At 58.2% G+C, this 57,844-nt stretch overlaps 5 protein-coding genes across 10 annotated transcripts; all 5 read left to right on the top strand.

The window, feature by feature from the left end:
• The first annotated feature begins 6,050 nt into the window (after positions 1-6,050).
• LMNA (lamin A/C) lies at positions 6,051-27,136 on the top strand. The gene is made up of 12 exons (XM_027699126.1): positions 6,051-6,503; positions 22,019-22,175; positions 22,363-22,488; positions 22,598-22,768; positions 22,870-22,995; positions 23,109-23,329; positions 23,421-23,625; positions 23,759-23,866; positions 24,031-24,150; positions 24,234-24,329; positions 26,110-26,364; positions 27,009-27,136. Exons 1-12 carry the CDS (start codon positions 6,154-6,156, stop codon positions 27,039-27,041), a joined length of 1,968 nt encoding a protein of 655 aa, XP_027554927.1. The 5' UTR covers positions 6,051-6,153; the 3' UTR covers positions 27,042-27,136.
• Positions 27,137-31,057: 3,921 nt separating this feature from the next.
• SEMA4A (semaphorin 4A) lies at positions 31,058-39,593 on the top strand. Of its 3 annotated transcripts, XM_027699188.1 has the most exons (15): positions 31,059-31,223; positions 34,150-34,287; positions 35,270-35,427; positions 35,534-35,596; positions 35,679-35,777; positions 36,279-36,387; positions 36,492-36,608; positions 36,696-36,826; positions 37,220-37,389; positions 37,462-37,612; positions 37,819-38,008; positions 38,097-38,212; positions 38,298-38,461; positions 38,536-38,648; positions 38,946-39,593. In XM_027699188.1, exons 2-15 carry the CDS (start codon positions 34,152-34,154, stop codon positions 39,566-39,568), a joined length of 2,340 nt encoding a protein of 779 aa, XP_027554989.1. In that variant the 5' UTR covers positions 31,059-31,223; positions 34,150-34,151; the 3' UTR covers positions 39,569-39,593. The 3 variants fall into 3 exon arrangements, with proteins under 3 accessions (XP_027554987.1, XP_027554989.1, XP_027554988.1); XM_027699186.1 differs by having other exon boundaries at positions 31,058-31,223; positions 36,492-36,826; XM_027699187.1 differs by lacking the exon at positions 31,059-31,223 and adding an exon at positions 32,597-32,672 and having other exon boundaries at positions 36,492-36,826.
• Positions 39,594-40,743: 1,150 nt separating this feature from the next.
• On the top strand, positions 40,744-50,241 carry SLC25A44 (solute carrier family 25 member 44). 3 transcript variants are annotated; one of them, XM_027699143.1, is made up of 5 exons: positions 40,744-40,867; positions 44,485-44,593; positions 44,928-45,655; positions 47,581-47,708; positions 48,025-50,241. In XM_027699143.1, exons 3-5 carry the CDS (start codon positions 45,034-45,036, stop codon positions 48,214-48,216), a joined length of 942 nt encoding a protein of 313 aa, XP_027554944.1. In that variant the 5' UTR covers positions 40,744-40,867; positions 44,485-44,593; positions 44,928-45,033; the 3' UTR covers positions 48,217-50,241. The 3 variants fall into 3 exon arrangements, with proteins under 3 accessions (XP_027554944.1, XP_027554947.1, XP_027554945.1); XM_027699146.1 differs by having other exon boundaries at positions 47,631-47,708; positions 48,025-48,214; XM_027699144.1 differs by lacking the exon at positions 40,744-40,867 and adding an exon at positions 41,400-41,490.
• A 923-nt stretch (positions 50,242-51,164) lies between these two features.
• PMF1 (polyamine modulated factor 1) lies at positions 51,165-54,713 on the top strand. Its single transcript, XM_027699141.1, has 5 exons — positions 51,165-51,382; positions 51,489-51,594; positions 52,322-52,422; positions 53,037-53,232; positions 53,562-54,713. The coding sequence occupies exons 1-5, from the start codon at positions 51,165-51,167 to the stop codon at positions 53,613-53,615; spliced, it is 675 nt and encodes a 224-aa protein (XP_027554942.1). The 3' UTR covers positions 53,616-54,713.
• A 119-nt stretch (positions 54,714-54,832) lies between these two features.
• On the top strand, positions 54,833-56,610 carry BGLAP (bone gamma-carboxyglutamate protein). 2 transcript variants are annotated; one of them, XM_027699175.1, is made up of 4 exons: positions 54,833-55,798; positions 56,065-56,109; positions 56,193-56,259; positions 56,397-56,610. In XM_027699175.1, the coding sequence occupies exons 1-4, from the start codon at positions 55,297-55,299 to the stop codon at positions 56,527-56,529; spliced, it is 747 nt and encodes a 248-aa protein (XP_027554976.1). In that variant the 5' UTR covers positions 54,833-55,296; the 3' UTR covers positions 56,530-56,610. The 2 variants fall into 2 exon arrangements, with proteins under 2 accessions (XP_027554976.1, XP_027554977.1); XM_027699176.1 differs by having other exon boundaries at positions 56,400-56,610.
• The last annotated feature ends 1,234 nt before the right edge of the window (positions 56,611-57,844 follow it).

Consider the following 57,844-nt stretch of genomic DNA (forward strand, 5'->3'; position numbering starts at 1 on the left):
CATCCCATCCCTGCCTGGCAGTATCTTAAGGGACATCCCATCCCTGCCTGGCAGTATCTTAAGGGACATCCCTGCTTTGGATCCTTTTATAGACAGACAGTGAGAGTGGGTAGGAATCACCACAGGCAGCTCTGCTGGTTTATTTGTGAAGTCCCTGGTCCCTGCTCTGCCTCGAGGCACTGCGTGCCCACTGAGAGCACCCACTGCCAGAGACCCTCAGCTCTCTCATGGCTGAGATGACTCTGCTGCTGCACTGTGGGAAGCAGAGACTAATTTTCACCAGTGCTGAGGTTCCCCTGATTTGCCCCAGGTGTCTGGGCAAAGCGTAAAGGGATTTTTAACTTCTTCAGGTCTCCCCCTCAGAATCGATGTGGGTGAGCCAGGGTCCTGGCAGTCACTGTGGTTTGGGGGGCTGTTCCAAGGTGGCATTTAATGGAACACATCCCTGGATGGGGGGGGGGTGTGTGAGCCCCCATCCTCTGCCCCATGCTGGCCTGGGCTGGTGCCAGCCCATTGTCTTTTGGCTTTTCCTGTGCATGCCAAGCTTGCTGCTTTGGGAAAACTGGTCACGAGGATGTGAGCGTGACCCCAACCCCACAGCACCGGGGGCTGTGGGGAGCAGAAAACTGGCTTGTTTGGGACCTTACACTCATTCCTTTCAGTGAAATGGAATATTTTGAGCGGATGTTTGCACGGTCTACTGACTTTATGGAAAATAGGTTGACCCTGCTCGATAGAAGCAACCCTCAGCAAAGATGGGAAAGGGGCAGGAGGGCTCAGCATCCCACCTCTGATCCCCCACGTACTTAACTGAGGGGTTGGATAACAGAGCCACAAAGCAACACGGTACCAGAGCAGCTTTTCCTTTACAGCTCTCCCCTCATGGGAAACCATGAGATGCATTTTCCATTGGGTCACCTCTTGCCACGTGGCAGCCCAGCCACAATACCCGTGCTCAGGGTTTGGGAGGGTCTGGGGGAGCGTGGAGCAGGCTGCACACCCCAGAGCACACCTGGCACTGTGGGTGGGCTTCTGTCTCTGCTGCTGTACCCATGGGGCCCTGCACAGATGAGTCCCTGCTGTCTTCTAAAGAGAGATTCACACACTGAATTTTAGGGATGTTTTTTTTCTTGAGAGTGAAGCATGGGAATGTGGGGGGACGTGGGCATCCTCATGGTGGTTGCTGTGGGCAGACATCTGCCCCAGCACAGGCAGACAGAGCTGTTCCCATCTCAGGAGCTCCAGCAGAGCAGAGGTGACTTGTTCCAGTGTCCCCAGGGGACACATCAGGTGCCCCATGAGCCTGAGCCTGCACCTACAGTCTCATCCTCCCATTAGGCCTGTTGTCTGTCCATCTGCTCTGCCTGGCTGCTGCTCATGGGGCAGTTTGCTGCTGCTGGTGGTTCCCAGACTGTCCTGGGTGGAGGGGCTTGGACAGGATCCGTGCCAGAGCGGCCTGGGGGCTGCTCAGAGCAGAACCACTGGCGCTGTCCTGGCTGTTGTGTGCTGCCAGTCGCAGCTCCTCAATAAATACAACTGGTAAATCTATTAATTTTACAGCTCTAATTGATGTATTGCTGTAATTACCTTTTATAACAAGGCAATTAAACCCTATTAAAGATTATTAGCTAATTAAAACTCTTCTATACACACACCCCAACCTCCTTATGTGCACAGATTGTTGAGGGGGGTGTGGAACTAGAAGCCCATGGCAGCCAGGGCTTTGAGGTCAGCGTGGCGTGATGTGATGGGTCAGGGTGCTGGATGGGGGGATCAGGGAATCACAGGATGGTTTGGATTGGAAGGGACCTTAAAGCTCATCTTGTTCCAACCCCCTGCCATGGGCTGGGGCTCCTTCCACTAGACCAGGTTGCTCCAAGCCCTGTCCAACCTGGCCTGGAACACTTCCAGGGATGGGGCAGCCACAGCTTCTCTGGGCAACCTGTGCCAGGGCCTCACTGTCCTCACAGGGAAGAATGTCCTCCCAACAGCTCATCTAAACTTACTCTTTTTCAGTTTAAAGCCATTCCCCCTTCTCCAGGTCCCACCCTGACCTCTGCCACCACCTCTCTCTTCATCCTTGGGCGTGGCACTTAGGCAGGGCTACAGGGCTGATGGACTGCTGCGTGCACCCAACACAGCAATTTTCAACTCTCCTGGGTCACAGATGGGAAAACACTGGGAGGCTGAGATCTCCTCCTTCTGGTAGTAGGGTGGGTGGAGGTGGAGGGTTAAGGGTGCTACGTCTTTTTGGCCAGAAGAGAGGGTTGGAAAGGGAAAATCCCCACTTGGAGATGGGGTGTATCTGCCCCGGAAAGGAAATAGCTGGAGAAACGGCCCTGTGCTGGGGCCAAGAGTGAGGGGAGTGCATCGGCTGGGGAGGGCACTTGAAAGGTATCTGGGGGACCAGGATGGCTCAGCCCTGGGTTGCTCTGATGCCAAAAGCTGTGCAGTCTGGGAAGTGAACGCAGGATCCTTGCTAAGAGCCTAAAAGAGTGAAAAGCCACTGGAAAAGCAGCCCACAGGGTTCCCCCGAGGGGCACTGCCTGGCCCCATGGCACGTCCCCTTCCTCGCCCCTCTGTGCCAGAGCAGCTGCATGGGGTGGGGGTCCCTGGAGCTGCAGCTCCTCTTGCTGCCCCCACCCCCAGCTCCATCACTGCCCACATATGCACAAGTGGGCATTTGCAGGCTCCCAATATTCCTGGAATATTTTGGAGGCTAAAGAGCTGGAAGGGGGTTGAAATTCCAGAGATGTGACTGCTTTCTGCCTTCTGAGTCACATGAGGAAGATACAGCCCGAGCTGAGAGCCTCTCCTCAAGCCCCAGACTCCTGTCCACCTCTCATCCCTCACCCTTGTGTTGCTCTGCTGCAGGGTCCTGCATCCTGAGTTCCTTCGGTGCCCATGGAACCTGGAGAAATCCGTATTTGTGGGCTAAAGTATGGCACCCTGCCCATACTGGAGCTGTGGAGCACAGACTGTCCTCCTGGCTCATCTGGTTTGAGTTAAACCCTCCTTCCCTCCACAAGTGCCAAGTGCCTCTTTGCCAGACCCAGTGACCAGCTCAGGGCTGTGCTGGTGGTGGGTTCCCCATCCCCCTGTGCCCGTGCTGGGTCAGGATGCTCTTGCCTGCCCTGCTCTGCAGTGGGGCTGAGGACATCACCCCTGCAGCCCCTGGGGGGTGGTGGGGAACAGAGCAGTGTGGGGCTGTCTGTGTCCAGAAGAAGAGGGTTTGCAGAGGTGTGGTGTGGGAGCATCAACAGCCATCTCATCCTGGGGAGCTCTGCGTGCAGCAACTTCTGCAAAGGACTCAAAGTCTGACCCTCCCCAGAGGCTCTTCACTCTGGGCTGCCAACAACCACTGCAGGCTCTGGAGCCAGCACGTTCCCTCGGGTCCCCTGTCTTGTCCTCCTCCAGCCCGGGGGAGCCCTCGGGCTCAGCCCCCCAGGCAGTGAAGCGTGGGACTGTGAGCCAGGCTCCCGTGCACGGCAGGAGCTTCATGGGGAGGATGCTGGGGGTGCCAGAGCAGGGACCGGCTGTGCCAATGACCCTTAGCTGTGATTTCCAGCTATTGCCCAAGCTGGTCCCTCCCTGCCTTTGCCCTGGATGCTGTTTCCCACACTAAGCAAGGAAGCTTTGGCCCCACTGTCCATGTCCCTGGGGGTGCTCTGATCCGCGTCCCCGTGGACGCTCTGGACCCCGGCAGACACCTCCCGCTCAGGGAGCACTGTCAGGCAAAGAACACAGCGCTTTCCCTCCCGCCCAGGGGTTACTTTTTAAAACAAAACAGAGCTGCGCAGCGGCAGGCGGCCCGCGCGTGTCCCACAGTGCCCCGCGGCTTGGCAGCCACAGCCCAGCCGAGCTGGGCCAGACCCGCCTGCGGCAGCCAGACTCTGTGGCAGGAGAGCTGGGGGGCCCACGGCCCCAGCAGGGCTCACCGTGGGGCCAGGGCCACCACCACCATCCCATCTGTGTCCTCTGCCCCACGGCACAGTCCTGCCACTCTCGCCTGCCTTGGGGATGTGACGTGCATGGGGGTCCCCAGGGCTGTGGTGTCTCCCCAGCAGGGAAGGGGCCGTGGGCATGGGAGGATGTGGGGAAGGAAAGGCAGCCTGGGGCAGCAGAGGAGGCAGGAGGAGGGAGGAAAGGGGAATTCATCTGGGACTGAACAAAGCAGAGGGGTGAAAGAGAGTTTCTATTTCTCCTATCGAGACCCCCCCGGGGCCACAGGGAGACCAGCCCTGGGTGGGCACAGTCACCCCCTGCCCACAGCACTTTGTATGCCGGGAGGGTCTTCCTGTGAGCCGGGGTGGGGACGGAGGTGCAAGGAGGGCGAGGGGGGGTGGCACGAGCACCCCAAACCCCTCCCAAACCCCTCCCAACCACCCCCCAACCCCCTCCCGTGGCCGCGCCGGGAGGGCCGTGCCCGACCGCCTCCCCCTCGGCCCCCCCATCCCTGTCATGGCGCTGGGGCAGATTCCTGGCATCGGGCTGTTGCTTTTTGAAAGTTTGATTGTTGCTTTTTAAAAGTTTGATGGGGTCCCTTCCCCATCCCGCTCCTGTGCGCTGGCGGGCGGGACTGAGGGCTGCCAGCACGTTAATCATTGCCGGAGCGCGCACGCACACGCGTGTGTGTCTCTGTGTGCGCTGCGTGTTCCCATGTGTTGTTCCGTTGCTGTGTGAGTCATTCCCAGCCTGCCCGGGGCTCTGCTGCGCTCCCCGAGCCGGGAAGCAAGCTGAGCTTGGATTGCAGCAGGGACAGGAGGAGCCAGGCAGCCGTGGCTCAGGAAGCGGCATGTTGCCTGTGCCCTTGACCTTGGACCCCTCCGTCCTCAGGGAACGGTTGGAGGAGGTTGGCTTTGGGGTGCCCTGGCTCTCGCCAGTGTCCCCAGCTGCGGGGGGCATCTCCCTTTCCTGCTTTCAATGCCGCAGAGCCCAGCTTCCCAAGCAGGGGCTCACAAGGAGGAAGCTGGAGCCCCCAGGACCCCCCACCACCACTCGTTTCTAGGGTGTAAAAGGGTTGCTTTTCTGTTCCCCTTGTCATTTCATTCCCATTTCTCCGACACGGGAGGGATTAGCTTCACAGCACATCACAAGGAAACACGGGTGAAGTCCAAGAGGGCCCCCTCTCCATGGCAGCACTTGGGGGTGCCAGGAAGTGTGTGGCAGATCTGGAAATCATGAACTGCCCAAGTCTTGGCAGCGCTTCAAGGGAGGCAGAGCACCCCAGACTCTGCTCCCAGCACCTGAGAGGACCTGGAAAACACCCATTCTGGGAACTGGACATACTGGAAGGATGGCTGAGTGCTGGTGGGACTGGGAATGGCTGGAGTTAGGAGAGCAAGAAACAGTGCAGGGAATTGGGGTGGGGGGAAACTGGTGCTCAGGATTTGAGAAGTTACAAACTGGCACAGCTGGCACAAGAAACTGGGAGGAAGGATAAAACTGGCTACAGCTAGTACTGGGGATAGCTGGGAAATGGGGGTAGCTAGTGCTGAGAGAACTGGGCAAAGCCAGTGGGGGGGGAATCCTCTGGTGCCTCAGGGCTCTGCGATGCCTCAGGATTCAGAGGGACCCCAGGCCAGGGTGTTTTGAGTGACCTGGGACTGTATTTGGGTCCCTGCACCCTAGAGTTTGGGCTACCCAGGGTCCTGTGCAGCCTGTGGCTCCTGCATTTAGGGTGTGCTGGGACCCCACACACCCCGGGGTCAGCAGCTGCTGAGGTGCTGCCTGCCCTGTCGTGTGGGGCAGCGATGTCCCGGGGGTGCTCATTACTGCAGCCCCTCTCAGGGTGCACTTTGCCCTCGCCAAATTCCCCCAAGCTTCAATCCAGCCTCCGTGGGGGGAATCACCCTATAAAAGGGGGGGTGTACCAGGAGTCACGCCGGGATGTGCCCCCAGAGCTGCCCTCCCAAGCCCCCTTTTCCCAGGGATGCCTTTCCCAAGGAAGGGCCGGGACTGATGCGAGTTGTCTCCACCCAGATTCTGGATAACTCCACCCGCCGCTGCCTCGCAGCTCCTCCTCCCGGTTACAGCCCAGCTGGGATATAAGCAAGTCACTCAGACACCAGGAGCTGCCGCGACAGCTGGGTGGGTGGCGTGGGACATCGCGCCGTGACCTGTGCCGTGTCCTTCGCCTCGACACCGGACCCCATGGCGACGCCTTCGCAGAAGAGGAGCACCCGCAGCGGGGCTTCGGGGACCCCCTTGTCCCCCACCCGCATCACCCGCCTGCAGGAGAAGGAGGACCTGCAGGAGCTCAATGACCGCTTGGCCGTCTACATCGACAAGGTGCGCTCGCTGGAGCTGGAGAACGCCGGCCTGAGGCTCCGCATCACCGAGTCCGAGGAGGTGGTGAGCCGAGAGGTCTCGGGCATCAAGGCTGCCTACGAGTCGGAGCTGGCAGATGCCCGCAAGACCTTGGATTCGGTGGCCAAGGAGAGAGCTCGGCTGCAGCTGGAGCTCAGCAAAGTCCGGGAGGAGCACAAGGAGCTGAAAGCCCGGTGAGTGCCCTGGGAATGGGGGGTCCCCCAGTGGTGAGTGCCCTGGGAACAGGGGGGACTGCAGCGGGACGGGCGCTGTCGTCATGCTTGGCAAGGAGCCGGGAGGGAAGAAGGAGCAACCTGGAGGCGGCAGGGAGAGGAAAAATCCGTGACCCAGCTGGGGCAGGAGTGTCCATGGTGAGGACGGAGAGAGGAGAGAAGCTCTCTCAGCATTCCTGCTCTCCCTCCAAGCGCCATCTTTGGCCAGGATGCCCTTGGGGGGAGTATCGGGGAGCGGAGCTGTGAAGGCTCAGGGCTGGGGTTGAGCAGACATGCTCTGGGCCCCCAGGAGGGTCTGTGCGACGTGGGGCACGAGCGCCGGGCTGGCAGCCCCTCTGCCTTCGTCATTCTGGAGCTATTCCTAAACACGCTCCGGCACAGCCCGGGAAGTGGTGCCAGCCAGCTGGCTCTGTCCTGCCCACAGATCTCGCCTGCTCGTCCTATTTTCCTCTGCTGTCTTTGGCACCAGTTAAAGAACCTGCTCGGGTTTTGTTTGCCTTAACCCTCCTCGTGCCGAGCTGCTCCCACTCTGTGGGGTCCCCGGCTTTGGGGGAAGCAGTGCAGGGGCAGCACCAGCTGTTGCTGAGTGATGTGCTCCCAGTCCGCACCGAGTCTCAAATCCCCCCAGTTGCTTCCCATTGGATTCATCTCTTTCCCTCCCTGCCATCAGAAATGCCCCCCTCCTGGGCCCCTCCCAGTTGCCACTGGGTGCTTGTGCCCTCCCCTCCTCAGGGCTGTTACCGGTGACCAGTGCAGGTCCCCTGAGGACGCGGGTCCCTGAGGACACGGGGCTCCCTGGCCAGTGTCACTGCTGGCCAGGCAGGGGCTGGCACTGGGCTTCCCCCAGGCTCTGCCAGCCCATGCAGTCAGGATGTGTCCCTGTAGCACTCAGAGCTCCCTGAGTCCCGCTCCGTGGAAGGAGCAAGCGGATCCCTTTCCGTCATCAGCTTTGGCTCGCGGCCGGATCCGGGCTGGGCAGTGTCGGGACAACCCCCTCTTCCTCCATTTGATCTTTTGCCTCTTATTCTGGACGCCTCGTTTTGAGTCTGTACCAAATGAGGCTAAAATTAGCTTTCCTCGGAAGATGCCATAAATATTCTACCTACTGGGAGGGGGAGAACGTGCTGCCTGTTACAAACGTCTCCAGAAGCTGTGCAGGGTTTTATTTATATTTAACTTTCTATTTCTCGTGCACCGCTGCAGCTCTGTCCTCGGATAAGCCAGCTTCACTCGTCCCACTTGCCGCTTGCCAGATCCCTGCTCCCAGATCCCAAGGATGCGGGTGCTGGTGGGAGGAGGAGCTGAGCTGTCTAAAGGCTTTTTCTGCCTTATGCAAACCCAGAACTATCTTGGGCATAATCTTTCGAGGGCTGCAAAAAGTGCCCAGCCCGCAGCCTTGGCTGGTGGGGAGCTGGGAGCTGACAGAGCCAACCCTGTGGAAAATGGGTGTGGAGTTTTTTCCCTGCGATGGGCTGTGCTCCGGGAGCTTGTGTGCGTGTTCCTGAGCACTGACAAACCCCTGAAAAAAGTTCTGTGATTCGAGGGGGTTCCCAAAGAGCAGCTCGTGGCTGGGAGGTGGGTTTTGGTGGGTTTTGGAGAGCGGTTGGTGCGTGGGGCTCTGGGGCACAGGGGTGTTTCTGTGTTGAGTCGTCTCTGAGTCACGGTCGGTGAGGTGGAAGAGCGGTTCTGCGGGGGAAGCCGGTGCTATTCATTCCTGCATCTGGTGTGTCCCCACTTCTTGGGCGCGGTATCAGGGCTGCTCTCCAACCCCCAAAAGCCTCGTAAAGTCCCCACAACCTTTGCAAAGGGGCTGCAGCTCATCTCGTGTCCGTGGGGACCCGCTTGATGTGGCAGTGCTGCTCAGAGAAGGGCATGATCGGCTGCTGGGCCGTGATGCTGCTCGTCGGGCTCAGTTTGGCTGTGGTGTCCCAAGTCTTTGGGGCATGGGGGAATGGGGCAGCCACAAGACTGACTCTCTGGAGGGGTTGGAACTGTTGACAGGATCAGGAAGGACCCGCTCAGGTTTTGTTCTGCTCCCTGACATCCAGTTGCACAGGGATGTGCCTGCTCTGCCGGCTCTTCTGCCCACCCCAAGCCCTTGGGTCAGCACCTGGTCTGACCTTGACACGGTGACACTTTGGCTAATAAGTAACTGGCAGCCCTCTGCATCCCTTACTGTGCCTGTCAGCCCTGGGGAAGCACCGGGTATCTCCCGCAGGGCAGGCACTCGGGGTGGTGTTATCAGCACCCACAGCATCGCCGCTGCTCGCCACAGGGGTTGTCTCGGCAGCACAGAGGGAGGGTGGGGGGCTGGGGATGCCACTGCATGATGTGTCTGGATGTGACACAGTACTGCGTGCTGGGTTCTCTGTTTGGGGTGGGGGAAGAGATGCTGGCTGGAGGGGGAGAGGTTGTGCAAACAGGGGACCAGTCTAACCAGTACCGACGCACTGCTGCAAGAGCTGCATGGGTGGAGGAGGGTCTGGGTAGAGCTGAGTTGGGAGGTGCAGGCAGCTGCCTGCTCTCTCCCTCCTGCCACCCCTCTGTCCCTGGCCAGCTGCTTTGCCTTTGGGCTCGACCTTTCCACTGCCTGTTTGGCTTCTCCCAATGGTGATCCCAGAGTGCCCACCCGGCTCCTTGCACAGGGACCCTGTGCAGCCTGGTGCTGGCTGTGCCCGAGGACAAAGGACACCTCCAGGCAGTGCTGCCTGGCCCTGTTCCACATGTGTCCCAGCTTCAATGGCCTGTGGATATGCTGGAGCTGTGCTTGAGGCAAAGCAAAGGGTGCGGTGAGGGTGGCTGGTGACTCAGGGGTGCTGGCAGCACCAGCATCATCCACTCCCAGACCATGGGGAGAGACAGGACCAGTCTGAAATGCCCTTGTCTCTGGTGTCCTCGAGCTTCTGTCCCCCTTCTTGGAGGACACTTGGATTCCAGTGCAGCACTGGGTGGTTGGAGAGATGCTCTGTGCCCAGTTCTGCCTATCACTCCCTCTCCTTGAGCTGACTCCTGACTCGTGGGGTTAACAGGAGCCACAGCTCTTGCCTTGCTGTGTGAGGATTCGCCCCATACCAGATGTGTGATGCGTTTGTCAGTGCAAGGGCTGTAGGATGCAGCCCTTGGGCACCTCCATCACCAGGAGAGGCCCCCTGGGGGGTTCAGTGCCCGCTCCATGGGTGAGGGTTGGCCATGCAGGGACCAGCTCCCTCCTCCAAGGCAGGAACCAGCCCTCATTAGCACCGTGGCTGATGAGCGATGTCTTCCTGAATTGCAGCCCCTAACACGATTAAGCCGGTGCCTTGGCAGCGCCTCTTCCTCCCGGGGCCCAGACCTCATCCCTGGACCTAATGAGGACAAATCTCCTATTTCCCAAAGGTTGTTGTGGAGGGAGAAAGCTCATCCAGGGGCAGAGCGAGGGCGGCAGCAGTGGGGTGCCAGGAGGTGAACCCCACAGCCCTTCCCCAGCCCAGGGGGTTTTGCCCTGTGCTGGTTACAGTGAAGACTCTCCAGGCAGAAGCAGGTAAATGGGACCCATTTAGATGAAAAAGAGGGGGGGTGGAAAATAAGACTCAGTGCTGCCATGAGGCCAGACCCTTCTTTCAGCAGCAATGAGCTTGTGCTGGAACATTTTGCGTGGGGTGAAACCTCCGGCTCCTGGACTGTTCCCCCCCTCTGCCTCACGGAATCCCCGCCAGGGAGGGAATGCTTCAGCTGGGAGGAGGCTTTGCCCTTTTGGAGCAAACAAAGAGCAGCTTGTTCAGCTGGCAATGCTTTGGGGGAGTCAGCGACACAGAGCTGGGCTGGGCTGGGCTGGACCCCCGTGCCCCTCTGGGACCCTCTTAAACACTCCACCGTGAGTCTCCAGCGCCGCAGAAACATTGGTTTTCCCTGGACATCTGCAGGCAACAGCTCGGGATGGCTGGGCTCCTGGGAGGGAGGAATTCTTGCCCGTGCAAACATCCAGCCCCTCTTTTTCCAAGGACAGCCTCAGCAGAGGAACAGGCTCCAGCACTTTCGGTTTGTGGCCCTGCTCCCATTGCGGCGTTTGCCAGCGTCTTCCAGCCACGGCTCTTCCCTTTGCTGTTCTGGGGGATGAGGGGAGTGAGAGGAAATCCTGCTGCCTTAAACATTTTTATGTCGATAGGATCCACTCTTCAAATTAAGGATCTTATCCTTGGAGCTGGGGCTTAAAGAGAAACGATTGCAAAGAGAATCAGGGCTGGGTTTAGTGTGGGAAGGGATCCATCCCCGACATCCTGTCCCAGCCTGCTCTGGTCCCGTGTGCTGCCACAAGTGTTTTTCAGCCCCGCACGTGTCACTTCACTTGTCTGAATGCCGTCAACATTCAAACTCTGAGCCCAGAGAACTGGGAGTTGTTCCCGGCCTGGTGCTCAGGGAGGCAGATGGAGAGGGTGGCGTGGCTGGGGTGGGACACACAGGGTGGCTGCCAGGTCCGTGTTCTGCTGAATTTGTGCCCTCTGGGAGTTGCAATTTCCTCCCCTGCTTCTGGCAACCAGCAGAGGAGGAAGCCACCAGAGCTCTCCCCCTGGTCCTGGACAAAATTAGGGCTGGCACGGAGGATTGCCTGAGAAGAGTCAGCCCAGTGGGTTTGGGGTGAGCTGGGAATTACCTCCCACTGTCCTGCCACTGGCTGCATTACCTGTTTCACCATCCTGCTCTTTGTGAGGCCGTGTGCTAAGCCTGTTCCTCTGTGACAAGCTCAGCATGTTCCCAAACAGCTGAGGCTGGTGCCATGTGAAACCTGTCTCTGTCTGCAGCTGCCGTCAGACACCCGCAGCCACTCACTGGGGTGTCGGGGCTGGGTGCCCACCTGCCTCTGCTCCCTTCCCCTCACTGCCCGGGGTTGAATAGCTCCAGTGTGAAGTTGAACAACTGTGGGGGGCTGGCACAGCCCCCCTGCCCCACTTGGTGTAGTGGAAGCAGCAGCCCTGAGTGCAGAGACCTCTGTATGACAGCCAGGCTCTCGGCCACCCGGGAGAAGCCCAAGTTCATGGAATCATGGAATGGTTTAGTTTGAAAGGGACCTTAAAGCTCATCTTATTCCAGCTGCCTGTCATGGACAGAGACACTTTCCACTAGACCAGGTTGCTCCAAGCCCTAACCTGGCCTTGAACACTTCGAGGGACAGGGCAGCCACAGCTTTTCCTAATATCTAATCTAAATCTGCCCTCTCACTTTAAAGCCATTCCTCTTTGCCCTATTGCTCCATAAAATATGTATATATGTCCTAGTTCCTGTATGTGAAGGACATCACAGCATGTCTGTGAACCCGTGGTGTGATCCAGCACTGTGGGTGTTGTGGAGAGCCAAAGGGTGTGGAAGTTGGTTAATGAAGTGCAGTGAACCCAACCCGCAGAGATACCACAAAACCCAGCTGGGGTTGGGACACCTCCGTTCCTGGGCGAGGCGGAGTCAACGTTGCATGTTCTTGATCATAAACCAATTTTGTCTTTACGAGGAAGGTGAAGATGCCCTTGGCTTGGGGTGTCCTCCACAAGCTGCAGACAGCCCTTATGCCCTGTTTCTGCCTTCCCATGGTGAGTAGAGTCAGGAGTTGTGACAGCAGCAGGGACACAGTTCCCCAGCACCCAGGGTGCAAGATGGGCGCTGCCCTGCCTGTACTTTACCTTCCTTACTAACAGGGTTGCACAACTACAGGTGTTGGCGCCGTGAACCTGCAGAGAGGTGACAGAGCCAGGGTAGAAGCAAACATGGGCTCTCCTGAAGCTGTTGAATTTTTGTGTCAGGACTATGAGTGGTTCAGAAGCACCTCTGTAGGAGCAAGGTTCTGATAGCACAGGTCTCTCCACCCTCCTGAACAGGAGCCACTTCCAGCCACTTGCTCTGGCTCCTTCTTTCCACACTGGCATCCTCCTGCCATCCAGTTTAGTGCCCCCATCCTGGTCAGGAAGAGCTTGGCGTCTCCCTGCCGCGGCGCTTGACTGGAGCTCAGAACTTCCAGTTTGTTGGGGGGTTTATTTAATAACAGTGTAAGGACACACTTTCTCCTTTAAAACCCCATCTCTGAGTTATGTGAGCCCAAATAAACATCCAAGCTCTTGGTGTGGATGTGTAACATGTGGGCTTCAAAGGGGTGGGAGCCCAAAGGAACCTTGGCCCCAGTGCCCATGGGCACTGAGGGTGGCCAGTTGCCCCACTGCAGCTGCCAGTCCCCACTGGGAAGAGCTGCATGTCCCCCTCTCCTTGCAGTGCAGTGGGCTCGCCGTGGCTGTGGAAGGGCTCTGGAGCAGCCCTGGCAGAGCAGGGGGATGAGTCACACTCAGCCGCGTGTCTCCGGGCTGAAGCAGGGTGTGGCACTGCGGGGCCTCGTTTCGGGGGACTCCCACTGTTCCGGCAGCCACGCTGCCCTCCTGGCAGGACAGCGGGTGACATGGCCCCCAGCAGCATCTGTGGGGTGTGAGGATGCTCCGCTGCAGGGCACCGTGTTGAGCGGCCAGAAATTAGAGGGAGTTTTCCAAGCTGAGCCTTCATGCTGTGGGCTTTAGGGGGGAACAGGAGCATTGTGGAGAGCAGCCTTGCCCCTTGGCATCGTGCTTTACCATCTGGGTGGCCCCCAGACCCTCCATTTGCAGGGCAGAGACGCTGCTTTTCGCAGGCCAGCCTTAGCTGTGCCATTCCTGTGGAAAAAGCTGGATTGTGTTTGCCCGGTGGTGAGCGTGGTGCGGGCACGTGGGGCTGAGCAGGAGGGAGGTGGTGGGGAGACCGGAGCCTCTCACGGTGGCCCTGTTTGCAGGGTGGTTCTGTGCAAGCAGCAATTGGGGCTGAATTGTGCTTTCTAGGGATGCCACGTCTGCAGTCCTTACTCTGGGGAAGTGGTTATTTCCTGCCCACGTGCCAGAGCAGGTCTGGGCTCCGTCCCGGCACATGCTGGAGGGGAAAGTGGGCAGAGCGTGTGGCAGAGCACAGCAAAATATTGGCATTCACCTTGGCTGCTGCTCATCCCTGCATCCCATCCCATCCCAGCAGCCACCCTGACAGCGGTCGGAGCTCGCAGTGCCGGCGCTGACTCACGGCGGCCGTCGGAGCCGCAAACAAAGCAGCTCCAGCGCAGCCTGCACCGGCCTCGCTGCCACCGCCACATGCAAACAGACCTTGTGGCAATGTAAACACCTCGCCTGCCTTTATCTGCACTGCTGGAGCCGGGATAGCAAACCCTTTTGTTCCCAGGAAGATGGGTGGCAGCTGGATCCAACAATCCCCCACTTTGTTTCTTAAACAAATGTTGCTGGCCGGAAGCTTTGCGTACCCGGTCTTATGGAAAACGACGTGAACTGCTACTACTGGAGAGAAAAAAGGAGGCCTTGTCTTGGCTCCTCTCCACCCTGTCCCACCTTGTGCAGGGATTCTGTTCCCACTGTGGGTCGGGATGCAGCAGATACAAAGTGATCTCCTCATCCTTTCCCATCGCCCCGTTGCATTCAGGGACCACATGTGTGAGCAGAGGGAAAGAAGTCGATATCTGTACGGTGGCAGCATGTTTTCCTGCTCCTGGGGCTGGGATTGCATCCCTGCTTCTTCTCCACTGCCCCATGTCCTGGCCATGTTGCCAGCTCCCAGTGAAACAGGAGCCTGCGGCTGTTTCCCCCCAGTGCTCCTGAAGACGTGACTAATACGAGTGACTAAGCTCCTTGTTTTTAACTCTGTTTGTAAGTCTCCGGCCATGCCCAATCCCCCAAGGAAACACCGGGAATCTGTGCTTTGTCTTCATCCTTTGAGGTGATGGTTTATGGGCTTTGCGTTTCTCGTTCATCCGGAGAAGGGTGTATTGAAGTGAATGGAAAGTTCTGGGGTTTCCATGGAGGTGCAACACTCGGAGCTGTTTTAGGGGGAAAAAAAAGACGAAAAAAGACCCACAACTATCTCATTGAGATTTAGCCCAGTTATCACAAAACTGGTTTTTGCAGTGTCGCAGTGAGATAGTCAAGGCTGGGCAAAACTCCTTAAATTTCATCCAGTCCAAAGTGTAATTGTTAATTTGTTGTTACATTAAATATAATACAGTTATATTAATGATATACTTATATCTTATATTAATGATATATACTTATATTAATGATAAACTCACTTCTCACAATGGTGAGACTTGGAATTTCCTTCTTCCCTTCTCTTCCCAAAAGCTTTAGTCAGGCTTTTGTATCATATACTACCTACAAATTGTTAGGAAATTCTGGATTGGAAAAACAAACTGACAATACTCTTGATGGGATTTTTGGGGATGTCCTCTGCAGGAGTTCGAATCGCTGATCCTTGTGGGTCCCTTCCAACTCAGTATGTTCCATGATTCTAAGCTTTCTTCTTGTGCCTTTCCTACTGAAACTCAGAAGGTAGAATTGAGTGGCATGGAAGGTGGTGTATTCACATATTTGAGTAATGTCTCTAAATTCTCTTTCCAGCACAATTCCAGGCTTTTTTTAGCAAGTTCCTTTTTCCTGATGAAGGGCGTTATTGCTTTAATCTATATTTAAGATGGTTTAATTCAATCAAATGTCTTTTAGATAACCCGATTCAAATTCCATGGGAAGCCAGGGAAAGGCAGGCTGGCGTGTTTGGAATGGAGGGGTTTGGTGGGGATTGCCCAGTGTTTGATCATGGTGTTCTAAGCAGTTGAGATGTTCAAGTTTATGAAGAGATAGAATCGTATAATTTAGGTTGGAAAAGTCTTCTGAGATCATTGAGTCTGGCTGTTCCCTCAGCACTGCCAAGGCCACCGCTAACCCATGTCCCCAAGTAGCACATCCACACGTCTGTTAAATCCCCGCAGGAACGGTGACTCCACCTCTGCCCTGCGCAGTCTGTTCAAGTCTTTGGTGATTTTTTTTTCAGTGGAAAATGTAGTTTTTGCAAGGGAGGAACCAGCCCTCCCTCTGGAAACCCCAGGCTCAGCCCATCCCCTCTCGACCTGCACAGACACTGGCCGGGTTTTCCTGGTGCCGTGCAGACAATTCCCAGTTACTAAATCAAATTTCAACTGGTGGCACTTTACGTGTCACCCCAGCCTGGAGGCTTGTTCCAGCTAACCCATGGTTTGGTGGTGGAGGGGTTCCATAGGGAAATCCTGCCCTCATTTTGTGGTGCCAGGCTCTGTGCGCTCCCGGCGCTGGGGACTCCAGCGGCTGATCCTCCCGTGCGCTTTGCATCCACTTTGCATCCTCTTTGCATCTGTCCCCTGGGGCTTGCTGCTCCCTGGAAAAGCTACAGGCAGCTGGGAAAAGGGAGTTCCACAGGCAGCAGTGGGGGGTCCCACAGGTGACAGAGAGGTTTCACAGGCAGCCAGGCACTGGCAGACCTGGTGGGACGTTGTGATGCCTGCTCCAAGCTGGGACACATGTCCATGGAGTGTAAATCCTGCCCTTTGTCTGTGCAGACACACATATTTATGCCTGACGCAAACCTCCTCCCAAAAATGCAATGTGGGCAGTGGAAAGCCAAGTCCTGCACATTCCCCTGGTGACTCCAACATGGCAAAAGGGCAAAACCCCCTTTTCCAGCTCCAAAACCCCCCTGGCGATGCCATCCACCCTGCAAAACCACAGACCCTCCTGTTACTAGGGGGGACTCAGCCCAAACAGCAGTGTCACTTGGTGACTTGGGATTTCCATTCCGAGCTGCTGGCGGAGGCTGGGATGAGTCACCAGCTGGCATGACAGCCTGGACAGGGAGCGAGCAACACTGGGGCTCCCCAGCCGGCACCGAGCTACAACACCATTAATTCTAAACAATTAATATACTATTTATTCTCGGAAATGTGTTTCCAGCTTTTCAGCAGTTCGGGGCTGTCGGTCCGTGCTGCAGCCGCCTCCTGCATCCGTTGGTTGTGGTGCTGCTGAAGCCAAAGTGCTTCTCCCATCGTGAGGGGGGAGGCTGTGGGGTGATGGTGAGTGGGCACGGGGTGTTTGCTCTGGTGCACCCAGGGAAAGGGGAAAAGCTCCTTCAAGCCTTCAGGAGGGGCGTGTGTGGCCGATCCCTGGAGGTACTGCTGTGGTCAGGTCCCATCGGGCTGGAGTTTGTGTGTGCCACAGCTCCCAGCGAAGCTCCTGGTGATGAGGCTTGTGGAGGGACAGGAATTACTTGGATTTGTGGAATGCCAGCCTGGGGGTCCATTTGCATCCACATTAAATGCTTTTTCCAATGAAGCAGCGGTTTTGGTTCATTTTAAGGAGGCAAGGAAAGGCCAGATCCCAATTCCAGGAGGGGGAAGTCCAGCTCTTGGGAGATGCCAATGAGCTGTTTTCATCCCTCTGGGGCCCCATGTGGCTGAACAAGCCCCTCAGCCCCAGGGATGAGCATGCCAGGAACGTGCGTCGGGGCCAGCACTGACCCTGGCACCAGGAAAGGTCTTTGGCAGCGCTGACACCTGAGGGTGGGAGCTGTTTCCGTGCATCCATGAGCACGGCTGGCGCTGGCATCCCCAGCTCCCTTTGGCAGGGGTTTGGTGCCCCACAGGATGCCGGCTCCGTGCAGATGTTGTCCTCGCTATACATCACGCTGGCTATTTCCAGCTCCCCTGCTAGGAGACCAGCCTGTGTTTATCCTGGTGATTTGGCAGAGGCGCTGCGGCACAGATGAGTCAGGAGCTGGGAGAAGCTGCTTCACCACATTCCCATTGCCCCACCACAGAGGTTTTCCAAGTCCACCCCTCCTCGTGCTGTTCCTGCTGCTTGTTCCTGTGGGGCCCTGGTCCCTGAGATCCTGTGGGGCCCTGGTCCCTGGGGTGGGGGAACAATCCTTGATGGAGAAACAGTCCCTGGTATAGTGGGGCGATCCCTGCAGTAGGACAGTGATCCCTGGGATACATGCAGTGATCCTGGGACCTACCCGTGCCACTGAAGGCAGTGCCATGCAGAGCAGCCAGCTCAAGGTGGGGCAGAGCAGGTTTTCTGGGTCCTCCCAGCAATGACAGACCTCCGAGGGCACATGCTGCCTCTTCCACCTTGGGCTCCCAAGCTGTAAACGTGCCAAGAGCCTTTCCTGGGATAGCGTTCTCGGTCCTACAGTAGCGTGGCCAGGAGCGGGTGGACGTGGGCCCTGGCAGCCAGGTGGGACCGAAACCTGCAGTCCCAGGGGATTTGCAGATGTGCGTAAAGATTTATGGATGGGGCATGAGCCAGCGAGTTCCCTGAGTTGGCACATTCTCCAGGGTGGGGCAGCTGCAATTTGGAGCTGCAATTTGGAGGGAAGGAGGGGAATGCCTGCACCTCTATTGGCTCCAGCCCATCCGTTTGTCCCCTTCCAGCGTGTGAAGCCCACTGCTGCCCAAGCTTCAGAACACTCACAGGGATTAATAGTGGAGGGTGGAAACCAAAGGGTGTTTCCTAAAAATGCCTGGAGTGGGCTCTGGCGTCTCAGAGAGGGTTGGCATCTTTCCAGCAGCCTGGTGGGCTTGTGCCTGAAGCTGCTTCAATGAGCTCTGATGACTCTGTCCTGTCTTGACTTTTCCAGAGGGAGAGCCCAGACCTGCCAGGTTTCTGGGCTGGGATTTTGGGGCAGAGTGGGGGCAAGCAGTAGCATATCATGCTCTATGGGGGTGTCTCTGAGCCCTCTCTGAATCTGTTGTGTTGACTTCTCAGCCTCGTGTCTGTCAGTGCTGAGCCCAGCCAGAGCAGATCCAACTTTCCATTAACATTTGGATTTTCTGGCAGCTCAGCTGCAATTTTCATTCTTTTTTTTTTTCCTCCTTCCTGCTTTTAAAAGCTAAAAATAAAACATCTTGAGGCCCCTTTTCCCTCCATCTTTTCTCTTGAGACATTTGTTTCTTGAGGATTTGATGCTTCTGTTGTGATTTCTCCTCTTGGATTGTTTTTACCCATGGCTGTCCCAGCACAGGGGATCAAATCCTGTGGGACACTGAGCCCATGTCTCCTGCCCGCAGGCACCCAGCCCTCTGGGGTGAGTCTCTGCTTCCCTTTTCCCTGGGGGATTTGGGATCACAAGATCCTAAGGCTCTAGCAGGCAGGATGGGGAGGCCAGTGGAACCCTCAGGGAGGAGGAGGAAGGTCTGGCTTTGTCCCCTACTCCATGCAAGTGGAAGCGACACAGCTGCCATGCAAGCTTTTATTTTTAGCCGAGCACCAGCTGGAGCCTGGGAGGTTGCTGGGGAATAAAAGCAGGACCTGAGGGGATGAGAAGGGAAAACTCAAAGCCCTGGCTGGGCTGGGGTGGGGAGCAACGGGGCTGGCATGGAGCAGTGGGCACTGGGGTCCCTGGCACCAGAGAGGACTCACCTGTGGACTGACAGCTCATCTGGAGGCTGCTGCCACATTTGGGGTCATGGTGTGTCTGGAAAGAGTATGGGGGGAGATGATCAGGTCCTAGGGAGCCGAGTCACACAGACCACTGGACCTGCTGGAGCAGAGGACAGGACAGGACTCCTCTCACCCCTCTCCCTCCTGCAGAACTGCCCCAAGCTCAGCCCCATGGCTGGTGAGCTCCAAGCTCCTGGCTCTGCTCCTCATGGTGGAACCCAGAGCTGGGCATGGGAGGCTTCTAAGGCAAAGTGATTTGTCCTTGAGTCATTTGGGATTTACCATGGGGCTTTCCAGGCATCGGTGCCCAGAGCCCTGGATCCCTCTGTTCCCTGGTGAGGGACAATCTGATGGAGACACAAGTGTTACTATCAGCATTTTCCCCTCTGTTTGTCACTTAATGAAACTGCTGTCCCTGAAAGAGTTGGAGGATTCAGGACATTCCAGAGCCCCATCCTGAAGAGCCGGTGCCCCCTGGCTGTACCCAAACCTCCACAGCCAACACGGAGAGCAAAGAGCTGCAGCAGCAGAACGCCCAGGATGGGCCCTTCCTGGAGTCACAGGGCAGTTCACTCCATCAGGGATGGCAGGATTGGACCCCGCTGGCAGTGCCAGGGTGGCCACGCTGACTGTGGGGACAAGTCACTGCCATATGGGAACACTCGCCCTCAAACACTGAGCCTTGGAGCCTCAGAGCTGCTCCCAGTTGGCATTCTTGTCCTATGAGTCACTGGTATGAAAGGAGTGGGTTGTGCAGGAAGGACCCGGCACAGAGCTCCAGCAGCAGCTCCGGGAAGTGGGACTGTAGTTCTCTGGAAAACGGGGACCAGCACCATTTCCTGGTCAGTTATTCCACTGCAGGCTAAATTCCAAATTCTCAAGATTGCTTAAATGCTATTTAGGCACAAACCAGGCTATTTTATAGAATTCAGGGACTATGAAATCATACTCTGTGCACATCATTAAGACCCTCTTACCTGAGAGCCCCACACACTGAAAATATGATACGAAAATCTGACCACAAAAACATCATATAATTTATCACAGATCCAACATGTTACACTGAGCCCTTTGCACCACAACAGAAAATATTCTGGGCTGGGAAAGGAACTTTCAGAAATGGAAACAAAGGCAGAAGATGGATCTTCACACACTTCCAAGAAAAAGTCTGCAAGCTGCTTCTGGATTCCCAGAGGCTCTTGGGCTCTGCTTTTCCTGACAGCAACACTTAAAGTGGTTCTGAATTTTGTTACTGTACATGTAGGAATAGTGATTTTTTAAACTGTCCTTCCTCAAGCTGAATTCCTGCTCTTTTAATATAGAATTCATCCTGGGATATAAAGTGGAGTTTATGCTTAAAAACAGTAGCCTGGGATTTTGAAACCTTTGGTTTAGTCTGCAAAATAACAGAATGACTTTTCCGTGCTGGCTCGGGTTAGGAAACAGAAAGAAATGCAGGAAAATCTGCTATTGGCCAAGCCAGGATCTTCCCACATCCCTGCGAGTCAGGGAACACCGTCTCTGCTGGGGTCCCATTCCTGGTGGTCTGGACCCTGCCCTGGGATGGGCTGAGTGCCAGCGGTGCCGCCGCCGCTCCCTGGTATTTGTGACCCATGATCTCATGGCGTGGGTGTGCACTCCCCGCCCCAGGAATGTGCCCCGGGGCTGGCGAGCAGCCAGTGCTTGGCCAGTGCTCACCCACAGCCCAGGGGCTCCACAACTGGTCCCGGGGCACATCCCACCTCCACCTGTCCCACATCCCGTTTTGAGGGAGGTGGGATGACAATCCCACTCTGGGGTTGGTGGCTGCTGGGGGCCGTTTGGGTCTTTTCTTTTTATAGGACCTACCAAAATAGCACCAGGCTGCATTTTGGTGGTACAGTCAGATCAGATTCCCTGGTCACACAGCAGGGCTGTAAGGAATGGCCTTGACCTGCTGTCAGAGGGCTGGAAAAGTGAGGGGGGCAGTGGGAGCCAGGATGGCACAGGAGTCTGGAGAGTGATGTTGGAGGTCGGGAGACCTGTCAGGAGACCTGTCCCCAGCCCTGTGCTGGGTGACTGAGGTGCCACAGCTCTGCACCCACCAAGTGACAGCTGAGCTCGTGGTGAGGTCTGGCCACCCCAGTGCAGCCCCCAGCCCCTGCTTATCAGCCAGTGCCCCCCATCTGCTCCAGGAGAGGCACCAGGCTCCTGGCACTGGCAGGGGGCCACAGGCTCCTCTGCCCACTCGCCTCGGCAGGGCAGTGCTGGCTACAGGGCATCTCCAGCTCCTCCCCAGCTGCTGCTGTGCCATCCAGCCCTGTGTCACATGATGCCACACTGTGCCACACATGACAATATCACATGCTCTGCCACACCACACCATGCTGCACCGTGTCCCACTCTGCCCCACTGTGTCACACCACAACGTGCTCCAATGTCCCCACCATGCTGCACCATGTCCCATTGTGCCACTCTGGCCCCAGCCTGGTCAGCACTGGTCTCTCATGGTGCAGCCGTGCCGTGGGTGTGCGTGTCACACATGGGGGCTGCACCCTGAGACACCTCTTGGTCCCCCAGTCCTCTCCAGCCCTTCCTGCTTTCCAGTATCCACACTGGGGCTGGATGGCTGGGGCCTGCCAGTCCCCTCGGCGAGTGGGTTTTAGGGGTGATCCTGCAACTCTTCTGGGGGTGATCAGAGGGCTGTGGACATGATTCTCTGTGTGCTTGAGTTACAGTTCAGGGGGGAGTTTCTGATAGCAGCCCTGAGGAGAAGGACTTGGAGGTGTTGGTGGATGAGAAGCTTGACATGATCTTAGAGCACCTTCCAGTACCTAAAGGGCCTTTAAAAACTGGAGAAGGACTTTGGACAAGGGGCTGGAGTGACAGGACAAGGGGGAATGGCTTCCCACTGCTAGAGGGCAGGGTTAGATGGAATCTTGGGAAGAAATTCCTGGCTGTGAGGGTGGTGAGGCCCTGGCAGAGGGCCCCTGCCCAGAGAAGCTGTGGCGGCCCCATCCCTGGAAGTGTCCAAGGTCAAGTTAGACAGGGCTTGGAGCAACCTGGGATAGTGGAAGGTGTCCCTGCCCATGGCAGGGGGGGTGGGACTGGATGAGTTCTAAGGTCCCTTTGAACCCAAACCATTCTATCAGTTCCTGATGACTATGATTCTTCCTGCCATGCAGATAACCTGTGCCATCCTTTGCCCTGCAGGAATGCCAAGAAGGAAGGGGACCTGCTCACTGCCCAGGCGCGCCTCAAGGATGTGGAGGCTCTACTTAATTCCAAGGAAGCCGCACTCTCCACAGCCCTGGGCGAGAAGAGGAATCTGGAGACTGAAGTGCGTGATCTGAGGGGACAGGTGGCCAAGGTGAGCAGTGGCAGCCCTGTCTCCAGCTTCCCCAGAGACCTCTCTGTCCCCCCCTACCTGGGGGCTGCCAGGCCCCGCTGTGCCAGGGGGCTGTGGGGCAGATGCAGTTGGATGGTGGGTGCCCAGCCATATCAGATGCTGGGATGTCCAGAGCCTGCTGTGATGTTCCTTCTCAATTCCCTGCCAGCTGGAAAGTGCCCTGAACGAAGCCAAGAAGCAGCTGCAGGACGAGATGCTGCGCCGCGTGGACGCCGAGAACCGGCTGCAGACGCTGAAGGAAGAGCTTGAATTCCAGAAAAATATCTACAGCGAGGTGAGCTGCAACGTGCCGCCACGGTGCTGGGGTCACTTGGGAGAACCCTTACACTGCGCCGTTGTGTCCCCTTCCTGAGGTGACACCGTGTCCCCTGACCTGTCCCCAGGAGCTGCGGGAGACCAAGCGCCGCCACGAGACGCGGCTGGTGGAGATCGACAATGGGCGGCAGCGGGAGTTTGAGAGCAAACTGTCCGAGGCCCTGCAGGAGCTGCGGAGCCAGCACGAAGCCCAGATCAGGCTTTACAAGGAGGAACTGGAGAAGACCTATGGGGCGAAGGTGAGCAGCCCCCCACCATCACCCTCCTCTCCCCTCGGCCCCGCAGAGCACCGGTGGGCAGCGGGTGCTGGGGATGCTGATCTCCCTGTCCTGTCCCCCAGCTGGAGAACGCCAAGCAGTCGGCTGAGAGGAACAGCAACATGGTGGGTGCTGCCCATGAGGAGCTGCAGCAGACCCGCATCCGCATCGACAACCTCTCCTCAGAAGTGAGCCAGCTGCAGAAGCAGGTGAGCGGGGGTTCCTTGGGACATCTGCCCCGGAGCTGGTCCTCTCCTGGGGATGATCCCCTTCTGGGCATGCTCCTGGGTGGAGTGGCCACTCTCACCTTCCCTCCCCACAGTTGGCTGCCAAGGAAGCGAAGCTACATGATTTGGAGGATATTCTGGCCAGGGAACGTGAGACCAACCGGCGCCTGCTCTCCGACAAGGAGCGGGAGATGGCCGAGATGCGGGCGCGCATGCAGCAGCAGCTGGATGAGTACCAGGAGCTGCTGGACATCAAGCTGGCTCTAGATATGGAGATCAACGCCTACCGCAAGCTGCTGGAGGGCGAGGAGGAGCGGTGAGCACGAGGCGCTGCGCCCAGCTCTGAGCTGTGTGGGTCCCAACCCTCATGTCCTCACTGGCTCCATCTCCCCTTCTCCCCCTACCAGGCTGAGGCTGTCCCCCAGCCCTTCCTCCCACAAGGGTACATCCCGAAGCCACTTGTCCACCCCGGGCTCCTCCAAGAAGCGGAAGCTGGAGGACAGTGAGAGCCGGACCAGCTTCTCCCACCACGCCCGGACCAGCGGCCGTGTCGGAGTGGAGGAGGTGGACTTGGAGGGCAAGTTTGTCCGTCTCAGGAACAAGTCCAATGAGGTGAGTTTCCTTGAGGGGGATTCCTGGGGTCCCTGGGGTAAAGTTCAGCCCTGCTCCACGGGCAGGAGGTGAATGGGACAAGCTGGGGAGGAACTGGGGTTTTGAGGGTCACTGCTCTCTCTCTCTCTTGCAGGACCAGGCAATGGGGAACTGGCAGATCAAGCGGCAGAATGGGGATGATCCCCCCATCACCTACCGCTTCCCCCCGAAGTTCACCCTGAAGGCTGGCCAGGTGGTCACGGTGAGTCACTGCCCAGTGGAGGATCCAGCCGAGATCGCGAGTCCCGCTGGGCCGCTGGTGATGCAGAGCAGTTGGGGTGTGCTTTTTGCGGTGACAGACCCATGTTCCAGGGCTCTGGGCTCTGCAGACCTGAGAGGTCACTTTCCTATTGCTTTTCTCCCCAGATCTGGGCCTCGGGAGCTGGAGCGACCCACAGCCCCCCCAGCAACGTGGTGTGGAAAGCCCAGAGCAGCTGGGGCTCCGGGGACAGCCTGCGCACCGCCCTCATCAACTCCAACGGGGAGGTGAGAGCCGATGGCACGTCTGGGCTGGGGCGTGGGGAGTCAGCAGGCACTGAACCCCCCAACTCCCTTCCTGTCCCTCACAGGAGGTGGCCATGCGGAAACTGGTCCGCACCGTGATCATCAACGATGATGAGGATGAGGACGATGAGGAAATGAGCATCCACCACCGCCATCACCACGTGAGTAGGGCACTGGGAATGCCAGTGATCCCAGGGGGTCCGGGGGGGATGCAGTTCTGGTCCCAGTCAGGGTGGGAGGCAGCTCAGCATCGTGCAGGGTCAGGCTTGTGGGAGAAGGTAGCAGGGAGTCTGCTGTGGAAACAACAACTTGAGAGAAGGCAACAGATCTCTGGCACCTGGAGGAGATCTCTGCTCACCAAAAAAGGTCTTAAAACCCTGCTGGAAGTTGTCTCCAACCCTAAGCAACCTTGACATGCCATGAAAAGTGTTGGAGGAGCCGGAGGGAGGCTGAGCTGGTGCCCCGTGTCACCGGGAGGACGGGATGGACGGAAGTTGATGGATGACACTTCTCGGCAGCAGCTGCTCCGTCCTCTCTGCTTCACAAGGGTGCTGGAACAAATCCAGGGGTGGCTTTGTCCTTCTTCTCAGCCCATCATTACCCTCATGGAGCTGAAATATGCACCAGGAGGATCAGCGAGCAGAGCAGGCAGCGAGCAGAGCAGGTAGCAGGCAGAGGAGCAGGCAGCAGGCAGAGAATAGGCAGCATGCCAGGAACAGAGCTGCAGCCAATTCTCCCAAAGAAACATCCCTGGCTGCAGCCCAGGAGCCCCCACCAGCCCATCCCATGGGATGTGCGTGTCCTGCACATGAGATGCCCACAGGAATCGTGCATGGAGAGGTGGCAAGAGATCTGCTGGATGCTGCCCCAGGGGCTCTGCAGGAGCAGGATGTGGAATCCATCATCCTCTTTCCTTTGAGTTCTCTGGATATGAAGAGTGGTGCTGTATCAGCAGGTTGAGCTACTGCATTGTCCTACTCTGCTCTGCCCTTGTGAGACCCACCTGCAGTGCAGGGTCCAGTTCTCGGGCCCCCAACAGAAGAAGGATGTAAAGCTGCTGGAGAAAATCCAGAAGTAGCCATGAAGATGCTCTGAGGGCTGGAGCCCCTCTGCTCTGGAGACAGGCTGGGAGAGCTGGAGGTGTTCAGCCTGGAGAAGAAAAGGCTCCTGAGAGACCTTAGAGCCCCTTCCAGTGCCTAAAGGGGCTCCAAGAAAGATGGAGAGGGACTTTGGACAAGGCAAAATGGCTTCCCACTGACAGAGGGCAGGGTTAGATGGGATATTGGGAAGAAATTCTCTATGAGGGTTGTGAGACACTGGCTCATGTTGCCCAGAGAAGCTGTGGCTGCTCCATCCCTACAAGTGTTCAAGGCCAAGTTGGACAAAGCTTGGAGCAACCTGGTCTAGTGGAAGGTGTCCCTGTCCATGGCAGGGAGTGGAACGAGATGAGCTTCAAGGTCCATTCCAACCCAAGCCATTCCATGGTTCTGTGATTCTCTTCTACACCGATTATCCCTGGACAGAGGAGCCAAGCTCCTGCAGCCAGTGCTGCCCATTCATCTGAAGGCTGAATCTTTTCCAAGAGCAAGTTTCCCTGTGGACAGCCGCCAGCTCGTGAGGCGGCGAAGAAGAGGATGTTTTCAGAGGAGAACAGTTCAGGTGTGCTGAGAGCCCGGGGTGTGAGGACAGGGCAGCGGGGCAGGTCACCCACTGGCATCACACCAGCCCCAGTCACTTGGGATTAGAAATACAAAAATAACAATTCTGTTTTAATGTTTTTAAACCACACTATGGAGAGGATGGGCGAGTGCGGACCCTCTTCGAGGACTAACGTGAAGAGGTCCCCCGGGGTCACACCATCATCCTCAAAGCATGGGTTCAGTGCAGAGCATACTTGGGCAGGGGCTCAAGGTCATTTTGTCTGTCCCCCCTCATGTCTAGGGGAGCTGCAGCGGCTCTGGGGACCCCGGTGAATACAACCTGCGCTCCCGCACGATCGTGTGCGGCACGTGCGGGCAGCCGGCCGACAAGTCGGGCACCCAGAACGCCGGCATCAACACCATGTCCTCAGGCTCCTCCACCTCCAGCGTGACCGTCACCCGCAGCTACCGCAGCATGGGCGACTCTGGCATTGGCCTCGGGGACAGCCTGGTGACCAGGAACTACCTCCTGGGGAACTCCAGTCCCCGCAGGCAGGTCAGTGCCATTCCCAGACCCCGGGTCCGGGATGTCCCAGTGCTGTCCGTTCTCAACAGGGCAACACTGTAGGGGTCTCGTCCCCTCCCTCCTGTCCTTCACCCTGCTTGTGCTCTTCCTCTTTGGCCTTGCACAAGCCTCTTTGTAAGGGACCGGAGATTCTGAGAAGGATTGGAAAGGGATGTGGCCATAGCAGCTCCCCCTCCCGTCCCATCCCATCCCATCCCATCCCACACGCTGCCCCCTTGGCACCCCAGAGCATCCTCCATCCTCAACACACTCATTCCACCACTGCTAAGTGTTGTTCATGCTGGTAACGTGAACACTTCAGCACTTGAACATATACTTTATATCTATATAGTATTAGATTAATATATACTACATACTATATTAATACTCTCAGTCAATATTATAACCCTCAAGTATCACCTACCACTAGTTCTCAAGTTTCTGAGCCATGAACACCCCAGCCTGGGGGGGGGGTTTATTTATTGTACCCCAAGGGCCGGGGTGGAGGTGAGCCCTGGGCACGCACAGTCCAGGCACTGCGGGTGTGCAGAGGATCCCACTCGACACTTCACAGCCAGAGCAAACAGTGACACTGGGTTCTTCTTAACCCTCTTCTTTTTCCTTCTCCCTCCCAGGCTCAGGCTGTGCAGAACTGCAGCATCATGTAACCCTGTGGCGCATTCCTGTGGTTCCTGCCCGTCTCCAGCTAGGTGTTTTTTTTTTCCCAAAGCAAAAGAAAGATTTTTTTTCCCTTAAAAAAAAAGATATCAAACCCCAAGTTTGGGGGTTTTTGTTTTCTACAGCAGGAATTTTATATATATATATTAAAAGTGCTAAAAGATGCTTTGATTTTTTTTTTTTTTGTAAAGAAAAAATCTATTTCTATATAAAAAAATCCAAACCAAAAAAAAGCTTCTCAGCTTCACAATTTTTTTAAAACTTCAGCCAAAGACAGCAAGGAATCGTGTTTACGGAGCAGCCATGCAGGAGGAGATCATAGCTGAAATGCTCTTTAGATTGTACCTTTTTGCCAAAGCTTTTTACATAGGACTGGGAGAAGGGCAGCCATCCCCACCGGGGCTGCTGTCTTGTCTCGAGTGGAGCACAGTGCCTTTACAACCCTTTTTCTTGGGATCTGAAGCCAAAATTCCCTTTTTTCTTTTCTTTTTTTTTTTTGAGTTGTGATTCCCGGTGGTGCTGGCGTGGGGGCTCCTGGCAGCTTGCAGGCAATGCCCATGTCTCTCCGTGGCCATTGCCCCCTCCCCAGCCCCCTGCCTGCCTGCACTCCCAGCGCTCCACGTACTGTATTCCCCATATTCCCCATCCCAGGCACCTCGTGCCCTTTGGGTTCCCTTTCTTTTTTTTAAGCAGCCAAGTTGTGCCTTAGCCGAGGCAGGGGCCAGGCTGGGAATGCCTGTGGACCCCGCATGGCATCAAGTGGAGGTGGAGTAGGGGAAGTGAAAACCCACCGGAGCTGCATCCCAGGACCAGATGGATTTGGCAGCTGGGGTGATGGACCTTGGCTCCTGCAGGCTCGGCACCAGGAGGACCCTCCAGGTCCCTCTCTTTGGGGGCCGCTGCATCTAATGGGGTTCACCCCAGTTTTTCTCGACTGTGGATAGTCGGGCTCGTCTCCGGTGGCCAGAGCTCAGGAACCGTTTCAGGGATGAGGTGAAAGATGCTCAGTCCAGGCAGGGCTGGTTCGCCAGGAAGGCATCAAGGAAGGTGTTTTGTTTGAGTGAGGGGGAGTTTGGGATCTGGCAGGAGCAGCTTCCCCCTCTGCAAAAGTCCATCCAGCCATTGACAGAGATCTTGGCTTCTTGCCTTGATTGAGGAATGCCTGCAGCCCCCCCAGCCTCAAGTGCAGGGGAGGGCAGGATCAGGTCCCAGGACAAGCCCCCCCGCTCCAGCAGGATCTGGGGAGGCCATGTATTGTATTCATGCTTGCAAAGCTTCTGTATTACTGCCTGTATCTCCTTCCAAAGTCAAAATACAGCCAAACCCTTCCCACGCTGTGTGCTGTCTTCATTGCTGCCCAGGGGGGAATTTGGAGGTGCTGCACAGGGATCCCCCCGGGATCTCTTTTAGCCCCACAGCCAGGGTGGGGGCTCAGCAGGTACTGTGGATGGGGGGAAGCAGGGTGGCCCCCCACACCCTGACTTATCCGAGGGTGGGATGCTGAGATCTGGGGCAGCCCCAGGAGAGGGACTGGCCGGGAGGAGATGGAATTTGCAGTGAGGGCTCAGACCTTCCATACATTGGGGTTTTGGGGACCAGATATTTCCCAGGATGGGATGGCCTGGGGAGGGGGCAGAACCTGAGCAAGCCCCTGACTGAAGGTTTCCTCCTACCATAGGGATGACCCCCACACTCGGCCAGGGGGATCCCCTTTGCCCCCAGGCCGTGCCAGGCACCAGAGCGAGGCGGGAGGCGATGCCGGGGAGAAGGAGAGCCTTAAAGCCGGCACATAATCGGCTTTACCAGGCACAGCGCTGGGGAGCCGCGATGTGAGGGGACGCGGGCGGGCGGCCGGGGCGCAGGCACAGCCAGGTAGGTGCCTGGGGTGCCCATCCTGGGGGTACCCCCTGCCCCAGCGCTTGGACACCTGGGTCCCCCCGAGCCACACGGGGCCACATCATCCCGGGTTTGGGTGCAGCAGGGCTGAGGCTCACAAGGGTAGGGGTTGCCAGGGGGTCTCTGGGGCATCGCTGCCACCTCCCAGCTACAGATGGGCTTGTGGGGATGCAGTGAGATGCCAGGTTGGCAGGGGACACACTGGCCCCCTGCCTGTGCCCTGTTGGCCCCCTGTGTCTGCCAGCTCAGGCATGCCTGTGCCGTGGCACTGGGGCAGGTACCCCCAGAATGCTGCAGCCCATCCCCTCCATGGAGATCCATCCCAGCTCTGAGCCTGGCGCTGCCAGGCCCCAAAAGTTATGAGGTTGTGCCAAAAATAGAAGGTTCTGGAATGGCAGGGAGAAGCCCCACGGAGAAGCCGGGACCTTGTGCTGCTTCCTGGCCATGCTGTCAGGAGGAGACAAGCCAGGAGACACAGGAACTGCCATGGGGAACTGCCATGGGGAAATGCAACAAGGAAATAATGCCCCGGCTCCTTCCCACGCCCCCCACGGGCCCCCAGTGTCCCAACACCCCTGGGCTGGGTCACACTGGGGAAGGGCTGAGCTGGAGACCTGTGGGGTCCCTGCACAGACCCTCAAGGACACTGCAGAGCCCCATGGGGATGATACACACACTATGGGGAGCTTACAGAGCCACATGGGGACCATACACACCCCACAGGGACCTTGCACAGCCCCGTGGGGAGCATGTACAGCCCACAGAGGCCTCACACACCCCTATGGGGACTGTGACAGAGCCCATGACAGAGCTCCAGCCCCATTCCAGCAAAAGCACTGAGTCAATGTGGGGTTTCTCCTGCTCCTCTCGCTGTCCCATGGGGCCGAGCCCTGCTCCAGGTTCTCCCGGAGTCTGCCAGGAGGCAAATGGGAGCCCAGAGCAGGAGCCATGGCCTGGCCTTGCTCACTTGTGCACTGAGTGTCAGAGTCTCTGCAGAGGAGCCCTGGGGTGCGTGGTTGGGTGGGAGCACCTGGGTACACACTGGGGACCACCAGGTTTTTTTGGGGAAAGTGTAGCACAGGGAGCCTTGGAGCAATCCCTGGGACGGGGTAGAGCTGGGACTGACCCCAGTGTCTGGCAGCCACCAGTTTACCAGCCGAGGCATGGCCAAGCAAGTGCTGGGGGCCCCTCCAGGCCCCTGCGTACCCGGGGGGATTAAGGTCAGGCTGCCCCACTAATCCCAAAGGGGAGTTAAGATTTGAGCTTGTGCCCACTGCCACTCCCCAAGGCTGCACCCCAAGGTGTTGCACGTTGTGGGACCCCCACAGGGCGCCCTGGGGGGACCAGGGAGGGCTTGGGGCCTGTGGCTCAGCCGTGAGGTGGGAGGGGTCCCTACAGCAGGCTCCAGATAAGCCTCCAGTGCTGGCAGGCACGAGGCACAAGCTCCTTACAGCTCCCTGGGAAAGGCTCCGAGCTCCCGAACACCACGGGAACCAGGGAGCCACTGGGGGGGCGCTTGGCTGTGCTCCCCAGCCCCAGCAGGGCAGGTACCCCCAGTGATGGGCCTGTGCCAGGCTCGCTGTTTTTGGGGGTGCTGGTACTGCACCCCAGCTCGTGCAGAGACTGGCACCTCCCAGTGCCTCGTGTGTGCTTGTGCAGTGGGGACTGGGGGCAAAGTCACTTGCGGAGTCGTGTGGGGACGGTGGCTGCAGAGGAGGGAAGTGGGGGCTGAGGATCCTCTTTTGGGGCTCAGGGCACCCCACTCTCACGCTCCTGGGAAGGAGAAGGGGGCAAGTTCCAAAGGAGAAGTGGGATCTGCTGGCACCAGCAGGGCTAGACTTCCTGGAAAGGGAAGTTCCAAGGGGCGAAGTGTCATCAAAAAAGATTTGTGGGTGCTGTTGGGGGGGACACACTGGAGGCCTGGTGCCACTGCTGCGCCCCAAACCCCCTTCTGGGACACCCCAAAGGCAGGTAGTGCAGGAAGCCAGAGGGGGTGGGGGTGTCAGTGGTGTGCGTGGGGTGGTGGGGGGGTGCCCACGCGTGTGCCGGTGAGCGCCCACCCTGCCCACACGGGGCGTGGGGTCCGTCTGTCGGGGTGTGCGTTGCTCTGTCGGTGCGGGGCGGGCTCGAGCTGTGCAGCCCCGTGTCCGTCTGTCGGGGTGTCCGTCGGTCTGTCGGCGCGGGGGGGGCCTCAGCCGGCCGAGGTACTGCCGTAGCCATGGCGACGTGAGCCGGATGCGGGGCCGGGGGATGCTGCTCCCGCCCGCCCGCCGCAGGTCGGTACCTCCGCACCGGGACCGGGGCCGGGGGCGGCCGGGGCGGCCGGGGGTGTCCGGGGGGGGCTCCACAGGGGCGGGGGGCCGAGCGGGGCGGGGGCAGTGGCCATAAAGGGGCTGGGCTTTGGGGACCCCCAGGGCTGATGCTGCCAGACAGCGACAAAGGGGCTGAGATCCTGGCCCTGGAGAGAGTCCCCCGCACCCCCTCGCATCCCCCCCGACTCCCCCACACCCTGCCCTCACACCCCTTCTACAGTCCCCTCTCTGCCTCCCCCAGGCCCTGTGCACCCCTTCACACCCCCTCTACCCCCAGCTCCTTCCTGTGCATCCTTCTCTCTCTAACCTGCACCCCCCCAGCTATCCCCACCCTTTGTATCACCCCCCCATGAATCCTCTCCCATCTCCCCTTGCACTCCCACCCCCCAGATTCCTCCCTTTCATCTTCTCATGTCCCTGGTCCACCCTTCCTCCTCCCTTGCTTTCCATCTCCCTAAACACACACACCCTGCTCCAGGTCTGGGAGGGGGGTGGATCAAAGGAGCCTCCTCCAGGCTAAGCTGCCCCAGCCCCTTCTGGGTGTTGGGAGCATCTCTGCACCAACCCTCATGCCACAGGGATGCTCCTGGGAGGTGACATGGGCAGGGAGTTGGAGACCAGCAGGAGAGAAGGACCCTGCTGTGAGAAACTGAGGCACTGGGAAGGTCTGGGCAGCCGGGAGATCAGTGCCACCAGCTGCACAGCTGCCCCACGCTGGCACAGCTCACCTTGCTGAGCACACAGGCTGGGCCTGGCTCTGCCCCTGGCTTACAGGGAATCCTCCAAGAGGAGATCCAAGCAGGGCCGAGATCCACAGAGCCATGGCCGTGGTCAGCCCGTAAGCGTGAGGGGTAAACTAAACCACCCCAGTGTCGAGAGGCCCTTGGTGACACTCGCTCCCACGTGCCAAATCCCATACAGGGAGGCTGTAATGACAACACCCACGACATCCCCAGACCACTGTGGCCAGGGGACCCAGAAAAGAGGAGGGACAGGGCTATGAAGGGATTCCTGCTCCCCAGTCTGATAGAGCAGCCTTGAGGCTGCTCCTGCCTCACATCCCGTCAGCACTGGCTTGTGCTGGGGAACACTGGGAGAACACTGGGTGTTTCCCCCAGCCCCCTCCCCGAGCTTTCAGCCTTACCAAGGAGCCTCTGCTCCCTTTCCCACTCCCTCCTCCCCCTCTGCGGCCCCGATGGCTCTGGCCCAGGGCAAAACAATGCGGCCGGTCCAAGGCTCCGTGCGGCCCCGTCCCTCGGCCAGCCCTTCGCCAAGTGGGAAATCCGGGGCAGAGTAACCTACTTTCTGTGCTCACAAGGAGCTTCTGTCCCAGCCAAGCAAGGTGGTGGGGACAGCACTGCCCTCCTGGGGCTCCGTGTCCCGGCGGGCCGGTGTGGGCACCGGGGGAGGCAGGTAAGGAGGCCCCAACAGGGCAGGATGCTCCTCAGCCTCGGCCGGAGAGGGACATTGCGGTGCCTCAGGTGTGGCTGTGGTGTTCAGGGGACCCCAGGGATTTGGCTTTGGTGGATTTCTTGCCCACAGCCATCCCGGAGCAGCCTGGGGTGGAGGATGGAGACCCCAGAGAGGCAGGTTCCTGGGACAGTTGCAGGAGCTTTGTGGGGGAAATGCTTGGCCCTGGGGGGGCTGTCTATGGGGGCAATGCTTGGCCCCAAGGGACTGTTTGTGGGAGCAGTGCTCAGGCATGGCAAGCTGTTTGTGGGGGTAATAGCCCCATGGAGCTGTTTGTGGGGGCGATGGATTCCTGGTCCCTGGGCCTGTTTATGGGGGTAATGCTTGGCCCTGGGGGGCTGCTTGTGGGGGTGATGCTTGGCCCCAGGGGGTAGTTTGTGGGGAGCAATACTCGGCCCTGGGGGGCTGTTTTTCGGGGTGATGCTCAGGCCCGCTGTCGGTCCTCACAGCCCACAGGAAAAATGCCATTGCTTTGCTCACCCCGAAGATTTTCCCAAAGTAGGAAGTGAACCCAGGCATCTGGGCACCCCGTTTGCCCCCTGCCACCCACTGGGCACCTAGCTGGAGGAGCAGAGTACCCCGAGTTCCCATCCCAGCTGCCTCCACCAGGCTTCGCTGCCGTCCCCGCGGGGGTGCGAGGCCGGGGAGGCGGGCGCAGGCACCCGCTGCCCCAACCTGCCGAGGCTCGTCCTCTTCCAGCAGGACTTTCAGGTTCCCGCAGTCCCGGCGGGGCCACGCGGGGCTGGGCTGGGCTACAGCGAGCCCAGCCCGAGCCGTGCTGGGGGTCCGGCAGCGGGGCCACCCTTCAGCTGGACGCGGGGCATGGGCCCGCGGGGGTCCTGTGCCCGCAGCCCCCAGGGCTCAGGCTCCCGCCGGGTGCCGGTGCTCCAGGGGTGGAGGTGAGCGGCTCTGCTGGCGCCCTCCGGAGAGGTAATGCTGCTCGCTGGGCACACGGTGGCCACGAGCAAGGGGTCCTGGGGGCTGTGAGGTTCTTGAGACGCGGCTCTTTCCCCATTGCTTCTGCTGTGAGCTGCAGAGAGAGCTGCAACAGGGGGGTACCCCGTGTATTCCCCGCTCCTTTTTGTGGACCCTCTGGCCGATGATGGAGCTGGACAGAGGAACCCCTGACAGAGATGGGCACCGTGGGGCTCTGCGGGGGCAAAGGCCGGAGCATCTGGACACCCCTGTGCGGGTGGTCCTGGTGCAGGAGCCCCATAGGGCAAGGGGACATCTCTGGCTGTACTGGTGCGGCAGTGGGAAGTTCTCACCCGTACTGGGGGGGCCACACGAGGCTCGAGGCACTGAGGCACCCCCCCATCCTCCCCCTCTGTTCCGGGTGCTGCTTCCCCGTCTTGTTTCCGCTGGTTTGAGGTGACGCGCAGCCCAGCAGCTCGTGCCCTCACCCTCTCCCTCCCCACAGGGATGGTGCTGGGACCCTCTCGGGGCACATCCCTGCCGCCCCCCGCCATGCCCGCCGCCCTCCGCCTGCTCTGCGGGGTGGTGGTGCCGGCTGCCATGCTCTGCACCGAGCCCCTGCCCCGCATCACCTTCCCCAGCGGTGAGTAGGACCCCGGGGAGGAGGGGGAGGGCTGGGAAGGGCTGGGACAGCTGGGGAGGGGGGACACACAACATTGGCCTGGGGGAGTGTCCACCTGCAGGGTTGAGTATCCAGCATCAGGAGCTGTGGGCTGCTCCCCATCAAAGCCTCATCACTCCTCTCCTCACCCCCATGTGGGGCTGGGGACTGTGCCAGTGGCCACGGGTGATGCAGTGGGTGAGGGGATCTGATTAGGCTGGTTGGCACCCCAGCAACTGTGGGAGTAGGAGCTGGGGACTCACCCCAGGGTGCCAGACCCAGCAGAGCCATTTTGTCACTCACTTGGCACTCAGGGTCTGCTCAGGGTCACCCTTAGGAGAGGAAAAGGTGCCTCTGGAAGGGACAAGGCACAGTGTGTCCAGCTGAAAGGCAGGTGGCAAAGCAGGGGTTTGGGGGGGCCGTGGGGTGATGGTTGGGCAGCAGGAGGGTCTGTGCCCCATGGCGGGGCCGTGCCCTTCCAGCTGTCACTTCCCATTTCCCACACAGCCATGATCAGAATTACAAAATCCCCCCCATTTTGGTGCCTGGTGGGGGCAAATGAGAAGCTGCAGTCCCTGTCTGTGTCTGGGGGCACCCAGGGGGCTTGTGACCCCCGCCCAGGCTGGCACCCCGGGGCAGTGCATCCCCCAAATGGAGCACTGCCCTTGGCCTTGGCCCCAAAGCATCACAGGCACAGCTTGGGGGAAAATGCACCCCAATTCTGGGGTCTGAGACATCCAGCTCTTGCAGCAGAACCTGGAGAGGGGAGGGGGAGGTGGGGACCTGGATGTGGGAAGTGGAGACTGTGATGTGGGAGCTGTGGGGCAAGCACTGCACCCCATTTCCTGCACTAGAGGTGACACAAGCCATGGTGGCAGCTGCTGCCACATCCGCCCGGCGGTGACGGTGGCCGTGGGAGGTGTGTGTGTCCCCTGGCCCCCGTCACCCCCTTTGTTCCTGCCAGAGGACCCACGACGGACCCTCACCCACTTCAGCCAGGACAACGTCTCGCACTATGACATCTTCCTCCTGGATGAGAGTGAGGAGGAGCTGTATGTGGGGGCACGTGACCGGGTGCTGGCCCTCACTGTCACCCCTGGGAGCATCCGTGCAAGAGCCTCGGTGAGCAGCTGCCACTTCTGGGGAAGCAGAGGGGTTCCCCTCCTCCCTCAGTTCCCCTGCTGCGGCTGGGCTCAACAGCCCGGGACCACTTCCATTCCCTTTGCAGATAATGTGGGGACCCACGGCTGAGAAAACCTCTGAGTGTGCTTTTAAGAAGAAGAGCCAAGAGGTGAGATGGCTCTGTGGGGGCTCAGGGGGTCCCACGGAGCTGCTGGGGTGCTCAGCCCCCCGCTCTGCTCTTCCCCCCCCAGACTGAGTGCTTCAACTTCATCCGAGTCCTGGTGGCCCTGAACCAGACCCACCTCTACGCCTGTGGGACCTATGCCTTCAGCCCTGCGTGCACCTACATCGTGAGTGTCCCCCCCAGGACAGGGCCTGGGGGGGTCTCTGGGCAGGTTGTGTTTGTTGAGGACCCACAAAATACAGCCCCAGGAGTGAATTACATCACAAGGTGTCCCTGGGATGGGGGGTGCTGGGTGTCCCCCCACAAGGGGCATCTTTGTGTTCCATAAAGGAGCACCCAGTGATTCTCACTCAGCTGCCAGAGACTCTTCCCCTGGCAGGGAAACTCTGATTTTGGGTCCTGGTCCCCTCAGGTGACCCCAGGCTCCCTGTCCCTGTCCCTGCCTCAGTTTCCTCCTGGCTGAGGATGTGATGGGGACCACCACTCCCCAACAGGAAAGTGGGGAAAGGTGACAGGAGCTGGGTACCCCCCGTCGTGCCCTGTCATCATCCCTGCACCCACCTTGAAGACACAGGTCACCCCATGTCTGCAAGGGATTCCACATCCATTCCCTGCAGATTTGGGGTTGTTTTCGCTCCTTTGGCTGATTTTTCTCCCCTTCCCATAGCACCTGGAGAACTTCACACTGGTGTCCAGTGGCAGAGGACAACCCTTCCTGGATGGGAAGGGCCAGTGCCCCTTTGACCCCCAGCACAACTACACGGCCCTGCTGGTGGGTGAGTACGGGGCCAGTGGCCCCACGGGTGGGCACAGCCCTGGATGGAGCAGAGGGTGACAGTGTCCCCACCATGGCTCACCCCTCTGCCCTGTCCCCGAGCAGATGGTGAGCTCTACGCTGGCACCATGAACAACTTCCAGGGCAACGAGCCCATCATCTCCCGCTCGCTGGGCACCCGCACCCTGCTCAAGACAGACGCCTTCCTGCGCTGGCTCTCAGGTGAGCAGGGGGTCGGTCCTGTGCCGGGGGTGCCTGCAGCCCCCTCGACTCCAGCTCCTCACCCACCTGCCCTGGCTGTGCCTGTAGATGATGCTGCCTTCGTGGCCTCCTTCAGCATCCCCGGGGACGACAAGGTCTACTTCTTCTTCGAGGAGACGGCCGAAGAGTTCGACTTCTTCGAGCGGCTCCTGGTGCCACGGGTGGCCCGTGTCTGCAAGGTGGGTGCAGGGGTGATGGCAGGGGACGATGACAGGGGATGATGGGGGTACAGAGATGGGGGAAGATGATGATGATGGGGGAAAATGACAGGGAACAATGATGTGGGGTGATGGTGGGGAACGATGGGGGCACAGTGATGGGGCATGATGACAGGGGACAACGACACGGACAATGATGGAGATGATGATGATGGGGGACAATAGTTGGATGACGATGGGGGACGATGACAGGGGATGATGATGGGGGATCATAAAGATGACAGGAACCATGGAGGGTACAGTGATGGGGGATGATGACAAGGCATGAAGACAGGGCACAATCATGGGGGACAACAACAGGGGATAAATGGGGGTATCCAGCTCCTGTTGCTGAGCACCCTCTGACTCCCACAGAGTGATGTGGGGGGGGACAAGGTGCTGCAGAAGAAGTGGACGACATTCCTGAAGGCACAGCTCGTGTGCTCCCAGTCCGGCCACTTCCCCTTCAACGTCATCCACCACGCCTTCGCCCTGCCCCGCCCTGGCGGCGGTGCCGACTTCTACGCCGTCTTCACCTCGCAGTGGTGAGTGCCCAGGGGTGCGACGGGCGCCCGGGGTCCTGCGGCCTCCTGGTGCCCACCTGGATGTCCCCACAGGCAGGCAGGCAGGGCGGGCAGCGCCGCCGTCTGTGCCTACAGCCAGAAGGATCTGGAGAAGGTCTTCGAGGGCAAGTACAAGGAGCTGAACAAGGAGAGCTCCCGTTGGACTGTCTACAGCGGCCCTGACATGAGCCCCCGGCCTGGCAGCGTGAGTGCTGCCCACCCTGGGGGACTGGACCCTCCCAGGGACAATGCTGGTCCCCAAGGGAAGGGGTTTGTCTGTCAGTTTGCCCAGTGTGCTCGCACTGCAAGCAGGATGCTGGCACAGGGCAGCGTTGTGACACAGCACACTCTCCCCTCCCCATGCCTCGGTTTCCCCTCAGTTTCAGAGCACTGACCCCTCTCTCCCTGCAGTGCTCCGTGGCTCCCTCCTCAGACAAAGCCCTCACCTTCATGAAAGACCATTTCCTGATGGATGAGAAGGTGTCACCCATCCAGGGGAGGCCGCTCCTGGTGAAGTCAGACGTCACCTACACGCGCATCGCAGTGGATGAGACTCGTGGCATCTCAGGGACCACCTACCGTGTCCTGTTCCTGGCCACAGGTGGATTTTTGGGGGGGTGCACACAGGGCCACCCATCTGACCCTTCCCTTGGCTCCAAAGCCCTGGTGATATCCCCTGTGCCCCACAGCAAAGGGTCTCCTGCACAAGGCAGTGGAGCTGCCCGAGGGTCCCCACATCGTGGAGAGCATCGAGCTCTTCCGGACGCCGGAGCCGGTGAAGAACCTGCTGCTGGCCCCGGGGAAGGTAAGGAATGGGACCACCCAACAGCCACCCCAACCCTGGCGTGGGGGCTGAGGGGTGGCTCAGCCACACACCTCCCTCTCCACAGGGCACCCTCTATGTGGGCTACTCCAGAGGTGTCCTCCAGGTCCCACTGGCCAACTGCAGCCTGCACCGGAGCTGCGCCGAGTGTGTGCTGGCACGGGACCCCTACTGCGCCTGGCATAGCCCCGAGGGCTCCTGCCAGCCCACCCGCATGGCCACTGAGGACAGGTGAGCACCAGGATGAGGATGGGAAGGGGGATGCAGAGGGGACTGGGGTGCTGACCCCGCTCTCCCGGCCACAGGAGCATGTGGCTGCAGGACGTCGAGACGGGGAGCCCGGCCAACACATGCCACCGCGGGAGGAGCGTGGCCATGCCCCGAGCCTGGGGGGCACCGGAGGATCCCACCATACAGGGTTGAGTATGGGAGAGTGGCGGGGTGGGACACATGGATTGGGATGGGGCACACAGAATGGGATGGGGCACATGGGATGGAATGGATCACACAGAGTGGGATGGGTCACATGGGTGGGATGTGGCACACAGAACGGGATGGGGCACATGGGATGGAATGGATCACCCGAAGTGGGATGGGTCACATGGGTGGGATGGGGCACGTGGAGCGGGATGGGGCACAGAGAGTGAGATTGGGCCCATGGGGTGGGATGGGGCACACAAGGTACTCTGCCTCACCCCACTCTTAACACCCGCAGTGCTCAACCCCCAGCCAAACACCATCGTCCACCTGCTGTGCCCCTGCCACTCTGCACTGGCCACCTACAGCTGGCAGCAGCCCAGCAGTGCCCAGAAGGACACGATGCAGCTGCCTGACCACACGCTGGTGGTCATCATGCAGCCGGAGACAGCCGGCATCTACAAGTGCCAGGCCACGGAGAACGGCTACACCTGGACCGTGGCTCACTATCAGCTCAAGGGCTCTGTTGGGGCAGCCCTGGGGGATGGGCTGGATGAAGAGGAGCTGGCCTGGGGGTCCTCGGCCATTGGCACCCCCGGGTCATACTGGTCGCAGTTTGTGACGGTGACGGTGCTGCTGGTGGTGACAGTGACCGCGGCCGCCTGCCTGGCCCTGCTCGCCTACCGCGACCAGCTCAAGGCCCGCAGCAAGGTGCGGGGCTGCAGCGCTCCCCACAGCCCCCCATCCCGCCACCGGGAGAAGGTGCCCCTCAACGGGGGCACCGGAGAGCCCCCGGCGCCCGGAGCCGCTGCTGAGGAGGAGGAGGAGGACGAAGGCTCCCACGCTTGCTGCCTCCAACTCGACGGGGACATCGACGTGGACAACAACCGGCTCCACGTGCCGGGGCAGAACACGGCGTGACACTGTCAGGGGACACCCTGGGGAGGGTGGGAGGGAGGGGATGTGAATGTGAAGGGGTTTTGATTTTTTTTTGGGGGGGTGGGGGGCTGTTTTGGTTTGGGTTGGGTTTTTTTGGTTTTGTTTTTTTTTTATTTAATACACGTGTTTTAACAAAAGGTGACATGCTGGGGCAGGGGGTGAGGTGGGCCCTAGGAGCAGCGGAGGCAGGATGGGGCAAGGGGGTGGGATAGAGAGAGGGCAGGGGGCAAGGGCAGGTCAGGGGGACAGAGAAAGGACATGGCACAGAGAAGGAACGTCGCTGTGGGGCCAGGATGTGGGGCGGGGATGGACAGATAGACATGGCGGATGCTGTCACTGGTGTCACCCAGGGAAATACCCCCAGGATCCATTAAAACCTCAACACAGGGAAGGCTGAGCCTGCCAGGCTCCATGGGCCGACCCCACGGGCACCCACCCTGCACTGCCAGACTCCCTTCCCAGACACCGCATGGCCCTGGGGCGGCGGAGCCCCCTCAGTCCTCCCCAGCTGCCCCCCCATTTCCTACGCCTTTGATCCGCCCTTTCTAAGCCAAACCAGCTGTAAATTTTCCTGCCCTTTGCTTTTTTTATTAAAAAAGGAAAACTGAACACATGGCACTGCTGGGCCTGGGGAGGGAGGAGCGCCGGGGGCAGCGCCAGCCCAGGCCTTTCGGGCAACCTGGGGGTGGCGAGGCGTGTTCGAGGGCAACACATGTGTGCCTGGGGGGGACACGTGTTCACGTGCAGCTCAGGCACCTGGAGGGTGTGACACACGTGCACACGCATGTGCACATGCGTGTGCAGAGCATGTGGGACGCGTGTGCAGGTGTGTGAGGTGGGCACATGAAATGAGGGGCGACGACATGGGGGGGGGAAGGCTCTCTTACACCCGCCCACTGCTCCCTCCCTTTGCGTGCATCCGTGCTGTTGCCCCTCTTGCCGCCCTGTTGCCGCCGTGTCTCCGGCCCTTCCAGAATTCCCCCCAGGAAGCACAGGCTGAGAGTCGCTGTCCCTTTAAGAGCAGTGAATTGGTCGCGGTCCCTTTAAGGCGCGCGCGCCCTCTCCCTGCGCACCCCTCCCACCTCCCGGGGCGGTGCCGCCATCTTTACTGCGGGCGCGGGATACGGCACTTCCGGCGCGGCCTCAGCCCTTGCCCAAGATGGCGGCGGCGCCCGGGCGCTGACGCCACCGGTCACTTCCGGCCGGGGGGCGGCCATGGGGCGGCGAGGCCGGAGCGGGCCGTGCCGGGGGTCGAGCGGAGGGTGCCGCCCGCTGCCGAAGGTGAGGGGGCGGCGGGGCCGGGCCTGCGGAGCGGGGTAGAGCCACCTGACCGCGGTGGCTCTGCCCGGTGCGGGGCCGGCGTGGGTGGTGGCGGCGGCGGTGGCTGAGCGAGGCCCCGAGCGGGTGCGGGGGAGCTGCGGGGAGGGACGGCGGAGCTGCAGGTGGGGAACGGGGGGGCACAGAGAGACCAGGGGGGCGCGGGTGGTGTGAGAGGGGGCCGGGTAACGCAGGACCCCCTCGACTTTGAGGAGCCCCGGGACAGGGGCTGGAACCCCCCGGGGCAGTGGCTGGACCCCCTCGGGGCTGCGGGAGCGAAGCCGCCCAGGGCCAGGCGGGGACACCCCCGGGACACGGGGCTGGGGACGAGTGTGGCCCGCGCAGTGACCTTGAGCGGGTCCCCAGGCCCAGCTCTGCTCCTGTTCGCACGGCCGAGCTTTTGTAGACGAAGGACCAGCGCTGGGGGCTTCGCCCGGGGGGTGGGAGCGTGAGGGGGGACTCCTGAGTGCGGGGCTGGGGGTGCTGGGGAAGGAAGTGTCTGTGCCGCAGCGGTTACTGAGCGACAACTGCTCCGGGGGGCTGCGGGTTCTCGGAGAGGCTGGGGCCGAATCCTTTCTTCCCCCCCGGTTTGTATCCAGAATTTCCCCCCCTGGGGTTTATATCCACAGTTCCCCCACCCCCCGGGGTTTATATCCACAGTTCCCCCCCCGGGTTTGTATTCAGAACACCGCCCCCTCCTCGGCTTTGTCTCCGCTCCCACCCTGGGGTGAATTTAAGAAGTGACCGCTTAAGGACTTTGCCAGGGGAGCTGCCAGCTGGGGCTGGTGTCGTGGCACAGGGAAAGGGCTCCGGATTGGAGCCTCGCAGTGGGATTGTGGATCTCGTGCTTTCCCGCTTGGGAGCATCTCCACAGGCAACCCTGGTGAGCAGCTGGGGCTCGCTCCGGATGGTTCCCAGGGGGTGCTGAGGCATTAACATGCTGGGCAGGACACAGCCCTGGCCAGGGGACACAAAGGCCCTGTCTCTGTTTGCCAGGGAATCATCTTTAGCTTCAGCTGCAGCCAGAGCGGTTTTGGGGACTGCACTGACAGGGCAACGTTTAAAAGGACCTTAACTGGAGCATTGTGCTAAATTGAGTTTTGTGTTCAGGAGGCTGAGGCTGTGCCCAGAGTAACCGGGGGGGGGGATAGCCTGCTGGGTATCCCCTGCTTGGATCTCCAGGCAGAAATTCAAGAAATGCTGTTCTGTGCAGGGTGGGAAGGGACCAGTGAGGGGTAGTCTGAACTGTTCCAGAGGTGAAGTGCAGAATTGGCTGTGGGAGCTGGGAGGGAACCTGGTGCACTGGTGCTTTGGTTTGGAGAGCAGGTCAGTTCTTGGGAGAATTTACTTGAAAGATCATCCAAGAGTTGTTGAATGGATGTGACGGGATCCCTGGATCCCTGCCCTGAGCAAGGCTTTGGTCTAAATTTCTGTAAGAATTAAATGCTCTGAGAGAAACTCTCGTGTTGGCAGAACAAGAATTGTGGCTGTGCTGGTCATCCCTGGGGGTGCCAGCATGCCTTCCCTCCTCCACACAGGAGGGGCTTTTAGTGCCCATGGGCCCGAGGACTTTGTCTTTCTAATTCAGATCCCCGGTGAGAGGAGTTATTTGTAATGAGTCCAGAGAAAATGCAGCTATTTCCTCAAGGGGTTATGGCTGAAATTCTAAACCCAAAGCACCAGAGTACATGAAACTACATAAAAATCAAGGATATTTCATTATTATTATTATTTTGTTTTCCTTATTGCAGCAATGAGGATGTTTTTTGCAGGTAGTCCTTCACTTTCCCATGGGGAGCTCGTTTCTGTCCTTGGGTGTCAGAGGAATTTGGAGTATGGACTAAACCCTCAGGCTTCACCAGGAAATTGAATTGACCAGACTTTGTTTTATTTTTTTTAAATAAAATATTGAGTTAGTGAGACTAACTTAACTTACTTAACAAGAACCAAGTCATGTTTTCATAGGTTCTGTTTGCAGATAATTCCTGGGCAGGAAGCTTTGTGAGTTAATCATGGCACTCTTAGCAAACCCAGTAATGCTGTAATTGTAATTAAAGCAATCCTGGCTTTGTTTAGCCAGGCCATGGTGTTTGTTGTGCCTTATCTGCCAAGACAATTGCTTGTAAGGATGAAGAGTAGTTCTCTTTGCATTGGTAAAACTGTTGGACCCAGTGCCCTTAGGTATTTTTAACTGCCCTGTCTGTGGCAGCCTGTAATACTGTTTGCTGCTGTTCAGCAAATATTTTCTTGGCAGACAGGCAACAAAATGGTCAGTTAATGGCAGCTCCACCCCTGCCCTGCTGTAATTTCATAACTGTAGTTTCTTCTCCGTGCCAGAGGTAAATAATTTCCAGTTGTTTTGTTACTGCCTTTCTAACCGAGTGGCTCTGGACCCTGTGAGCTCTCCACGGAGGCTGCAGTGGGGAGACATTTCTCACAGGATCACAGACTGGTTTGAGTTCAAAGGAACTTAGACCTCATCTTGTCCCACAGGACACCTTCCACTAGACCAGGTTGCTCCAAGCCCCATCCAACATGGCCTTGGACACTCCCAGGGATGAGGCAGCCACAGCTTCCCTAGGTAACCTGTGCCAGGGCCTCCCCACCCTCACAGGGAACAATTCCTTCCCCATATCCCATGTAACTCTGCCCTCTGGCAGTGGGAAGCCACTCCTCCTTGTCCTGTCACCCAAGAGCTTGTCCAAAGTCCCTTTCCGCCTCTCTTGGAGCCCGTTTAGGCACTGTGGAAATGTAAAATGCCCTCAAATCGATGTGTGGTGGTCACTACCCCTCCCTTTGAGTTCTCACTTGGTCAATCTGCTTTCAGGTGTCAGGTTGTGGGCCCTTCGTTCCAACTCCTGCTCCTCACTGCAGCTGCTCTCCGACAGCTCAGTTCCTGCCTGGGCACACAGGCAAAACCCCATTTGCCAGCACGTGGAATGTAAGCTGTGATCCAGCTGTAGTCAAGCCCTTCCCCAAAGTTCAGTGATCTGTTACTCCCTGACACCCCAAGGTGCCTTTTTTGTTGTGGAAAGAAAGCCCTTGCAGGCAGTGAAACGATCACTGTCGTGTTGTGTGACTATCTGAGCTGCCCTTCTCTTGCTGCCTGGCCCTGTGTGGAGGTTCCCTGAGAATTAGGGGCTTCCTGAGGGGAAGGGTCTGCTGGAGGAGGCTGAGCCAGCACCTCCCTCCTCCTCCCCCTGCCTCTGGCACTCTGAGCATGGCCAGTGGTGGAAGGGGGGGCAGTGTGGGGGGTTATCAGACCAGGAGCAGTGTTGGAAGGGAGGATGAACTTTGCTCTGTAGCTGACAAGCAGCTCAACAGAGAGATCCTGGGCTGTGATTTAACCCTTTTTTTCCAGGGTATTGGTCATCAACATGGAGACTCTACGTGGCTCCTTGCATTGGCCTTGTTTTCCTGCTGTTGTTCCTCTTTTCATAACTTTCTCATCCCCCTTCCCTGGCTTGCATCATCCTCCAGCTTTAGGAAGATCCGAATGGAAATGCCCAAAGAAACGTGTCTGATTTGTGCAGGGAATCTGGGAACATAAACAGAAACTTGTCACTTCCTTCTTTGTCTAGAGCCTGGAACTGAAGTGACGTCCTGACAGCTGGGAGCATCACAGACCCGGAATGACTGGGGAGAAGCTGCTCTGGTTGGCAGTCTGTGATCCTGTGTGTCCGTTGACAGGTGAGTGTGCTGCTGGAGTGGTGCTCGTCCTCTGGCTCTCAACCTGCTTCCCAAAGCCTGGGAGCTTTGCTTTGCCACGGAGCAGTGTGGGCTGTGGTGGGAGCTGCTACGTGTGCAAGCTGCTGCTGGAGCCAGATGAGAAGGTGTCACCACCATGTGACCCCACCACATGGTAGGGTCCTGCCTCCCGAGGTTACAGTCCCTCTGCTCCACCAGCACAGTGCTGTGTGAGGGCTCGTTGTGTGCTTGAGGACAGTCAGCACAGTCTGAGGTGATGTGGGCAGCTGTAGCAAATGGGGGCTTCATCCTCTACCCAAGATGTCTCTCGTTTCAGGTGCCGGCACTTCCCATCTGGTCAGTCAAGGCTGGAGGGCTAGGCCTGGATCTGCTCTTTACCTTTGAGGGAGATCTGGACCTCTCCTCCCACACCCCGAGGAGCCATGGAGGACAAACGCAACATCCCCATCATCGAGTGGGAGCACCTGGACAAGAGGAAATTCTACGTGTTTGGGATTTGCATGACTATGATGATCCGGGTGAGCGTTTACCCCTTCACGCTCATCCGGACGCGGCTGCAGGTTCAGAAGGGCAAGAGCCTCTACAACGGGACTTTCGATGCCTTTGTGAAAATCCTGCGGACAGAAGGGACAGCCGGGCTCTACCGTGGCTTTTTGGTGAACACCTTCACGCTGATCTCGGGGCAGTGCTATGTGACCACATACGAGCTCACTCGGAAGTACGTGTCGCGCTACAACAACAACAACGCTGTGAAGTCGCTGGTGGCCGGCGGCTCGGCCTCCCTGGTGGCCCAGAGCATCACGGTGCCCATCGATGTTGTCTCCCAGCACCTCATGATGCAGAGGAAAGGGGAAAGCATGGGCAGGTTCAAGGTGCAGAGCCACGATGGCAAACGGCTTCTGGTCTTTGGTCAAACCAAGGACATCATTGTGCAGATTTTCAAGGCCGATGGTTTTAGAGGCTTCTACAGAGGCTACGTGGCCTCGCTGCTCACTTATATTCCCAACAGTGCAGTCTGGTGGCCCTTCTACCACTTCTATGCTGGTAAGTGAAAGGAGGCTTGTAATGTATCTTATCCCAGGTGACCCAAAAGCCCCTCAGATCAACTCTGACACTCTGGATCCAGCATAATTTGTTTTCTCTCTCTTGGAGTGGGAGCAGAACCCGTCATGAAACAGAGAGAGCTGTAGCTGGTGTGAAGAAATTCTCCAGGTGTTGGGTGGAAGTTTAACAGAGCAGCAGTGTTTCAATGCAAAGATAAAGATGAGGGGTGTGAGTGCCAGATGACTTGAAACTGGATAGCTCTAGGCAAGAGGGGCTTGATGTGTCTGCTTTACCTTTCTCTACCCACAATCCCAAATAATGCTTCCTGCAAATGAGGAAGGCCCTCGTTTGTTGTTGGGCAGAGTTTTGGAGCCACCGTGTAAGTATAAACCATCTTTCAGTTCACAGGGACTCAGGGATCTCATAAGTGGCAAAAGGCCTTTGAGAACCCCAAGCCTCATGGCAAAGGCAAACAACAGGCAGAGACAAAGGCGAAGTCTTCTGTGGGTTTGTGTCTGTCAGGTCTTGCTTCGGTTTTTGTAGCTTTAAAACCGGCACCAAGTCTTGTGATGAAAAACTGCACTTAGTAGAATGTTCCCTTTCTGTGGCTCAGCAATGGTGCTCCTTAGGGTGTTCCCAAAGACTAAAGGTATTGGCCAGCTAAGGGTTATTTCCCCCTGTGATGATCCTTTAGATTTCTGCAGTGCAGCTTTGCTGCTGTGGTTTTTAGGCTTGTATTTACCTAATTTCTGCCCAAAAGTGATGATAATGAGTAGCTTAGGCTCTGCTATACTGGGCTTAAAGTTTATCTTGGAGATCACCTGTTCTTCTAAATCCAGGTGTCTCGAACATCACGTTTGCTTTCCAGAGTTATGGTAGCTACAGGGAGAGCATTGGTTCCACATCCCTGCTGCATTTAAAAAGCAATGGCAGCTTGGGATGTTGGTCCAGTCTGAACTTTGTGGGGAGCACTCCCTTCGCTCTCCACATCAACAATTTATAAGACCAAAATCCACTGTATTAATTGTAAGATTGTCATGCCAAAAGACCTCAAAGGAGGGCAGTTGATATGGAGAGACTGGAGCTCTCTGCTGCCAGGTATTTGCTCTTCCCTGGTCTTCTCAGTGGACATCAAGATGTTGGGAAACAAAAGCCCCAGCTGTCAGTGAGCCTCTGCTTTGGCTACATTTCCCAATCCTGTGTCCCTGGATGGAGCAGCACCAGGGATCACTGAACCCTCCTTGGGCTCAAAGTGCACTGCTGGCCCCGATTCCAGTCGTCATTCCAGGTCAAAGAGCTGCTTCCTTCCCTCCTGTCAGACAGGCACAAGCCTCCACATTATCCAAAAATAACGAGGCTTTTGGACTGTCTTCTGTACAACTTCAACAACACAAGTGTGGGAGATTCAAATCCCATTGGCCCAGCAGCAGGAGCAGAGTGAGGATATCTGGAATGAGCACTACATGGCGCTTTTCTCCTTTAGGGTTTCACAGTGGAATACTAGGGATGTCTCCTGGACAGTGTGCTTCGTGGTGACACCTTCCAATAGAACCTTGTCTAAAGGCTTCCCCCACATTCTAAAGGGGATGGGTGTTTCCGTAACCTGTTTTGGGAACATGGAAGCTCATTCTGTCTGTTTTGCCCCATGGGCCTGAGAGCCGGTGTGGGAGCTGCTGGGACGCTGTGGGACGGAGCACTGGGAGTGTCCCATGGCTACCTAGGTGATGAGTCCTGCTCCGTGCACTGTGCTGGCTTTCTGATTGTTGTAGGAAGCAAGCACCGCTTGGAGATTCCGTGGGAGGAGGTGTCAGGCTGTAAATCAGGGATTCTGCCCACTGCAAACCAGTTGGAATTAGGGGGTGAAGTTAAAGAACTGATAAGCAGCCACTGAAAGTCTGAAACTTTCCTCTCTCTCCTGTTCCCAGAGCAGCTTTCGAGCTTGACTCCTAAAGACTGTCCCCACCTCCTCCTGCAGGCGATATCGGGGCCACTTGCAGCTGCAACAGCTTCCACACTCACCAACCCCATGGACGTGGTCAGGGCTCGGGTCCAGGTAAGAGCTCAGCCTGCCTGGCATGTCTGTGGGGTGGGGCTCAGCCTTGGCTCTCTAATCTCTGTGGTTTCAGGTGAGCTGCTCCTCTGCTCTCCCTGGGCCTTTCATCCTGGGTATCACCCGCTTAATTAGCTCTCAGTGATAGCAGGAGCATCCCAGGGAGTGGGGCTGGCAGGACTGGCCTGGCCTGCTCCATGGGCTTTCCCTTTGGAAAGGTTGTTGGAGTGGCAGATCTGTAGTCTCCAGAATCTTCAGTTGCAGCAGAGCCCCAGCGTGCAGTCTGGCAGCTCTGTGAATGTCTGTTCTGGCATTGCAGGTGGAAGGCAAGAGCTCCATCATCCTCACCTTCAAACAGCTCATTGCAGAGGAAGGTCCCTGGGGGCTGACTAAAGGCCTCTCCGCCCGCATCATCTCAGCTACTCCTTCCACCATCGTCATCGTGGTGGGGTACGAGACGCTGAAGAAGCTGAGCCTCCGCCCGGAGCTGGTGGACTCGAGGCACTGGTAGAGGCAGCTGGTGGGAGAGAACCTTTGTGAACCCTCTGAGCTCGGACTGTCCCGGGGGAGAGCCCAGGAGGAGGCGCAGCTGCTGTGCCTTTGTCTCTGGCTGGTGTCGCAGCACAAGGCAGACGCAGGAGCAACTGCACTTCACCTCTTTAGGTTTGAGTGTCATACAAATCTCTGCTGCTGGTTTTGCTTAAAACCATCAAACTGTGACCTTTGGCAACGCTGTTTGCCTGGGACAGTCCATTCCAGGTGTGTGTGAACGCATCCTGGCAGGTTATTAATTCCTTTTTTTTTTAATTAAAGACTTACTGGCTGAAGCAAAAAGCCAGTTTATTCTCTTTAAATTATTTTAATCTTTGCCAAACTTCTGAGGAGGGGAGTCTGACAGCTTGCAGCAGGGTCCTCCAGTGGGATGGCTCTGGTGGCAGTTATACTGTGGAAAGGTGGAAGCAGAGAATAGACAAATGACTTCTCCGATTGCCCACATTTATTTCTAGAAGATGTGAGACAAGAGTAACCCGGAACCACTTCAGACCTGATTTCCTGCGTTTTGAATAGATCTGTACATATTTGTTTTGTATGTTCTTGGAAAATGTTCCCTGTCTCTCATCCTCCAAACAGCAGGCAGGCCAAAGGCGAGTCAGGAGCTCAGCTGACTGTTTGGAATTAGCTGATGGCAGTTTTGACATCTAACCTGTGTTTTTAATCTGTTGATATTTAATTTTTTTTATTTTAGGGAAGCTTATTCTGATTTCTGGGGAATTGAGTGGTTGTCTGTGGCCTTGTTCGATGTGTCAGTCCTGCATGTTCAGGGTGGCTGTGGCCACTTCCCACCTTTAGTTAGTTTAAGCACAAAGAAATGCAGTTTGGAAGTGTCCGATTGTGGTGCTACCAGCAGCCAGATGAGAACTGAATGTGGTTTGAGCTACAACTGGATGCAAGGTGGGGAAGGAAAACCTTGTGCTGGCTTTTGATCCAGTTCAAACCTGACTGGTATGTTCATATTGAATAAGAAGTGATGGTTCACTAATACTTTGAGAGTTTAAATCCTGCTCATCCTGTTTGGGAAGGGCAAGGACGATGCTTTGCACACTTGTTGGATCAGAATCCTGAGCTATGGTCTGTATATTTTACCAGGTAAAAGCTTCTGGGCGATAAAACCAGAGGCTGCTCTTCGGGGAGGGGAGGGAAGGGATTGTTTGACTGCACTGTGCTGCTCTGGGTGGTTGGGATTTGCCTCTCATGCTGCCAGCCCACACGTGGTGCTCGTCCCAGTTCACCATGTCCAGGAGGTGAGGGATCCACCTCTGATCACAGACGTGCACCACCTCCATTCCTCTTGCTGCCGTGGCCAGGAATTCTGGTCAAGGTGTTGATCCTGCCGACCTATGGCTGCTGCTGGGCTCCTCTGGGCTGTCTCTTCCCCTGGGACTGGTTGGGTGTGGCTCTGCCCTTCATCCCACCCATCGTGGTTCCACCCAGCAGGGACTGGACTTGCCACCGTGTCTGCTGGAGGTGGAACGAGTGCTGTGGTGGGAGACACTTCTCTGCTGAAGGACAGAGTTCTAAGGTGCAGCGCTGTGATGGGGCTTTGGGTGAGTCATCAAAGGCCTCTTCATCCCACCTTTGTTTCCTGCAGTGCTCAGTAAGGCAGCAGGTGCCAGGGCTGCAGGCAAAGCTGTTGGAGCAGCACCTTCTGCACCTGCCCCAGTGCCTGTTTGGTGGTTAAAAGTTGACACCAGTCAGCTCTTGCTGTAATAGGAGATTCTGCTCTGAAAAGCAGAACAGCAGCACCCCAGCTCCCAGGGAGGGACCCGAGGGGACAGTGTCCCCGTTCTCACACCACAGCAGGACTAACACCGATATTAACAGGAACAACGACAGTCGGCCCCTGCCGAGGGCAGCGGGGCCAGTCCTGGTGTGTGGCATGGAGGGGTGGTGGCACCAGCGTGGGGAGACACTCGTGAGCTTAATGTTTCTCTCGTAACCAGCAAAGATCTTGACAACTAATAAACTTCTGAGACCCGAGTCTGAGTTTAAAAGTGCGTGAGTGCTTGTGCCAGGGGAGGCTCTTCTGCTTTCTGTTGTGTCACAGCTGTGCTTACTCGGGTTTTGCCCTCTGCCTTTGGAGTAGGACTAGGAGGAACCTGACCTGCCTGAGAAAGCAGTGACAGTGGCTGCGCAATGGAAGGAGAGGCCAGAGCACATGGAGCACCTGAAACATCAGCTCAGACCCCCCCTGATGACACAGGGTTGGTTCTGGTTGGCTCTTGCAAAGGGAAATGTCACTTTTCCCTCTCTCTCTGGGCTGAACTTGGCTACTTCTTCTCCCACTGAATTCTTCAGGCCTGATTGTTTTAAATTAAAAGATTGAGTACCCAGAGGCAGGGAAAGAGGGGGTTTCCAGGGTGGTTGAGAGAGAGAGGAAGGGTTTGCTGCTCTGGTTCAGGGCCCAGAGCTGAAAGGAGGTTGTAGCCGGGTGAGGGTCCATCTCTTCTCCCAGGCAACCAGCAGTAGGACAGGAGGGCACAGCCTTAAGCTGTGCCAGGGGAGGTTTAGGTCGGACATTAGGAGGAAATTATTTACAGGGAGTGACCAGACATTGCAATGGGCTGCCCAGGGAGGTGGTGGAGTCACTGTCCTTGGAGGTGTTTAAGAACAGACTGGATGTGGCACTCGGTGCCACAGTCTTGTTGACAAGGTGATGTTAGATCAAAGGTTGGACTTGATTAGGCCATTTCCAACCTAGCTGATTCTGTGATTCTGTGATTTTATTGGGGTGGTTTTGACACGTTTTGGGTTTGAGCCGCTCGGGCCGGGCATGGGGAGGCCCCGCCCACGGCCGGGCCCCGCCCACAGGCCAAAGGTCCCGCCCACCGCCCCTCCTTCCGGGTGCTCTCCCCTTCCCGCGCTGGCAGCCGGCGGGGGCGGGGCCCCGCGCCCCGACCAATGGGAGCGGCGGTGGCGGTGGCGGCAGCCAATAGGCGGCGGCGGCGCGAGAGCGCGGCCATGGCGGCGGCGGGCGGTGATGGAGGCGCGGCGGTGGCGGCAGCTGAGGGCGAGAGCGATGGCGGTGCCGACCTGGCCGTGGCCGCGGCCCTAGGCCGCACCCACGTGTTCTCCACCGTGGTGGACACATTCCTGGAGAAGCTGTTGACCGCCGCGAGGTGAGGCGGGAGCGGCGGAGGGCCGTGAGGCGCCTGCCGGGACTCCGGCCCCGACACTGCCCCTGACCCCCGGCCCCACCCTGACCCTGGCCCCCCGCTCTTGCAGCTACCAGAGGTTCGCCAACTGCTACCGCTGCTTCTACAAGCTGCAGCCCCAGCTGACCAGGAGCATCTACGATCAGTTCATCTCTCAGCTGGAGTCGTCCATCAAGGTGAAGGGGGGGGCGGGCCCAGGGGGGCTGCGGAGGGGCTTGGAGCCTCCAGAGGGGCTTCAAACTCCCTGCGAAAAAAGCACCGAACGCGTCGGTTTTAAAGGAAGCAAATGCGTTTCTTGAATGGCAAAAGCAGAAAGCTGAGGCAGCTCCCCAAACTTCTCTGTCTTCCCCAGAAAGAGCTGTAGAATCGTTCAGGTTGGAAAAGAGCCTGAAGACCATTAGGTCCAACTGCTCCCCCAGCACTGCCAGGGCCATCACCCATATCCCCAAGTGCCACATCCATACGTCTGTTAAATCCCTCCAGGGATGGAGACTCAATCCCTGGTGATTCCCAGGATGGAACCTTCATCCAGAGCAAAGCTGGAGAGACTTTGGACAAAGGCTGGGAGTGCCAGGACAAGGGGGAATGGTTCCCACTGCCAGAGGGCAGGGTTAGATGGGATATTGGGAAGAAATCATTCCCTGTGAGTGTGGGGAGGCCCTGGCACAGGTTGCCCAGAGAAGCTGTGGCTGCCCCATCCCTGGAAGTGTTCAAGGCCAGCTTGGATGGGGCTTGGAGCAACCTGGGATAGCAGAAGATGTCCCTGCCCATGGCAGGGGATGAAACTGGATGAGCTCTAAGATTCCTTCTGACACAGACCATTCCCTGGTTCCATGCCCAACAAGGGCTCACAAGTGGTGCCTGTGTTTGGGTCCTGCTGAATGCCTCTTATGTCCTTCGCAGGAGGAGATCCAGGAGATAAAAAATGAAGGGAATCTGGAGGGGCTCTTTAACTCACTGGATAAGATCGTGGAGGAGGCGAAGGAGCGGGAGGAGCCAGCATGGTATGGATGGGGAGCAGAGGGATCCATGTTCCTGCAGGGGCAATGTGGGGCTCCTGAGTGACATTTGGGTGCTGCAGGGAGGGTCTGAAACCTGCTATATCTCTACAGCAATGTCACTGGGCCTAAAACACACAAAAACTAGTTAAATCTGTGCCTCTCCAGGTCAGAGATCCATCTCTGTGCACTTCCTCAGCACAGGGAGGTCAGTGCCTCTGCGGAAAACCCAATTCTGGCCGGTCCGAAGGGCTGATGGGATGTTTTGGGCTCAGCTCCTGTCCAACAGCAGAGCTTCTCTGGGCCCCTGGCCCGATGCCTTGGCAGGTGCTGCAGGTACCACCCTGGAAATGGGCTGGGGCTGTGAACCAGCAACATCAGGGGGTTGTGTTTCTGTTGGGGAGGTGAATCACATCCTGCCTGCTCCAGGCCTCTGCTCCTGGTTGGGTTTGGGGAACTCCCCATTCCCTGCCAGGGGGTTCCCACTCTGGCTGTTCCTTGGCTCCCGGTGCCGGAGGAGCTGCGGAGCTGCTCGGGTCTGGCAGCAGATGGGGGTGGGGGATGCGCTGCTGGGTGGGATCGCGGCTCTCCGGCTGCTCCAGGTGCCGGTGTGTCCCCAGGCGCCCCAGTGGGATCCCGGAGGAGGATGTCCGAAGTGCCCTGGTGCCCTACCTGCTGAAGCACCGCTCCTACCTGCGCAAGGTGCTCGGGGAGAAGGAGGAGGAGAACAGGAAGGTGGCCAAGTCCGTGCTGGCAGGGCGGGACAGGATTGCAGAGCTGCAGCAGCTCATCCAGGCTCGCAAACAAGCCTGGCAGGTAAAAACAGATAAAACCCTTCTCCTCACAGCACCAGCCCAAGGGAGGCTCGATGGTGCCCAGCTGGTGAACGACATTTAAACCCTCCACTTCTCCAAGGCCTCCCCAGCAGCCAAGTCCTGCTGAAACTGGAGGCCTGGGCATTTTCTCTGGACGTCTCAGGTGCTTTTCCCTTTGCGCTGGGTGGGATATGAGCTGTTCCCACCGGAGAGGAGGGGGTTGTGTTCTGTATGTGCAGGGGACAGCAGTGTGTGTGACACACTCAGCTCTGAGCATGGCAGGGTGGGGAGCCGCATCCTGCTGAGCTCTGTGTGTTGTTTCCCTTCCAGGTGATTGGTAAAGAGCAGCAGGAGCTCATCACGACATTCCAGGAGCCCCAGTGAGGCCATGGGGAGTCCCCCAGGTGGGATTTGCTCAGCCCCCCAAACTCAGAACTGCCCTACCAGGCCACTGCCCTGGGACTGGAAAAGCTGGCACAATCTGATCAGATTTGGCGAAGAAACAAAAAAGAATACATTGGGATCTTTGGAAACAGATGGCGATTCCCTATTCCCCGCTCTGCTCGACAAGGAGGAGAGTCCCAGAGTGTGTGTACGCTCACCTGGTCCCTCCCTGCTGTGACAGCCCCTGATTCCAGCTACTAAAGCCACATTTTGGGCCTTGTAGGTATTTTAGCTGCATGTTAGACAAAAATCAGTGCCTTGTGCCCCAAGCTGGGCTATGGCCAGGCCTGAGGAGCCTGGGAGCAGGAGCACGTGCAGCCCAGGGCAGGTTCCAGCTGCCACAGCCCATGAGGCAGCCGACACTCTTACCCGTGTTTGCCGGTTCCTTCGGTCTCCGTGTGCTCAAACCACCCATGCCCACACAGATGTGGCAGCAGCTGCTCCTCCAAGTTCCCCCTTGCTGTTTATTTTGTTTTCCCAAGTTATTCTCCAGCCCTGCTCCCCTCCCAACAGCACAAGGGGTCTGGGCACGTGCTGTTGGCACGCAGGGGTTGGAACGGCCTTGCCTCAGCTCCATGGGCTTGTGGCACAGGAGGTTTAATGTTTCCCTGTGGAACCTCCTAGAACCAGACTGATTTTACCCATCCGGAGTTGTCTGTTATGGCCTCGTTGGAAGTTTGCCTGGCTGGGAAAGTGAAGGCTCCTGGGATCTGCCTGGTGAAGCCCCACAAACAACAAAGTGTCTTCAGCGTGGAGGAAAGGTCATCCCTTGAGGCTGGGCAGGGAATGAGGAAAGTCCCCCGAGGACTGAGGGGGCAGCCCTGTCTGGCAGCCACCGAGGGCAGCAGGTTCCAGGTCACCTGTCTGGGACAGCCCCAGGGAGAGGCTGTGCCCTGGGACAAACCCGGAGCAGCAGCAGCCGCTCGCACCCCGCCCTGGCCTCTGCAATTAGAGCCCTGGACCGAGCGGCTGCTGCAGTTTCCTCTCGGCTTCCCCTCGCTGCGCTGGAATCTGAATAAATTGGGGCTGTTGTTCATGGCTTGGCTCACTTGGCCCACTTACTCTGTACTTTATGGGTTTGTCTGACAGGCTCTAGGGTCAGCATTTCTCTCCTCCTCCTCCTCCTCCTCCACCCCAAAGCCTCCAGTTCCGCTTTTCAAGACAGGGCTGGGATTTATAGGATCTGAATGTGGTCAGGATCCCAAATAGGAATGTCACCCAGCGGCCCCAGGGAATCCCACGGCCCAGAGCCCTCCTGGAGTTAAACAGGAGCACACTGGGGGTGGGTGAGCACCCAGGCAGTGCTGGGGTCTGGGGGAGAGGAACATGTGAAAGGAGGGATAGATGCGAGAAGTTCTGCTGGTCCAGCTGTCCCACTCCCCTGCACAGGGCCAGAACCACTAATTTCATTCTGGAAAAGCCCCGTTTGGGGGTTTTTAGAGATGCTGAACCTCTCTCAGGTCCTGCTTTTGGGACCAGCTGCTGCTCTGGCCATGCAGCCTGTAGGATGTGGCATGGGGGAGCTGTGTGAGACCAAGGGTACAGGCACCTGCCTGCTCGCCCTCCTCCTGGGACACAGCACAACACTACCAGAAGAGGAGCATGTGCTGGTCCCCAAAAAATGGGTCAACAAGTCCCCACTGGCCCTGCACAGGGAGGAAAACCCCACAGGTTTTGTCAGGAAAGTGTACTGGTGTGGCAGCAGCCTGCTGGGATCCAGCAGTGGGAAGGGGGACAGGGTAGTGGGGGACTGGGAGTTTCCCAGCGCCCCATTGCCTGTCCCAGGGGTCACAGGGTGCTGCCAGGCCGACAGGGCTGGGCCCACCAGGAAATCCCCCTTGGCCTGGGGCCGTGTTTCCCTCCCTTTGTGGGCTCTGGCCAGGCACGGGGGGACCAAGTTCATCCCAAACCACAATTGCCATCTGTTCTGGCAGCTCCGGCCACGGCGGATGTGCTGGAAATAACCCTGGTGGGGCTGTGGCCTCCCCTCGCTGGGGCTGCAGCACCCTATAAATCCACTCGGGGAGCCGGGGGTGCAGCAAGCCCGGCACAGGGAGGCACCATGAAGCCCCTCGTGCTGCTGACTCTGCTGGCCCTGCTCACCCTCGGCGTCTGCCGCAGAGGTACCCCTGTGTCCGGGGATGATGGGGCTGGGGGTGGGCCGTGCCCCGGGAAGGGCTCTGGAGGGAACAAAGGGACTGGAAGAGATTTGCTGAGCCCTGGGGCAGCGGGGGTGCGGGGCTGGAGCAGGGAGAGGGGGAGCAGGATGCCCTTTGGCAGGTTGGGGGGTCTCAGTGATGGGTCTGAGCCTCCAAAGGAGGAGTGAAGTGAGGGCAGGAGCCAGCACGGGACCTTCCCGAGCCCACCCGCTGCTCCTTGTCACCCCTAGCTGCCGATCGCTCCACCAGCGCCGACGACTCTCCCAGCTCTGAAGGTGAGTGACCACGGCCGTGTTGCCCCCGCTGTCCCAGGGACGGGGGGACACAACCCCCCTGACCCACTGCACTGTCCCCTCAGCTTTCATCTCCAGACGTGCCAGTGCCCAGCTGGTCCAGAGGCAGAAGCGGAATTACGGCTATGGCAGGTAGTGCTCGGTCCTGGGCCAGGGCTCACAGCCCCCAGGTGACACTGAGGGGGTCCCCGCTGGATCAGCCCCTCCTCAGGAGCCTGCAGCCCCCACGGGACCCCCCAACACTCCCCTGAGTCCCCCGTCTGTCTCAGCAGCGTCTATGCGGCACCGCCGGACCCGCTGGAGGCGAAGCGTGAGGTGTGCGAGCTCAACCCCGACTGTGACGAGCTGGCCGATCAGGTCGGGTTGCAGGAGGCGTATCGGCGCTACTACGGCTTCGTGTAGCCCCCGCCGCCCCCTGGCCGCGCTGTGGGGCAGGGGCTGAGCTCTGAGCACCCCTCACCCCCCGCTTTACACCCTTTCTGTTAGCCCTGGAAAGAAATAAATGCATATTGTGGAGCCAGTTCCTTCCCGGGCTGGGGGGGTGAGGGAGTGGGAGGCTTCAGTGGACGTGCCCCGTGTCCCTCCACCCCACACGGCTGAGGACCTCTGGCCTCCCTCCCTGTCCCCTCCCAGGCTCCACTGTGGAGCAATGTCACCACACCTGGATCCTGTCCCTGGCAATGAGGAGCCCAGTGCTGAACCACCATTATTCCAGTTTATTTTAAAGCTGCTTCTCCCAAGCGTGGGGTTATGGGGGACAGCAGGGCTTCGCTGTGCACCTCAGGGTCCTGCACCCTGCCCAGCTACAGGGCTTCTGTCACAAACCACCTTAATTACTCATTAACCCTGACACACACACATGCACACACTGCTGAGTCCCCACGTAGGGTGATGTATCATCCCTGCCCCAAATTCATGGAATCGCAGCTGGTTTGTGGTGGAAGAGACCTGAAAGCTCATCTTGTTCCACCTCTCCCTGCCATGGGCAGGGACACCTTCCACTACCACAAGTTGCTCCAAGCCCCATCCAACCTGGCCTTGGACACTTCCAGGGATGGAGCAGCCACAGCTTCTCTGGGCAACCTGTGCCAGGGCCTCAACACCCACCTCCTGCACCCATCTCCCAGTTCACTCCTGCCACAGCCCCTGGAGTCCTGTGGGACAAGACCACCAGCCCATGCTCAGCCAGGGCACTGGGGAGAACCCCATCAACCTCTGCTCCCACCACCTGCAGCCTCTGCCTGTCCTCCACACCTTTCCCTGAGCCCAAACCCGTGAGTTCTGCCTCCAGCCCTGTGCATGCAGCCCCTGGGGCTGATACCGAGCAGCGGCCATGCTGCAGCAGGACATGGACACACAGGCACAGGCACAGACACACAGACACACAGACACACAGACACACAGACACACAGACACAGAGACATGTTCCAGGGGTTTGGCACCTTGGCTTTGGGCCTAAGCAATGGGAGCCACCAAGAGGACCCCACAGCTGAAAAGGAGGAAACCTCCAGCCCCAATTTCTTTACCCCAAACATGCTGGGAGCAGCAGGAGAGGCCAGTGCAGACAAAGGAGTTCAAAGCAAAGGACAAAGTATCAGTGCCAAAAGCTGCTGACTCGGTGGTTCACCATGGTGGAGGCACTGTAGGCAAACACTGAGGGGCCTGCAGCTCCCTGCCCCATCCACACCCCTGTGCCAGCCCCTCTTCACAGAGCTCC

The sequence above is a fragment of the Neopelma chrysocephalum genome, unplaced genomic scaffold (genome assembly GCF_003984885.1).
Source record: "Neopelma chrysocephalum unplaced genomic scaffold, ASM398488v2 Primary Assembly neopelma1_137, whole genome shotgun sequence".
Classification (NCBI taxonomy): domain Eukaryota; kingdom Metazoa; phylum Chordata; class Aves; order Passeriformes; family Pipridae; genus Neopelma; species Neopelma chrysocephalum.

What these genes read in the sequence shown, in the direction of transcription:
- LMNA (XM_027699126.1), top strand. Translation starts at nt 6,154, where the DNA reads ATGGCGACGCCTTCGCAGAAGAGGAGCACCCGCAGCGGGGCTTCGGGG. An exon ending in AGGCTGGCCAGGTGGTCACG is followed by an intron (nt 23,867 to 24,030) that starts GTGAGTCACTGC and finishes TTTTCTCCCCAG; the next exon opens with ATCTGGGCCTCGGGAGCTGG. An exon ending in ACTCCAGTCCCCGCAGGCAG is followed by an intron (nt 26,365 to 27,008) that starts GTCAGTGCCATT and finishes TCTCCCTCCCAG; the next exon opens with GCTCAGGCTGTGCAGAACTG.
- SEMA4A (XM_027699186.1), top strand. Translation starts at nt 34,152, where the DNA reads ATGGTGCTGGGACCCTCTCGGGGCACATCCCTGCCGCCCCCCGCCATG. An exon ending in TGAGCCCCCGGCCTGGCAGC is followed by an intron (nt 37,613 to 37,818) that starts GTGAGTGCTGCC and finishes CTCTCCCTGCAG; the next exon opens with TGCTCCGTGGCTCCCTCCTC. An exon ending in GGAGGATCCCACCATACAGG is followed by an intron (nt 38,649 to 38,945) that starts GTTGAGTATGGG and finishes TAACACCCGCAG; the next exon opens with TGCTCAACCCCCAGCCAAAC.
- SLC25A44 (XM_027699143.1), top strand. Translation starts at nt 45,034, where the DNA reads ATGGAGGACAAACGCAACATCCCCATCATCGAGTGGGAGCACCTGGAC. An exon ending in CTTCTACCACTTCTATGCTG is followed by an intron (nt 45,656 to 47,580) that starts GTAAGTGAAAGG and finishes TCCTGTTCCCAG; the next exon opens with AGCAGCTTTCGAGCTTGACT. An exon ending in TGGTCAGGGCTCGGGTCCAG is followed by an intron (nt 47,709 to 48,024) that starts GTAAGAGCTCAG and finishes CTGGCATTGCAG; the next exon opens with GTGGAAGGCAAGAGCTCCAT.
- PMF1 (XM_027699141.1), top strand. Translation starts at nt 51,165, where the DNA reads ATGGGAGCGGCGGTGGCGGTGGCGGCAGCCAATAGGCGGCGGCGGCGC. An exon ending in AGCTGGAGTCGTCCATCAAG is followed by an intron (nt 51,595 to 52,321) that starts GTGAAGGGGGGG and finishes TGTCCTTCGCAG; the next exon opens with GAGGAGATCCAGGAGATAAA. An exon ending in CTCGCAAACAAGCCTGGCAG is followed by an intron (nt 53,233 to 53,561) that starts GTAAAAACAGAT and finishes TTTCCCTTCCAG; the next exon opens with GTGATTGGTAAAGAGCAGCA.
- BGLAP (XM_027699175.1), top strand. Translation starts at nt 55,297, where the DNA reads ATGGGTCAACAAGTCCCCACTGGCCCTGCACAGGGAGGAAAACCCCAC. An exon ending in CGACTCTCCCAGCTCTGAAG is followed by an intron (nt 56,110 to 56,192) that starts GTGAGTGACCAC and finishes CTGTCCCCTCAG; the next exon opens with CTTTCATCTCCAGACGTGCC. An exon ending in CGGAATTACGGCTATGGCAG is followed by an intron (nt 56,260 to 56,396) that starts GTAGTGCTCGGT and finishes CGTCTGTCTCAG; the next exon opens with CAGCGTCTATGCGGCACCGC.